Raw genomic sequence first — 72,089 nt, 5'->3', positions numbered from 1 at the left:
ACGATGCAACGGCTGAAAAAAACTCCTCTAGTTTGGGATATTTTTGATTTGCCTATTGATGGAAAAGTGAAATGCAAGAAGTGTTTGGACACTTAGACATTCTGGAAATACATGCACATTTATGAATCATACTTTAAAAAAGCATACTAGTGAACATTGCGGGCTCTTGGAGTTAGACAACAATACTTCAGTATCTCCCAGTACCACTAATCATTCCTTGAACATGACATCACTATCACTGCCATCTTCTTCATCTGTTAATGTTGAACCTGCTGCAAAACAATCCGGGCAACCTCGTTTGTCTGTGCCCCCGAACATTTCGTGAAATCTGTAGATGATGATGATGATGATGATGATGATGATGATGATGATGATGATGATGATGATGATGATGGTTAAGGATTACCAGTGATAGCAAATTGTTGAGAATAAAAGTCTCCACGAACACACTGGTGTATTAAAATCCTGATTATGAACTGCCTTCAAGAAAAAATATTGACTCAGTTGTTAGAGAAAAAGTATAATATTAAGTCAGCAGCTTATAAGCAGAAAAAATGTGGAAGGTTGAATATATTGTTTTAATGTCTGATACTTGGGCTTCAGAAAGTAACAAACGTTTTATTAGTGTGACAAGAAACAAAATTGCAGTCGATAGTGATTTCTATTTTGGGAATGCGAGATAGTCGTACAACTGGAAACTAGCAAATGTTATTCCACAAATATTGGAAGATTGCCATGTAATCTCAAAAACAGTGACTATAGGTACAAACCGTGCAGTTTCAATGAAAAAAGCTGTTAGTGAAATTTTAAACAAACAAAAATTTGCCATCGACACTCTGTCTTGCACTCGAAGGCTGTACAGAAATGGACAGGCCAGATGTAGAAGTCGGCACAGCTAATAACAATCATTTATTGCAACTAAATAAAATCTGTGTCATTGTTTCCTATTTTAAAAATAGCATAAAACCTTCATCGCCTCGGTCGCCGTGTAGAAGCAGACGAGTTTGGATGTAATCAAATTAAAGCAAGATCTACTCACTTGCTCGATCAGCACATTTTAGAGACTAAATTGCCTACAAAAGCTTAAGATCCCACTTTCTGCTACTTTAATTGGCTGAAGACATTGTGACTTCCGTAAGTCTTTTTGACAATGTAACTGCAGTTTTATTCGGGGAAAAATATCAGTCCTTATCATCCCGTGTACCACTTGTATTTGGCCAACAAAATGCCATAAATAGCATAATTCCAATGACAGAGACAGGCAGACACTTCTTAAGAAAACTTGTCAGCGTAATAGAAAGGTTACAAGTGTACTAGAACAGCAGCAAAAACTACTTTTCTTGATCAGTGCTTTCTTCTTTTTTTATATATAAGAAGCTTTCAGTTTTAAAAGTAGTAACTATGCATAAATGTAGGTAATAAATGAACTAAAGGACTATTTGTCATTGGAGAGGTCGGTTTCACCGACCTTCGACATCTATTGCTTTCGGCATTGCTTTTACTTCTACTATTGAAGACGAAATACGGAGTGTTGTAGACAGAAAAATATAAAGGACCACTGGACAGTCCAGTTCAACCAATTTTCTACAGCAACTGTGATTATAAAACTATATGCTGAATTACCATATATAGACAGGAAATGACGTCCCCTCCAGTTCTCAAATGGGGGGGAGGGGGGGGGGGGGAACTTTCCGACACTATTTAAAACGGCACATAAATATATTGTCATGTTCCTGGCACTATTTAAAACAGTACAGAAATATATTGTCATGTAGAAGAAGGTGTAATTAGAAAAATGATGAACACTAACTTCACTTAACGAAGGTTTATTCAGCACTTGCACACACAAGACAGTGGAGCGAACTGCCTCCGTCCAGAACACACACGTTATATATGCAGTTACAGAACATTCCACTACAATGATTCTCGATATTTGTGAATACTTCTAGAATGTCCTCGAACCGAATATAGAAAATAAAATTTTACAGTTCAGGTGAGTTTTGAACTCGCAACCCTCCATGCAACAGTCTAGTATTGTAATTGCTTCACCAACATCCTCCTAGTCTGGGAACGAGTCGTCGGCCCTGCATACTCCGACTCCCGACGACTGATGTTCGCCCTGGCAGTGATCTTCTTAGAACTTCCTTTGCCGCTACACTCTTTGTCACCTTTCCGCTTGTTGCTTGTTGCTGGAGCTTCGAATTTACCCTGGGTTGCAGGATCCTTCTAGGGCTTCATTCGAAGGACGTGGACCATATCTCTGATCTTTCGTCGTCTTGCGTCGGGGTCGAAATCTTCAACTGTCTTACAACCTTATAAGGTCCAAAGTAGTGCCTGAGGAGCTTCTCAGACAGACCGACCTTCCAAACAGGAGTGAAGATCCAGACGAGGTCACCAGGCTGGTAGACAACAGGGCGGTGGCTCGCGTCGTACCTTCGGCGATCGTTTTCTTGAGCCTGCAGCGTGCGGAGTCGAGCTAACTGCCGAGCTTCCTCAGCTCTGGTTAACACCTGCCCGATGTAGTCATCGTCCGTGTCACCAGGATGTACCGGAAACACAGTCATCAATGTGGTAGTCACTTCACACCTGTGCACCAGGAAAAAGAGCGTAAATCCTGTGGTGTCTTGTTTGGCGCCGTTGTAGGCAAACGTCACGAATAGTAGCACCTCATCCCAGTTGCTCTGCTCAACATTGATGTACATTGATAGCACGTCAGCCGAGGTCTTATTAAGGCATTCAGTAAGCCCGTAGTTTGCAGATCGTAGGCAGCCACCGTGTGATGAGTAATGTGCACTGGCGGTTTATCTGTCACAAGATTTGATTGAAAAACTTTCCCTCAATCCATAATTAACGACCTTCGGGCACCGTGATTTAATATAGTGTCTTCCATGATGAATTTGGCTACCTCGAATGCTTCGGCTGTTTTCACAGCTTTTGTAATGGCATAGCATGTCAGATAAACAGTGCAAACAATAATCCATCTATTGCCACTAGCAGATGTTGGAAATCGTCCAAGGTGGTCAATCCCAACATGCTCTAAAGGCATTTCGTCTGGTGGGATTGGTATGAGTCGGTCAGGTGGTTTCTGAGGAACTGCCTTTCTCCTCTGGCACTCTCGACAGTGGGACACGTAGTGACAGACACTCCTAAATAAACTTGGCCAAAAAAATCTCTTGTGGATCCTGTCGTATGTCTTAATAAATCCTAAATGTCCCGTGTCAGGTGTGTCATGGAATTTGTGTAGAACATCTAAGTGCATGTGTTTAGGAATCACTGGTAACCACCTCTTTCCAAAGGGATCAAAGTTTTTCTTGCAGAGTAATCCAATAAGTACCTTAAATTGTCCTTTCACATCCTCTGGCAGATTTAAGACAAGCATAATTTGAGATATCTTGGCGTCCTTCTTCTGTTCGGCAGAGAGATCCTGGAGTGCAGCGAGACAGGCACGGCCTACATCTCAACAGGAAAGGGAAGGGGAAACTGGCTGGGGTAATAGCAGGAAATTTAAGGGGGGGAGGCACTGCCATGAATGGTAAAATACCAGTGGTTACAGGTGTTGGAGCAGCACCTTTTTTAGAATAGGTAAGACAGAAAGATGTCAAGTTCTACGAGAGGTCAGGATTGAAACAAATCTTCAGTTTAGGAAAGAAATTAAACAGCACAATTCTAGCACATTGGATCACCAATCACAGCTGCCAATTATAAATTTTCACCAATCACCAGAAATTTTATCTCCACCAAGTTGTATCTCAGTCCTAGGTAATTGCATTGATGAAATAAAGTCACCCAACCCAGTTGACATAATCTGCCTCTCTGAACACCATGTGACCACTGGTATAGGAACTAGGCCTAAGCACAATGAGAAACTCAGACAGGAGAGTACCGCAAATGTTAGAATAAGTAAAGGTTCTCATAAAAGTATAATTAAAAATAATGTAAGTATATTTTATCAAAATATTGGGAGTTTAAAGAATAAAATAGATGAGCTTCTGGTTTGTTTAGAAGATTTAGAAGCTGAGGATGAAATAGATGTACTATGCCTGTATGAGCATCACATTGTTACTGATATGGATAAGGTAAATGTAAAACTTCCTGGCAGATTAAAACTGTGTGCCCGACCGAGACTCGAACTCGGGACCTTTGCCTTTCGCGGGCAAGTGCTCTACCATCTGAGCTACCGAAGCACGACTCACGCCCGGTACTCACAGCTTTACTTCTGCCAGTATCTCGTCTCCTACCTTCCAAACTTTACAGAAGCTCTCCTGCGAACCTTGCAGAACTAGCACTCCTGAAAGAAAGGATATAGCGGAGACATGGCTTAGCCACAGCCTGGGGGATGTTTCCAGAATGCAAGGTTCGCAGGAGAGCTTCTGTAAAGTTTGGAAGGTAGGAGACGAGATACTGGCAGAAGTAAAGCTGTGAGTACCGGGCGTGAGTCGTGCTTCGGTAGCTCAGATGGTAGAGCACTTGCTCGCGAAAGGCAAAGGTCCCGAGTTCGAGTCTCGGTCGGGCACACAGTTTTAATCTGCCAGGAAGTTTCATATCAGCGCACACTCCGCTGCAGAGTGAAAATCTCATTCTGGAAGGTAAATGTAAGTGGATATAAGCTCTCTGCACATTTAATGAGAGAAGATATGGAGAAAGGAGGAGTTGCCATATATGTCAAAAGTTATCATTGTGCAAAAAGTATAGAAACAGAAAAGTTTTGTGTAGAGAAACATATAGAAGCATGTGCCTGTGAGCTTAAATTAAATAAAGGCACATTTATAATTGTAACTGTGTATAGGTCCCCATCAGGAAATTTTCATCTATTTCTGAAAAATTTGGACTCCTTGTTGTGCTATCTGTCAGACAGGGGGAAGCAAATTATTATCTGTGGGGACTTCAATGTAGATTCTCTAAAAGAGGGTAATAGGAAAAATGACCTTGAAGTATTACTCGGTTCTTTCAATTTGACACCCGTTATTGATTTTCCTACTCGGGTGGTAAAGGATAGCAGCTCACTGATAGATAACTTATTTATAGACCAAGATAAGTTTAACCAGATAAATGCTCAGCCTGTTGAGAATGGTCTTTCTGATCATGGTGCACAGCTAGTTACAATATATGACATAGCTCCATGCAGCAATACTAAACAGTCCTCCAAAGTAGTACGTTCAGTCAACGATTTAACAATAGCAAATTTCAGGGAAAGCCTACAGCAGTTAGACTGGGATGAGGTGTACAGTGAACATGATGCCAATTTAAAATAAAATTTATTTCATGATATTTTTGTAAATGCATTTGAAAACTGCTTCCCCAAGAAAATAGTTAAATATACTCGTAAGAAACCTTGTAACAAACCATGGCTTACTAAGGGTATAAAAATATCTTGTAACCGGAAAAGGGAAATGTATCTGACAGCAAGAAAGAGTAGTGACCCAGAAACTATCAAACATTATAAAAACTACTGTGCTATATTAAGAAAAGTTATTAAAAATCCAGAAGTATGTGTATCATGTCTGAAATCAGCAACTCTGATAATAAAATTAAAACAATTTGGAATATTATTAAAAGAGAAACAGGTCAACCAAGAGCACAGGAAGACAGTATTACCATCAAATTGAATGAAAACTTTACGAAAAAAAAGTCAGAAGTTGAAAATATTTTTAATAATCATTTTCTAAATGTTGTGGATATAGTAGGATCCAGGTGTTCATTAGAAGATGCTAGGCTGTTAATGGAAGAGGCCATACCTATGCAATTTGATACAATTGAAATCTCACCCACTTCTCCCTCTGAAATTAGGAAAATAATAAACTTGCTTAAAAACAAAAACTCACATGGAATTGATGGCATTTCCAGCAAAATACTAAAAGCTTGTTCTCAACAGATAAGTAAGATTCTCAGCCACCTGTGTAATAGCTCTCTGGAACAGGGCATTTTCCCTGATAGACTGAAATATGCTATTGTTGTACGTTTGCATAAAAAGGGGGATAGATCTGATGTCAACAATTACCGTCCAATCTCCCTTCTAACAGCTTTATCCAAAATCTTTGAGAAAGTAATGTATTCAAGAGTAGCTTCACATATCTGTAAAAATGAAGTACTAACAAAATGTCAGTTTGGTTTCCAGAAAGGTTTTTCAACAGAAAATGCCATATATGCTGTCACCAATCAAATTTTGAATGATCTGAATAACCGAACACCACCCATTGGGATTTTTTGTGATCTCTCAAAGGCTTTTGATTGTGTAAATCATGAAATTCTGCTAGACAAGCTCAAGTATTGTCGCATGAGTGGGACAGTGCACAAATGGTTTAACTCGTACCTAACTGGAAGAGTCCAGAAAGTTGAAATAAGCAGTTCTCATAATATGCAAAGATCAGCACATTCCTCAAACCGGGGAACTATCAAGAATGGGGTTCCACAAGGGTCGGTCTTGGGTCCTTTGTTGTTCTTAATATATATTAATGACTTGCCATTCTATATTCATGAAGAGGCAAAGTTAGTTCTCTTTGCTGATGATACAAGTATAGTAATCACACCTGATATTCATGAAGAGGCAAAGTTAGTTCTCTTTGCTGATGATACAAGTATTGTAATCACACCTGACAAACAAGAATTAACTGATGAAATTGTCAATAATGTCTTTCAGAAAATTACTAAGTGGTTCCTTGTAAACGGACTCCAACTGAATTTTGATAAGACACAGTACATACAGTTCCGTACAGTAAATGGTATGACGCCATTAATACATATAGACCTTAATCAGAAGCAAATAGCTGAGGTAGAATATTCCAAATTTTTAGGTGTGTCCATTGATGAGAGATTAAATTGGAAGAAACATATTGATGATCTGCTGAAATGTTTGAGTTCAGCTACTTATGCAATAAGGGTAATTGCAAATTTTTGTGATAAACAACTTAGTAAATTAGCTTACTATGCCTATTTTCACTCGTTGCTTTCATATGGCATCATATTTTGGGGTAATTCATCACTGAGGGATAAAGTATTTATTGCACAAAAGCGTGTAACCAGAATAATAGCTGGAGTCCACCCAAGATCATCCTGCAGACGTTTATTTAAGGATCTAGGGATATTCACAGTAGCTTCTCAGTATATATACTCTCTTATGAAATTTGTTATTAACAACCAAACCCAATTCAAAAGTAATAGTGTGCATAACTACAATCCTAGGAGAAAGGATGATCTTCACTATTCAAGATTAAATCTAACTTTGGCACAGAAAGGGGTGAATTATACTGGCACTAAAGTCTTTGGTCACTTACTAAATAGTATCAAACGTCTGACAGATAACCAACAAGTATTTAAGAAGAAATTAAAAGAATTTCTGAATGACAACTCCTTCTACTCCATAGAGGAATTTTTAGATATAAATTAGGGAAAAAAAGGAAAAAAAAATATTTAAAAATAAAAAAACACAAAAAAATAAAAAAGTTGTTATGTTAACTTATGTTGTTAAATTAACTTAATTATGTCATGTACTAGAAAATTTGACTCGTTCCACATCATTACAAAATATTGTATTCATGATCCATGGAACTAGTATTAATCTAATCTAATCTAGTCACTATCTTTATCAAAGTCTTGATGGTCTTGCACAGGGTTTCTTGAGAGACAGTCAGCATCTTGGCGTTTTCTTTCACTTTTGTACACTGTGGTAATGTCATACTCTCGAGGACATAGTACACACCTGGTGAGTCGTCCTCTCGGATACTTAAGACCCGTCAACAAACAAAGTAAATGATGGTCTGTAACAACTGTGAATCGCCTTCCATAGAGATACTGTCGAAATTTGCACGTGGCCCAGATCACAGCAAGACACTCTCTTTCTGTAGTTGAGTAGTTTCTCTCAGTTTTTGTAAGTGTCCTGGAAGCATGGGCTATATCCTTCTCTTTTCCATCGGAAATTTGCACCAGAACAGCACCGATCCCATCCCCACTGGCATCTGTGTGTAGTTCTGTAGGTGCTCTCTCATCATACAGACCAAGTACAGGGTCAGTCGTCAGAGATTTTCGCAGCACGTTGAAAGAATGTTGAGCACCACCCCAGATAAATTTAGCATTAGCATTTAGCAACTCTTGGAGTGGCCTGTCTTTGATGCAAAAGTCTTTGATAAAACGACAGCATTGAGAACATAATCCAAGGAAGCTTCTCACATGTATAATACTTTTAGGAATAGGAAATTCCGTTGTAGATCTCACCTTTTCTGGGTCTGGCCACACACCTTCATTTGACACAAGGTGTCCAAGCATTTTGATTTCTTTTACCTTAAACTCATACGGGCGCTCAGGGGTGATGAATGCAGTTTTCTCACGATCAGCCTCATCTACTTAGATTTGCTAGTATCCCGAGAACATGTCCAAGGTCTCCAGTGCTAATCCGGTGCTTCACCATTGATTTGTCTAATTTGCTCTTCACCTGTAGACTGAAGCATGCAGAGAACTCTTGAAAAATGGCAAGTAGCTTCTTCTGTTGTTCCTTAGTGAGATCTGGCGATAGCAGAGCTAGGAGATCTTGTCTCGTACTGGTAGCACCAATTTCGCCCACAGACTCAGCACGGGAGGTTTCTATGACGCTCAGCTGTTCAGCAATTAATGGCTCAGCATTTGCTACGCACATGCGTCTCGGAAGGATCTGCGGTTTTCGGTAACAGTTAACTATCCACAATTCACCGAATCCATTCTTAAACGAGACGACAGAGGCTGGGACGACCAAGTGATTTTTCAGTGGTATGCTTCTCTTACATTCCACTACAAGATCCACGGGTCGATGCATGGCACGAGACATGACAGTTACCTTTCTAGCGCTGACTGCGGAACACACAGTCTCCACACACTAGGATGAGCATCTTCCTGTCCACAGTATCTCATCTCGTCTAGCATACTCTTTGAGCGACCACAATCTATAATTGCCTGAGAAGCTTTCAAAAAGTCCCATCTGAGAATGACGTCATGACTAAACTCTTGTAAGACGATGAATTCTAAGGGTTGTGTATGGCCACTTATACCCGTATGAACGACACATCTTCCTGCAAGTTTTATATATTTCCCATTAGCCACCTTCAGGAGAGATGTTTTGCTGTTGACAAATACAGTTTTCTGCAACTGGCGACGGTACTTCTCCGAAATGACTGAATATGATGCTCCAGAGTCCACAAGAGCTTGGGCTGGTCTGCCATCCACGAGGATATCGACGTAGTTTCCTATCATTTTTGTAGTGATGGACGGTGGAGGATTTTTCTCTTTGGCGGCCTCACCTCCGAGGAAGGTCGCACCATTTAGTTTTCCAGGTTGCAGTGACTAGGCGATCGACCACAGCCTCTAAATGATGACGGAGACCTTGATTGGTGTGTTGGGGAGCGTCCTGTCCAGCGGCTAGCTTGCGGCGATGGTGACCTACGTCGTCCTTCACCCACGTTTTCTTGTTCATCTTCGTCTTTCCGGAGTTGGCGTCGGCTAAGGTCGGTCTGCTGTCTTCTGGCGCGGGCGTCATCAAATATCCGCCGCCTTTCTCGACAGTAACACACCACGTGTCCCGGTCATCCGTAGTGGAAACATACTGGTTGGTTATCCTGGTTCCTCCAGACATCACTCTTCCTTGGTGCCCAAACAGGTTCCCCATGTGGAATTTTAGGAATGTAGCTTCGCAAGGGTCTCGACTTTTTCACCATTTTAAAGGGAAATGAAGGACAAGAGATTGGGTTCAATGTCTGTTCCATTTCCTCCCTTACGACCTCTTGAAGCGTCTTGGTTTTTTTGCTCACTGTGCAATCCAAGTGCCTTCTGAACTTCCTCTCTCACTGTCTGACGAACACTTGTGAAATCAGTTCCTTCCTGCATCACAGACATTGATATGAGGTTCGGAGGCCGTTCAAACTTCTTGTGTGTAATTCTTTTTCGATGCATTGTCTCGATATACTGGCACCATTTTATGAAGTCGTCTGCTGTGAAACCTCCTTCAGGAGTAAGGCTCGATACATGTCCTCGGCAACACCCTTTGTGAGATGTGCAACCTTATCTTCCTCCTTCATTCTAGAATCCACTATTTTACACAGCTCCAAGACGTCTCGAATGTAGGCTGAAGACGTTTCTCCTGAATGCTGTGCCCTGCACTTTATCTATCTTCAGCCTTGCACTATTGTCGTTGTGTGTTGCCAAAATACTTGCGCAGTTCTGCCTGGAATATTTCCCAGCTTGTGAACTTCACTTCGTTGTTCTCGTACCATTCCTTGGCAGTGCTGTCCAAGTAGAAAAATGTGTTAGCCAGACACACGGTGTCACCCCATTTGTTAAATTTGGCTATACGCTCATATACCTTGGGCCACTTGTTTGGATCTCGGCCATCGTCACCAGAGAACCCGGAAGGATGTCTCGTGTGGTGGCACACAGTTACTGTCATCGTAATGTCCTCTTCTTCTTCTGTCTCCGGTAGATTGCGATCTGTCGAATATGGCTCGAACTCGGGTTTCTCGACACGTAAACAGAGGCTCTGTCGTGGCCTGATGGGAGCCACTGTGTCGTCGATAATGCGCGCTGTCACAAGTTCCGATACCCAGCACCTCCACCAGAATAATGTCACGTAGAAGAAGGTGTAATTAGGTGAATGACGAATGCTAACTCCACTTAACTAAGGTTTATTCAGCACTTGCATGCAGAGCGATCTGCCTCCAGCCAGAACACGTACGGTGTATATACAGTTACAGAACGTTCCAGTACATTGATTCTCGGTATTGGTGGATACTTCTAGAATGTCCTCAAACCGAATATAGAAATTAAAATTTTGAACTGCCGACCCTCCAAGCAGCAGTCTAGTATCATAACCGCTACACCACTGTGACGGTGCTACTCAGCTTCTTCTGCAACAGTATCCAAGTACTGGCGACTGTGATGCCGTCCAAAAGACTGTTCTGAAAAGAAGGTATTTTGTGTAATGATCGAAGAAGTCAACTAGGGCCCAATAGAGTTCTTACTCTTAAAGTTAGCATTTTTTGTTAACTTAATTCTGGGTTAATGTACTTGTGAGTACCTACTCATCATTATGGAATGTAACATATAATGTATTGTTTATAGCCTGTTCCTAATATATACTAAGTATACATTAATTTGTCAATACATTAAGAATGTTCACTTTAGCCATATTTTGTGAACTGAATCGTAATCTGCGCAGATACGGAAGAGAGAACGACTTTAAATGTTATGTCAGTTTTTTTATCACAACTCGATTTACGCAAACTTCCAACTTTGGTTGTCCCTTTACTACAATGACGGACCCACATTTTGTCACAAGCCATAATGTGGTCCAGAAAAGCTTTACCCTCTTCAAAGTGATTCACAACCGAATGTGTCCTACGGTACTTCAAACAAATCCCCACCTGTGATCCAATCTCGGCAACAGTAAAGTGGCAATCAGTTTCCACGAGGCCTTGCACGATTAGAATATTGGCTTTATTGATGTCAGACGTCATTTATGACTTTGGTATTCCAGTGTACCGTGATTGTTTTGAAACTTCTGGGCCCAGTTAAACAGCTGAGTCTTACTCAGAGGAGCACTGACAAACTGTGCTCAGAGTCTCTTCAAAATGGCAATCGATTCCACTCGTACGTTGGCAGAGAAGAAGAATAACAGTATACAGTATTGCTCGTAGCAATACAGAAATGCTGGACCTGAGAATCTCAGCTGTGTGCTTAGTGTGAGGCGTGTCAGTAAGTCTACAAATAAGACATATTTCCTCACTGAAATTGTAGCTAGGTTGTGCCCATTTATATAACTAAAATTTATGGTTTAATCTTACTCTACAAACGTATCCCAACCACATACCTTACTGTGTACTCAGAAATTTACCTGTGGTGAAAAAGGAGTTGGCAAGTAGAAATGATTCCAGTTTGTTTTTAAAGCAATTCATTACGTTGTTGATTTGTATTCAGATCGTTCCAATTATTCAGACTACTTGACCGGAGATGAAACAGTTTATAAATCTTTGCAGCTTGTAGTAGAGTTACCAGTAACAACAACTGCTAGAAGTAGCTGCATACCCACTTTGCTGGGAAAAACATCTCCCAGGATGGTGATTCTTCTGAGACACCTGGAATTCTTAGGGAATTTCCCTTTGCCTAGAAAAGGGAATTTCAGCAGCGAAATCTCAGGAATTTCATAAAATCTCAGGGAATTTTGTGTTTTAAAAGTAGCAGTGGAATTAAGTTTTTTTGACTTTTATAAATCATAGATGCTGAGTCGCAATAGGCACAACAAAAAGATTCACACAATTATAGCTTTCGGCCATTAAGGCCTTTGTCAGCAGTAGATGCACATACACACACGCACACACACACGTCTGCAGTCTCAGAGAACTGAAACCAGACTGCGAGCAGCGGCACCAGTCCACGGTAGGAGTGGTGACTGGGTGGGGGTAAGGAGGAGGCTGGGGGGGGGGAGGGATAGTACGGGGGGAGTGGCGGACAGTGAAGTGTTGCAGTTTAGACGGAGGACAGGACAGAAGGTGTGGAGGGGGTAGGTGGTAAGTAGCAGAAAGGAGAGAAATAATAAGACATTAAAAGACTGGGTTTGGCGGTGAAATGACTGCTGCGTACTGCTGGAATGGGAACGGGGAGGGGGCCGGACGGGTGAGGACAGTGACTGACGAAGGTTGAGGCCGGGAACATAAGGTGTATGCAGAGAAAGTCCCCACCTGCACAATTCAGAGAAGCTGGTGTCGGTGGAAAGGATCTGAATAGCACAGGCTGTGAAGCAGTCACTGAAATGAAGGATATCTCGTTTGGCAGCGTTCTCAGCAACAGGGTGGTCCAGTTGGTTTTTGGCCGCAGTTTGGCAGTGGCCATTCGTGCGGACAGACAGCTTGTCGGTTGTCGTGCCTGCAGAGAATGCGGCACAGTGGTTGCAGCTTAGCTTGTAAATCACGTGACTGGTTTCACAGGTAGCCCTGCCTCTGATGGGATAGGTGACGTTAGTGATCGGACTGTAGTAGGTGGTGATGGGAGGGCGCACAAGACAGGTCTTGCATCCAGGTCTATTACAGGGGTACGAGTCACGATGAAAGGGATTGGGAGCAGGGGTCGTGTAAGGACGGACGAGTATATTGTGTAGGTTCGGTGGATGGCGGAATACCACGGTAGGAGGGATGGGAAGGATAGTGGGCAGGACATTTCTCATTTCGGGGCACGACGAGAGGTAATCGAAACCCTTACAGAGAATTTAATAAATTCAGTTTCTCCGGTCCAGGACGGTATTGAGTTACGAGTGGAATACTCCTCTGTGGCCGGACTGTGGGACTTTGGGAGGTGGTGGGAGACTGGAAATATAAGGCACTCCCAAAGTCCCACAGTCCGACGACAGAGGAGCAGTCCCCTCGTAACTCAGTACCGCCCCGGACTAGAGACACTGAATTAAATTCTCCGTCAGGGTTTCGACGATTGCAGTCTGGGGCTGAGCTGTAGTGTGGCAGCAGCAGAATACAAAATGACTCGGAAAAAAATTTCTTACTGATGTGATGAATGGTGGGGTGCTCCAAATGTAAATTAGTGCAGATTGATTGGAAATCAGTCCCGTAATGCTCAAACACTATATTAGTGCTGTGATGCTGCAGCACAACTCACAGGTAGCGTGAAGAGAACCGCACCGGAACTGACTGCAGAGAAGCCCTCGGACGTTGGCGCGCCAGGTACGTATAGTCTGCAGCCGTGAGCTCGGCTCCAGTTCACCACCGGCAATAGAGGATGGTGCTTCGACAATGCCAGCCACTTGTGCTGTCGAAACGACGGCAAAATCGTCAGACGAATGTCGACTGAAGAACTCGAGACGAGCCGAAGGCAGTTTGTCGACAAGTGGCCACGAAAGACTTTAACAATTTCATTTTCAATCCTTCAAATGCTCTGACTTTTCGGAAGAAGTGTCAGAATTTGGATCTTCTCACTGCTTGCAGTGCTGTTACTGATATTTCTTTCGGTAGCATTATTATTTCAGATTCGACATTTGTTTCATAATCTGCATTTTCTTCCACACTACGTTGTCATTTACTTTGTAGTGCCTCAGACACAGTGCATATGTTTTCTCTCCGAGTCTCTTCTTTTTCTGAGGAGCAATCCAGGTTTGTGATGTCCACTTATTTCAATGTACAGGGTGTCTATAATTAAACTTTCAAAACAATGTAGAAATAACACCACCGGTCAGAATGATGTCAAATTGCAACGGAATATTATCAGAGAAGGGGGAAAATGTATGGCAGAAGATAAAAAAATTGTGAAAATCGATCAATAGATGCCACTGTATGTGTCAGAATACATAAATGAAAACACCTGTCACGTGCACGACCCGTCGAAGCTGGTATAAAAACGCCGGGTAAACAGCTTTTCCTCCTTTCGTGTCTGCGACGATCGCCGTGACTGCCTCGATGCGGGATCGCGCTCTCCTTGTAATGCTGTATTACAAGAATGTGACTGTGCATATGTCGCCCTGCGGAAGTTCCGGACACTGAAGGGTTTGAAAAAAGGCATCGGTCCGACGAGTGCCGTGGGTCTGGAGAAAATGATTCAGAAATTCGAAAAGATGGGTTCTTTTGGTATGCAACCTGGTAGAGGGAAGAAACGAATTGATTTGATGTCAGTGGAAGCAGTGGTCACAGCAATGCAGGACGTGACAAGTGGTGGTGTCCAAATGTGTAGTGCACAGAGAATTGCCCGAACATTGGACACATCTGTGAGCACGGTGCATAAAATCCTACGAAATGTCCTTCTTTGCTACCCATTCAAAATTACCCTCATGCACGAGTTGCTTCCTGTTGACCTGCCACCGAGAGAGACATTTGATTTAGAATTTCTTGCTCACATGAAAGTGGACAATGATTGGCCATGGCACAGAATTGTTGAAAATGGGCAACAGAAAATGCACGTGCAAATCGACCAGCACCACTTCATCCTGAAAAGATCAGTGTGTGCTGCGGGTTTACAGTGTCATTTATCACAGGGGCAAATGTTTTCGAAGAGACAGGTGCTTCCGGTACTGTTACCTATACCGCCACTGGTAAGCGCTAAGAGTGTCTCTTGCACGACCGCGTCATTCCAGCTCTCCGACAGCTGCGTGATTCCAGCTCTCCGACAGCGTGGATGCGATCACTTTTATGCGAGATGGCACACCTCTGCACACTACAAATCCAGTTAAGCAGCTGCCGAAGCACCATTTTGGAAATGCTAAAATTACCAGCCGCCATTTCCCTACAGCCTGGCCTTCCCGATCGACTGATCTTAATCCGTGTGATTTCTGTCTGTGGGGCTATCTGAAAGGTGTTGTGTTCAGTGTTCCAATTGCAAACTTAGCTGGACTGGAGGCACGCATTGTGCAACACGGTCTGAACGTGACCCCCGAAAAACTTCGACCAGTGGTGGAACGTGCTGTTTTGCACCAGTCACACAGAAATTAATAATCCGATTTGATTTTGATTGATGCTTTCTACGCGGTTTTTGGCCTCATACAATTGACAACTGATGTGATTGATGCTTTTTATGCGATTTTTGGCTTCAGGGCAATTAAAAACTGATCTTCCCATTCGATGTGATATGAACTTGCAGTAGTGGATGGGCTTACGTAACTAGCAGTATTACACCTGTATCCTCGTGCACACTGAGTAGTACAGTTTGTTTAATGTCAAACATACACCTAAGGCATTGTTGTATGATTCATTTGTCATTTGTAGTCTACCGCTATTAAACTGTGATGCTTACAGTGCCATCTATTGCTTCATTTTGTAACTATTTATTTTTCTTCTGCCAGATGTTCGTTCTCCTCCTCCTTTGATAATATTCCGTTGCAATTTGCCATCCTTCCGAACAGTGGTGTTATTTCTGCAGCAGTTTGGAAGTTTAACTTTGATTATAAACACCCTGTAGTTGGGTCACCCATAGGCCCTTTTCCACGAGTTATTTTTTTTTCTGCTTTGTGGCAGCAATTGTATCAACTGTCCATATATGCACTTAACGTAGATTTTTGTTGTATCTGTCGTTTCCTTCTTCCCTGAATGAATTACGGGAATACATGACCTCAAACTTAATCTTCGATGTGGATTTGTATAATTTCGACACACAACTTTTGCAGCAACTATCTGTTTACATGTAGCAGCCACACTGCCTTCCAATATTTGATAGCTTGACATTGGTCTATCTATGCTGTTACCTTTCTATGCATTGCTATTACACCACCTTCTTAACAATAAGCATGTTTTTCACTGCTTTGTCTCATACTGTTGGAGTCTGAATACAGTTTATTTTGCACTAATGCAACACATTGGTACACATATCATTTTATATCTCCTAATCCCATTGTCCTTCCAACTTGATTTTTTACTGTGTCATATAATCTAACACGAAGAAGGAAATATATTTTTTTTTCGTAAGTTTTGATCGTAACATGTTTAGAGATATTACAGGTCAAAAGTTGAGGTCACTGACCTAAATTGTGTACATTCTCCATATGTGACATAATTTGGTATCACTGAATAGCTGGTTTTGAGACCTTTTCAAAATTACCCAGGTTCGCTTTTCTATCTTTTTTAGAATTTACAAACAGTCATTTTTGTCAGCAAAGTTTGTCAATTTTTCCACTCACTTTTAGAACTTCGAGTGGCCATTACTCTTGTCTTACTTGCACTAAAATTCTGTAATTTGGTATTTTTCATTCTCTTGACATGTGCAATAACCACACCAAATTTTACGAAAATCAAAGTGGGTCAGGTTGAAAATTGTACTTTTCCGTGTCGATTAGACATGGAATGACTCATTCTGGGATGGAAAATTATTGTTAGTTACATAATAAGTATAGCAGTGTTTGTTTTTAAGCTGTGTGACGAGTAATACTCTAATAATCCCATTGCAATAAAGTATGTTAAGCTGCTAATAGGAGATAGACAACAGCTATATAATAAAACAGGGAAGGCATCAGCATTCTTATTAACTTTAGATGACGTAAGTGCAAATAGCATTAAGCAGTATAGTGAAGGTTTCCTGTCAATACAGCATAGTGATTAAATTTGTACAGTGCCTTTGCTCGTGTTAATGTATTGTTCCACATCCCCAGATATTTTCCTTCTCGATGGGCTGTGCAGAACACAAATGAATCGTAGACAGAAAACCACTGAACGAGTTGTATATTCCTCTTTTTACAAATATCTCATTTTACTAATGATGTGTGACCAACATCTGAAAATATTTGCCGAGATGATATTTGTAAGAGTTTAGATACATGTCATGCAAAGGCAAAGAAAGATTAAAGTCACACCTCTGCAATCTAATGGAAAAATACTTTTGGTGAAAGACATCTTTGAACTACTACAAGTGTTACAGAGGTTAAGTCCATGTTACATGAGCTTCAAAGTGTTCTCTGTCGTGGACCTCAAAGTCTGTCTCCAGTAGCTGTGTTGTTTACCTTTTTCCAATCTAGCTCTGTCACCCTACTCTGCTTACATGTGTATGTCATTAATTATACTTGTAAATACTGTAATACATCGCTGTGTTTGCACTAAATAAACACAGGCAAAGTCAGTAGTGGAAGAAGTATGTGACCGTACCACAAGTCACTCAAAATACTTCGACAAAAGTAATCAAATGGAACTGCACGGTTCCAGCTACTTTTCCAAACATCTATGAGGCTGTTCAATCGAGAATGATCACGATTTTTTTACGGTCATAATTTCTCGCACTAAAATTTAACCTAATGATATTCTGTTAGTTTAATGTGAAACAAACACACTGTAGTAGTTTCACAGGGACAACTGGTTCCCGCCTGTGAGAGCCAGGCGAGGTCAGACACGTTCAGTATTTCCTACCGCTACAACGGAGGTAACGTGCGAGGAACAATATGCGGCTTTGAAATTCTGCTTTCGTCTCGACAAATCGTCAGCTGAGGCCTGTACTTTGTTACAGGAGACCTATAGAGAGTCTGTTCTTTCCTACGGCACAGCTCGAAGGTGGTTTAAAATGTTGGAAGAGGGGAGACAATCGATTTCAAAGGAAGGTGGACCAGTGCTCCAGATCACACGAGATCACTTTTTGAAATACTGAACATTTCACTGGGTGCCACACACATGTCGGTGACAGAAAAATTACGCACGACACGTGTCTGAGCGCGACGGCTTCCGAGACCGTCGATTCCCGAACGAAAGGACATTTGTGTGCAGGTCTGGACGCAGTTAAAGTTGATGTTAGAAGAAGATGGGGTTTCTTTCAAATGTAAATAACTGCAAACAGCAAAGCTCAGTGTGGAAATCTCCTTCATTACCAACCTCCAAAAGAGCAAAAGTGGTTGCTTCTGCTGAGAGTGTTACGATCACCTCATTCTTTGATATTCGTGGAATGGTTTATCAGCATGTTGTAGCCGCACACACATCAGCAACTGGATAATACTACAGGAATGTCCCGAAACCATTGCAAGTCCGTATCAGGCGCAAAAGACCACATTTCCGTGAAGCGGGCCAGATGCTGCACCGCGGTAATGCGTGACCGTATATTGCCAGTGTCATTGCTGAATATTTTGCAAAAATCGACGTGAAGTGCTTCCCTCACCCTCCCTATAGTCCGGATTTAGCCCCATGTGATTTTTTTTCTTTTCCCTAACACGAAGAAACGCCTTCGTGAGATGCATTATCAATCATCACGAGCAGTGGTGAAGGCTGCGGAGGTAATTTTGGAGGACCTATCGAAAAATATTTTCCGCCATATATTTGAAGACTGGCAGATACAATGGGACACGTGCGTCGCATCCACAGGAGACTACTTTGAGAAGGACCATCAAAATTATGAGGATAAGGAAAAGTATGTTGTCAAAAAAAATTATGATTATTCTTTATTGAAGAGGCCTCATATGATGTGTATATATGAAAACTGAAGTGCCGAATGAATTTGTACTGAGGCCAAGAGAGACCCAACCACAGCAATGGCCGGCGTTGGCTGCTTCTTCTTCTTCTTCTTCTTCTTCTTCTTCTTCTTCTTCTTGTCTCGACCGTATGAGATTTCTTCTAGAACTCTTGAAAACCTTTGCAGCTTTTCTGAGATTAGACAACTTTTTGTACATCTTTATTTGGCTGTCAATAAATATACATAAATAGAGAAAACAGATAGACATTAAAAGGAACAAAAAGTTTACAAAAGTCAAGTTACAAATTAATTATGAAGACACAGGAATGGAGCACTTTTAAGACGAGCAACTGCTTCAAGAGTGAGCCCTTCTGTCTTTCCGGTTACAACAGTTACGATGACCACAATTGACAGTTCAGATCCACAAGAATGTCACAGAGTGAAATGCCACAGTAGTAAGAAGTTTCCCACAAATCCCAGTTAACGAATGCTAGGACGATTATTTAAATTACATCACATCCTCCACAGCGAAATGACAGCTGTCGTGTCACCCATATGTCTCCTTCCACCTCCCCGCTCTTAGAAGAGATTTCCATCTGAAATTGAGGAAGTGCACGTCCACTGAAGATGATGGTTGAGAAATAGTTTTGTCTAGAGGAGTAGCACTACTCTGGACACAAAAGTTAGAGGAGAACTTGAGAGAGCCCTGAACAGTGCCCTCCCCTGAGGCATGGCAGATCTTCATAATGTCACATTTCTTTTATTCAATTTCCTGTGATATCTATATACATATGTACACACACTCACTCTCTCTCTCTCTCTCTCTCTCTCTCTCTCTCTCTCTCTCTCTGTCTGTCTGTCTGTGTGTGTGTGTGTGTGTGTGTGTGTGTGTGTGTGTGTGTGTGTGTGTGTGTGGCGCGCGCGTTTGTTTTGTTTCTTTTCTCTTATTTCTTCCCATCCTGTGACCCACGTCATTCCACAACCAAGTAGCTTTGGCTCAGACGATCCCACGGAACGTCGGTAAAAATGGCTCAGGTGGTCTGTGCTATCTGGGGAAAAAAGAGAAAAAAAAATAATCAAAAATTGGTAAAAAAATGTGACACAATTTTAATAACTGAGTGAAATATAAGTGCAGTAAAATTTTATGGATTATGCACAATGGTTAGAAACTCATTTGATATAGTTAGGGGTGCACAGAAATGTCCAGATTAAGGCACACAATCTCCAAGACATGAAGTATTCTAAATAACTTACACAGAACTGATTTGAGACTCATCATCAATGGGGCAATGAGATGGAGATATAGGAAACTGCAACTCCTCCACTTGCTCTGGCATTACCTCTTCTCAGTCTTGCTATTTGCTTTTGGACTTCCATTGCCCAGGAGGTATCAAAATTACTAAAGTTGAGACTTTTCAAATTCCTATTAACACCACAAATGATGAAGTCCTTTTTAGAGTCATACGAGAAGAGTTTTACTGTAAAAAGGAGAGTTCATATTTATCAATTGAGGCACGAGGGGCTGCTAGAAGCGACAGTCGGTGTTGTGTGCCGGAACTAGAAAGTGACCACAACAGATGTGCACAGGGCTCATTATAGTGGACGTCGGCTGTGACTCCTGACAGAAACGGAGCAGCAGGCAGAAAGACGTGAAGGTTGGAAAGAAACTTTTAGTCAGACGTTAACATGTGGTGACTTAAAAGTACAAACTCTTCAATTCCAAGATTTCATATTTTATACAAAAATATAATATAGGTACTTCACTTCAGCTCTAAGAGAGTAGGTCCTTGTTAGTTAATAATTAAAGAGGCACAGAAGTTACTGAAAGGTGTAAATAAATCTGTTTCGATAACACTATGCTAATGACTAATATTACAGTAGTATAAACTGTACAAATTAGGGGTATTTAAATAATTTCGACAACTGTGGAATAAGGCAAAGAGGTCATTTGTGTAGAGGGAGACTGGTACTGTTAAAAGTAGCTGGAACAGGGCTGGAGTACAGTCGACACCTTTACCCGTAATCTTCCAAAAACTCAATATTGCACAATTCCAAACAAATAAAACGACTTGCAGGTACCGGAAGCACACACTGGACGAGGCTCGGCACGAGAAGTTCGTGTGCGTCCGGACGGAGGTGCAAGTGGCACGTGCTTAAGTTAAAGAACAAGTTCGGGCCTGCCTGCTTCACACTCGGAAATCTCACTTCGTGTCGACGTGCAGAGGGGACTGGTAGCATACTTTGACCCAGTTCTGTTTTACAACACAATCTTCCTGTACAATTCAGCTACGCTCAAAAAAATTATTTACTCTACATAATGATAATATTGTGTAACATTGATAACAGAACGTCTTTCTAAAACATTTTCAGGAACCTGAGATTCTCACACTTACACGTGCGTTTGATATGAGAGAGAATTTAAACTGAACTCGCGATTCACGAGCACAACACTACTGACGTACCTCCGCTCGTGACACGTGTGATTCCGGAGAGCGTGCATCCGTACAGTTAACGGGCCTACGTACGGAGGCCACCCGGGTCGGTCCCCCGGTGAGCTCTAGGTGTCGCCAAAGAAACGGTATCACTCGAGCGATCGCAAACGGGTGCTCGGCCTGTTCTGTAACTTGTATTACTGTCGTCCGGCCACCGTGTTCAGTGCTACACGCTACCTATACTTTCCCGTGTCTTACGTGTTGCTCTGTAAAGTACTACATTCGATAAATTGTGTTTGTTCTCGCCGTAACAAAACTCGGTGGCGAGTGAGGACTCTGACCGCCACTCTCGATAGACTGGCATCGGCACGTTCGCTGCACGTTACTCTCCCGTCAGTGCAATCTTTGCCCTTTCTGGCATACGACGAATCTGCTGAAGATTCGGGCTCGTACGAGACACGGTTAAGGCAACATTTTCACGTTTTCCGTGTGGGCAGTGCAAACCGGTGTAGGGCTTTCTTTCTTTCCCGGTTTTCGCCACACATTTATAGGTCGTCGTGCCAATTTGGGCCTTTGCGAGAACTGGCCAGCTTATTTGATGAAATGTGCAAGATTCTGGCAACCTATTACTGTGGCAGAATGCACGTCATTGCGAAGCGTGCAGAACTTTACTGTTGTTAGAAATGCCCAAACCAATCTTACAAAGCCCAGTCTGCAGAATTAGACGGGTTGAACAATCATTGTAAATTTGTCACTAGCACCAGTCACAACTCCTACACCGATCACAGGGTGTGCGATGTTGTTACTCGTCTGGCCCCGGATAGGAAAGTCTGCAGAAAAGCATTTCAATGTGAGAACCCGACACTTACACACGTGCTCAGTGTAGCACAGTCCTCTGAAGTGTCACGGGCCGCAGGCGAATCAGATTTCTGGGTAGGGGGAGGTATCGGAAGCTGCCGAGTCGGCGCCCGTTAGGCACGCAGCGAGTGTTCGGGACGAGGGGGAAGCCACTGCAGCAGTACAGCCTCGGATCGGCGTCACACGGGGCAGCACCGGTTGCGGCCACAGTGGCGACGTGGCACACCGCGACGGCGGCCGCGCGCCTCCCTTCCGTCTCGCCCGTACTGCTCGGTCCGGCACCTGCGTGCCGTGTGCCCAAAGCCTCGGGGTGATCGAAACGAGTGTCAAAAGAAAGGCCACGTTGTATCAGTGTGTAACACCGCTTCGAACGTGGCGGGCACAGTAGCACTGACGGATATAAACTGTATCTCTACAATGATTCTCTCAGAGAACAAACCGTTTATTGATTTGTATATGTTTAATAAACCACTATAAATACAAGTGGACACAGGAGCTGCAGTGACTTTAGTTACACGCACAAATGTACGTGGAATTGGAGTTCCCCTCCCCTCACACAGGTTTCACTGATGTAACAAACAGCACAATCCGATCTTAAGTCAGTTCTCTGCTCCTATAGAGGATAAACAAATTTTTTGTCAGATCGAGTTCCGTACCGGCAACTGGAGTCCCTCTGCTCCGAGTTTTCATTTCCGTTCGGCCTATTTCTTCCAGTCGGTGGGCTACACCACTAACCACCATTAAGAAGCTAAAGGGTGAGGTTTGGCTCTGCACGATTACTGCGTGATCTGTAATAGATACGTACCCTTTGCCCCGCCCTGAGAAGCTGCTCGTAAAATTATCGCGTGGCCACTACTTTTCCGCGACCGATTTGTCGGAGGCGTACCTCCAGCTCCTTTTAGATCGGGCCACTGTGCTCCTTCTCGTCAGTAGACCTCTCGGCCTATACCAAACTCGGCACTCGACTTTTGGCGTTACTGGCGCACCTACAATTTTTCTACATTTTTTAGAGCAGCTGACAGCCTCTGTGGCCAGTTGCGTCAAACCTCGAGGGTACTGTCGTTTCGAATTCTTCCACCGAAGACCACCTCGGCAATCTCCGTCCGGCGTTTTCTGTTTTGCAGTCTGCAGGTCTCGAGTGCAATCTTGCCAAATCTCAATTTTTTTAGCCCGACCGATACCTATGTTTTGAGGTTCCTCCACGGGGGTCACGCTGTCGCGTCGACACGTTGCCGCAATTGCGGCTCTGCCGCGGCTGACCTCTGTTGAGGAACTGCTGGCGTTTCTAGGTAAAGTTGCACACGTCCTTCAGTTTTTGCTGGACGCATCCACTGTTGCTCATCCCCTGCACGTGCTTTTGTGTAAAAATGTGCCTTTTTTCTGATCCCCGACTTGTGACCTGGCGCTCACTTTCCTTAAATCTAATCTTCAGTCTGGCCACTTTTCAGCCCGGTCAGCATCTCTTGTTGGCTACAGATGCCTCTCGGCACGGTGCCGGTGCACAAATATGCTGAACGACTCGTCGCTTATTCTTCTGAGACTTCGACTCCGACTCGGCAGTGGTATTCTCGGATTGAAAAGGTGGCTTTAGTGATTGTGTTCGCCCTCGAGAAATTTCACGTCTTCTTGTACAGTTCCGAGTTCCGTTTAATCACAGATCACGAACTGTCGGTTGCTCTTTTTAACCGTTCGGCTTCCGTGCCAGACGAGGCGGCGCACGGTTTGCAGTGGCGAACACTCTACGTCTCCCATTATCGTTATCGGAACCGTTACCGGCCGACGGTGCGGCATGCCGATGGCGAAGGTTCGTGTCGCCTTCCGATCGGGCCGGACCCGGCATTCGACCGGGACGAGTTGCTTCGTTTCTATTTAGATACTGAGAACGAGAACACGGTTGACGGTTTTCTCGTCACTAGTGCCGAGAAAGCGTCGGCCGTCGCTGCGGATCCTGTACTTACTCGGGTCCTCTCTTCTGTGTTGCACAGTTGCCCCTGAAAATTCCCCCGGGCGGTGCCTCAGATCCCTCGCATAATAACTTCTCCTTCCGGCACCGCCTGTCTGTATTTGACAGGGCTCTTTCGTTGGCTAAAGAGGACGCTGCTCCCCGAGTTGTGATTCCCCTTCCTTACGCCGTAAAGTACTGCGACTTCTGCGTGTCGGTGACTGGGGGAGCTCTCGCACCGAAGTTGTGGCCTGCCGGCACGTATATTGGCTGTGGGGTACAGATGGGGACATTACGCAGCTTGCACTCACTGTGTTCGGCGAGACGTGGCGCTGTGGGTGCCTTCCTTCCCTTTGGCCAATGCCGTGGCATCTGTGGGAATGTCTACATGTCGATTTTGATTGGCCCTTACCAAATCAGTCTTGGCTTATTGTAGTGTTGTTCGTCCAGATCTGTGGCGGCCACTATTTTGAGCCGGTCTAAGATTTTTTCAGTCGAGGGACTTACATATACCGTGGTTACCGATAACGACACCCAGTTTGTTTCTGGAGAATTTGCATCTTTTTGTCAGGCTAGTGGTGTTCGCCATCTCACAGCTCGCTCGTTTATCCTCAATCTAACGGTGGAGACGAACGTGCGATTCGGACATTTAAAACTCAGTTGTGGAAATACGTATCTGGCAGGTCCCTCGAAGCTGCTCGAGAGTGTTTTTCGAGTTCGTACCGTTTTGCACCGGTGGGGGACGAGAGCCCGGTGGAGCTGCTATGTGGATGTCATCCAGAGATGCTCCTTCGTCCGTTGCATCCGACCACGCATCTGCTGTTTCTTCTACAGTTCTGGCCTGTTGCACCTGTCTGGGCTCACGGTTTCAGAACTGGCCGAACTAGATTGCTGCCAACACTAAACATTGCCGAGTGGGCCGCCTTTGCGGCACCTGCACTCCTGCCGTCACTTCGATCAGCTGCAGCTGTGAGCGGTCAGGCTCGTTCCGGAGAGTCCACTACCTCCTCCGCTCCCACCGATGCCTATTCCTGTGTCGTGAACGGTCCGGTTTACGTGGAAGTGGCGTCGCTGCCTGGCAAATCGCCGTCCGGGATTCCCGCTTCCACCTCCACTCCTCGAATGTGTCTCCGTCGCCGGGTCCCGTGCAGTCGTCGTCTCCGACGCCCCCGCCGACACCTGTGGTGCCGACCTCGACTGGGATGTCACTGAGGAGATGCCATCCCTGCCCTGTGGCCTCTCACGAGAGGGGGGACAGCGCGACAACCTGCTCCCTCTGCTCGCTTGCCCGCAACGGGCTGCAGCAGCTGCCGTCGTCGGAATGGTCAGGGCCATCACTGATGTTTTCTTTGACTTGTAATCTCAGTCCCTCTATTTTTTCCCCCACCGGTGCTTTTTTTCTGTACCAATCATTCTGTCTGTACCATGTATTTTTCTGTGCCATGTGTGGCTCCTGAAGAGGGACAGCAGCCTTTTCAGCATTTGCAGGTGCAACAGTCTGGATAATTGACTGATCACACCTTGTAACATCAACCAAAACGGCCTTGTGCTGGTATTGCGAACGGCTGAAAGCGAGGGGAAATACAACCGTAACTTTTCCCAAGTGCATGCTTTTCCACTGTATGGTTAAAAGATGATGGCATCCTCTTGGGTAAAATATATTCTGGAGGTAAAGTAGTCTCCCATTTAGATCTCCAGGCAGGGACTAGTCTGGGGGATGTCATTATCAGGAGAAGCAAAACTGACGTTCTGCGAATCAGAGCATGGAATGTCAGATCCCTTAATCGGGCAGGTAGGTTATAAAATTTAAAAAGCGAAATGGATAGGCTCAAATTAGATTAGTGAACTTTAGTGTAGTTCGGTGGTGATAGGAACAGGACTTGTGGTAAGGTGAATACAGGGTTATAAATAGAAAATCAAATAATGATAATACAGGAGTAGTTTTAATAATGAACAAAAACAAAAAAAAAGTAACGAGGATAAGCTACTATGAACAGCATAGTAAACGCATTATTGTAGCCCGCACCTACCACAATAAGACAAGTTTATATGCCAACTATCTCCGCAGATGAGGAGGAGATTCAGTAACTGTATGATGAGATAAAAGAAATTATTCAGATAGCTACAGGAGACGAAAATTTAATATTCATGGGGGACTAGAATCTGATAGTAGGAAGAGACGGAAAAGTCATAGGTGAATATGGACTGGGGGAAAGGAATGAAAGAGAAAATGTCTGGCATAATTTTGCACAAAGCATAATTTAATCATCGCTACCACTTGGTTTAAGAATCATGAAAGAAGATTGTATATGTGGAAGAGGTCTGGACACATTGGAAGTTTTCAGATTGTTTATATAATGGTAAGACACAGATTTCGGAACCAGGTTTTAAATTGTAAGACAGTTCCAGGAGCAGATGTGGACTCTGACCACAATTAATTTGTTAGAATGGCAGATTAAAACTGAAGAAAGGTAGGATCTTAAGGTGATAGGACCTTGATAAACTGAAAGAAACAGAGGTTTTAGAGAGTTTCAGAGAGAGCATTAGGGAGCGATTGACAAGAACAGGGGAAAGAAATACGGTAGAAGAAGAATGGGTAGCTTTGAGAGATGAAATAGTGAACGCAGCAGAGAATCAACTAGGTAAAAAGATGACAGCCAGTAGAAATCCTCAGGTAACACGAGAGATATTGAATTTAATTGATGGAAGGAAAATAATAAAAAAGCAATACATTAAGCAAGCAAAAGGGAATACAGAAGTCTAAAAATGAGATCAACAGAAAGTACAAAGTGGCGAGCGAAGCAGGAATGGCCAGATGAGAAATGTAAGGTTGTCGAAGCATATATCACTAGGGCTAAGATAGATTCCACCTACAGGAAAATTAATGAGACCTTTGGAGAAAACAGAACCACCTGCATGAATATCCAGAGCTCAGATGGAAAACCAGTCCTACGCAAAGAAGGGAAAGCAGAAAGGTGGAATGAGTATCTAAAGGGTCTATACAAGGGAGGTGTACTTGAGGACAATATTATTCAAATGGAAGAGGACGTAGAGGAACATGAACAGGGAGATATGATACTGCATGAAGAATTTGACAAAGCAATGAAAAAACTTAAGTTGAAACAAGGCCCTGGGAGTAGACAACATTCCGTTAGAGCTACTGATAGCCTTGGGAGAACCAGCCATGAGAAAACTCTTCCATCAGGTGAACAAGATGTATGAGGCAGGCAAAATACCCTCAGACTTCAAGAAGAATATAATAATTGCAATCCCAAAGAAAGCAAGTGCTGACAGATGTGAAAATTACCAAACTACCAGTTTCATAAGTCGCAGCTGCAAAATACTAACATGAATCCTTTACAGAAGAATGGAAAAACTGGTGGAAGCCAACCTCGAAGAAGGGGAAATGTAGGAGCATGCAAGGCAATACTGACCCTACAAATTCTCATAGCAGATAAGTTAAAAAAGGCAAAACTACGTTTATAGCATTTATAGACTGAGAGAAAGCTTTTGACAATGTTGACTGGAATACTCTGTCAAATTCTAAAGTTGGTCGGGGTAAAATACAGGGAGCAAAAGGCTATTTACGATTTGTACAGAAACCAAATGCAGTTATAAGAGTCAGAGGGCACGGAAGGGAAGCAGTGGTTGAGAAGGGAGTAGACAAGGTTGTAGCCTATCCCTGATGTTACTCAGTCTGTACATTGAGCAAGCAGTAAAGGAAGCAGAAGAAAAATTTGGAGGAGGAATTAAAGTCCAATGAGAAGAAATAAAAACTGTGAGGTTTGCTGATGACATTGTAATTCTGTCAGACACAGCAAAGGATTGGAAGAGCAGTTGAACGAAATGGACAATGCCTTGCAAAGGGGATATAAGATGAACATCAACAAAAGCAAACGAGGATAATGGAATGTAGTCGAATTAAATCGGGTGATGTTGAGGGAGTTAGATTAAGAAATGAAATAGTAGGGAGGATAGAAAATGTAGACCGGCAATGGCAAGAAAAGCATTTCTAAAGAAGAGAAGTTTGTTAACATCGAGTATAGATTTAAGTTTCAGGAAGTCCTTTATGAAAGTATTTGTGTGGAGCGTAGCCATATACAGAAGTGAAATGTGGGCGATAAACAGTTTAGACAAAAAGAGAATAGAAGCTATTGAAAAGTGGTGCTATAGAAGAATGCTCAAGATTAGATTGGTAGATCATGCACCTAATGAGATGGTACTGAATAGAATTGGGGAGAAGAGAAATTTGTGGCACAACGTGACTAGTAGAAGTCAGCTGGTAGGAGACATTCTGAGGCATCGAGAGATTACCAATTTGGTACTGGAGGGAAGCTTGGGGGAAAAGACATCCGTGTGATACTCAGTTTCTATAAGAATGAGGTGGCAGTGATTAGACCGAGGATGTGCTCTCTCTCCTCTTATATTCTATGTACATCCAGGAAGCTATAGACCAAGTTCGAGAAACTACTGAGGTGGGGATCAAAATTAATGGGCAGAAGATAGGCATGCTACGTTATGCAGATGATATTGCTATAGTCGTGGAGACAAAAGATGATCTAGAGGAAGTCCTCAGAACAATGGAAAAAATTCTAGGCAATCAGTACGGGAGTAGAATATGAACCTCTGAGAATGAGAATTGGAAGAGAGGAGCTGGAAGTGATACAGGAATTTACTTACCTGGCAAGCAAAATCACAAGGGACGGTAGAAGCCGGAAAGAAATTGTGAGCAGAATGCAAAAGGCCAAAATTGCATTTAATTGGAGGAGGAACTTACTCACCAGCAACATCAGTCTGAAAATAAGGAAACCTATCGTGAAAGGTTTCATTTGGAGTGGGGCTCTTTACAGGTGTGGAACTCGGACAATTGGAAGAGAAGAGAGAAGACAGCTAGAGGCACTGGAGATGTGGTGCTATAGAAGGATGATGATCAGCTGGAGAGACAAGTCACAAATGAAGAGGTGCTTAGAAGAGTACAGGAAACCAGATCTCTGTGGAGGCACATCAAAACAAGACGAGACAAACTTGTAGGGCACATCCTACGACACGACGTCATCATCGGACCAATAGCAGAAGTAGCTACTGAGGGAAGGAAATGGCGGGGGCGACCGAGGATATCGTACGTGCGACAGATCGTGAATGGCGTCGGATGTAACACGTACGTGGAAATGAAGAGAAAGGCTGACAGAAGAGAGGAATGGTGCTCTGCTGCAAACCGACCTCAGGGTTGAGCACTTAAAGAAGAAAGAAGAGGGAAAAGGTAGATTGCTACTTACCGTAAAGAAGACACATTAAATTGTAGATGGGCACAATTAAAAGACACTTGCATAGCTTTTGGCTACAGCCTTTATCACCAAAAGAGAAATACCCACCATTTATTCACACAAGCGAGCACACGCGACTGCCAACTCTGGGAGCTAGGCCCGAGTCAGAGACTCCCAGCTCCCAGTGGACAACACGTGGCAGGCACCTGCGGGTAACAGTGTGCTGATATTTGCCGAGCCTCGAGGAAGTCTGCAGCTTCCAAAGTTATGACCCTCTTTCACTCAGTCTACTCGAGGTACTCTTTGTTTGTTTTTTTTAACCGACAAACTTTGTGTGGACAAAGCAGCTCTGTGAAATCCTTATAATCCAATAATTTTATGTATGTCATTTGTTAGCTACAGAACAGAGGTGACAGCTACGTAAGTATTGGTTTGAACGAAAAATGGTATACAACTTTTTGATTCCTTTCGGTATTCGTACGCAGTTTTATTTTCCGTACACTCCAAAAAAAACTCATTCCTCTTCCCTGTCTAGAAATTTTAGACCGTATGTCCTGTTCTGGCCCCCTGTATTGCCCATCTCTTTCTAAGTTTTTTAACACTCCTTCATCCCACTGTCTTGTTTTTGCTTTTCTACAATTTCCCATTCTGCTTAAACCATCAATCTGCCATACTTTATCTTGTCATTTATGTTTAAAACTCTAAACTTTTCTTTGAGTACACAGTTTCTTTATTACTGCTACACATTCACCAGCAAAATAATTGTCTTTAATTTCCCACCATCATACATTTTTACTCTTTTGCATGTAGCTATTGTCTGACCTGTGCTGGAGAAATCATCAAACGAAACTATCTGTCCCTTACAGAAGCCTGCAACCACAGTGGTTCTCCCTCCCCCCCCCCCCCCCCCCCCGCCTGACAGTGTCATTATCAACTCTTGTCTGCAGTCAATCAATGGAGAAATTCTGAAGAAGTCACTGTTCTCGAGTTAGAGCCACAGAAAGGATATATAGTGAATGAATACGTTATTTCAGTGGATTTAATTCGTATTGTTAATCAGTAGACTTTCTAATGCCACAAGGACAGAAAAATACACAATTTTTTTCTGTCTACAAGCACTGTACATAATTCTCATAGCAGGTCTTTGCAATGTCCAGTCAGTCTGCATTTTTGAAAATAAAACTGTTAATACTTGTTAGAAAATCGAGCGTGTTTTAAAATAAGTTTCACTGACTGCCTCAGAGACAAAATCTGTGTATAATCCATATTACCTCAATATTTTCAGAGGAGGGGTGTAGCAGAAATATATTTAAAAAAAGTTCCTGTACACTGTAGCCCCTTTCTCTTGTCCAAGTGTTTCACAATTGTGCCACAATGTCTCTGGGCAATATGACCTGACATACTGAAGGATGAGTTATACAATATCATCAGGTAATTAATACTGGCAACATTATTATTCTTCATCACGATAAACAGTGTAAAAGACTAGCTTCGGAAAGTACAACTACCGAGTAACTTGTGGGCCAAATTAATTTGTTGTACGCGACGCCACTATTTATTTTATGTGCCTTCCGAGTATAATGAAGCGGCGTGTGTAGATGCCAAATGTCTTATTCGTACAGGTGCCCTTACCTACATTCTTTTCTCTGGTGTTCAAACTGTTATCAACTCACTCGTGAGCTGAAAAACATCTGAACATGCTGTCGGAACCTCAGCAACAATTGCATTAGAATAGATCCTCGACACTGGGCATCGGTCAATACATTTGGTGTCGAAATGATGTCAGATACAAGTTGCTGCCACATGCTATAAATTCTCTTAATATGCGCCTCACGGCAAGAGCTCCCTTAACTGGGATCTTTGCCTCTATACCCAATGAAATAGACCCTCTCTTATTACATCCACGACTATTTTTGATTTTTTTTTTTTTCTTTTCTCAATCCCTTAAATGGATGCCTCACTTTGAGACTAAGAGATCAGTTACAAACATCACCACCCTGGTAGTGATATTTTAAGAGTAAGTTGTCTTTGGAACACTGCTCCACAGGACACAGCTGAACAGTAGTTAGCAGAAGATTTACAGTGACACAAAATGCGGAAGTGGCTGCAATAGACCATTTCAGAAGTTCGAGAATGGGACTTTTAACATTCAGATTATTGCTGAAGGTTTCAAATGAAATGTTATGTCTTCCTTATTAGCTCTAGGACAGGCATTAAATTTACCACTGGTGCTGAATAATTTAATACACAAAACCAGTATGTACAGGTACCTTACTTTAGAGAGGCAAGCAGTTCTTTCGAAAAACATTTCTTATTGTGCTGTATCCCAAATGAGGAGCATTTTTTCAAAACTCGAAAAACACCAAAAAGTAAAGTTTTTTGAAAATGCATTTTTTAAATATCATATGAAATACTAATTACATAAATAAGAAAATTTAACATTTACAGAGCTTTTGTAGGAACGGTTCTGACTGTGTGTCTGACATTTCTAAACTTTTCATTCTTTACTTCAGAATAGAGCAACAAAGTTTCCAGGTATTTTAGAAGTCAATAAGTACAAAGATGGAAGTTAAAAGTTTTGTTAATACACACATTAAATTCATTTTTTCCATTTCTTTTTTATCTTTAACATTAATTACAAAGAAAGCTGCTTTTTTGTTCATTTACATTGAAATACATTAATGTACTGCAATACGAGACTTCAGTATCGCACTTTTCCGTAAATGTTCTATAAGCAGATGTCGAGATTTCCACAAATGCTATTGAAATACGACACAAAATACTGGCTACAACAACACTGAACTGGAAATGTACTGATCACTTTCAACAATGTCCTTATAAAATGCTTCTGCTCCTTACAGTATGTTAAAATGCCTCATAAGTTTTAAGACATATTTCTTCTTTTCCTTGCTGACCACATTCTTCTGTTTCACAGTGGCTGATTTCCTCACTTTCTAGTTGCAGTTTCTGGATTTCCGTACTTCAGCCTCTCCAGGACTTCCATTGTAAGTGTCCGACACTGACAGACTTTTCGTCAGCTGTCACTCTCCGAGCAGTTGTTTTCGAAAGCACTTTAGATCGTGGGGCTTTTAGTACACAGGGCTTGAGGTCCTTTGCTTTCCACTCTTATTCAAAATATTGACAATGCGTTGTCGTTCCGACACTTTCTAGTATTAAGTCGGTGAAAGAATATTTACGTTCCTCCAATAATATTTATCTATCCACTCATGTGGGCTCTGTCAGGATTATCACTGTGGCCACAAATATAGAAGTAATGTACCAGCTTATAAAATTTTCTGCTTTCTTCTGTGAAGACCATTAGTGTCCAAATAATGACTGTGTGGTACAGGAATCAGAAAACAAGAAAATTTGTTTTGGTTCATTTTCTGGCAGTGTCACCTCAAGGTTTCTGAGAAAATCCAAAAGAGGAGCTACTCGATTGCATCCTTTCCGTCCTGTCTGAAGCCGACTATAAAAAGCAATCATTTCCTTTGTCTGTGCTTGGGAGTGAATCATAATGCACAAATTTTATATCCGAACCTGTCTCAAATAGAATACTTCACCTAGGGAGAGCTTTGGTATTAGCGGGTTCTCTTGTATATCAAAACATACTTTAACCACATTTGGATTTTCCTCCTCGATTACTGCACAGAACTTTTTTGCATGAACTTTGTGCAACCTGCTGTTTGTTATTAATTGAGTTTTTTTTCCAGATCTTGCTCCTTTCGAGAGCACCTATGCACATCTCAGATGTTTTTCATAATGTTGTGCCACGTGCAGGTACTGCTGTCTTCAGACTACCGGTGTCGATCTATAATGACCTCTTCAGATATGCAGTAAAATATGGGAAAAATACACACACACTAGCAGATTGTCTACAGATTAAAATAATAAAGCAGACCGTGATGAAAAGTATTATTGATATATATGTGCATTTGTGCACTTTAAATATGAAGAGGCGTACCTGTTTAATAAAAACATGTCCTAATATACTGGAACCATAGTGGCATTGTCAAATGCTAAACACAAAATCAGCACCGGCACCATCAAATATATATAATGTATATAATTTGTGACCGTAGACGTGAAGTAAAGGAAATTTATTCTATATTCAGGTTACTGTCCAATTTGAGACTGTGTCAAAGCTTGTGAAAGAATGCCATTTAGTTCGCCAGCAAGTAAAAGAGCAGTTCAAAGAATTAGATCGTAAAATTAACAAAACAGGTCAACTTGCTGTTACAGAGTTCAACCAGGTTAAATAGCAAATCTCAGAGTCGAACAAGCGTGTAACTGCTTTAGAAAAACGCAAAAATTTTAGAGAAATGGTTAACGCATCTGAAACGGTATCAAATTTGGAAGAACAATTACACGAATTCGTAAATTCTACCGTACAGGAGAAAGTAGAACTGCTCGATACTAACAGTCTTTCTAAGGAAGATGCTGATCTCGGTCAAAGTATGTTAAACTTTATACCATTAAACGAGCAAACACCAATACAGTAATGAGATATGATTAAAAGATTTAAAGCCCCATAAGGGTTCGCACCCTTTGGGAATTCAGTGTATTCGTGACCACCGGCCATCCGAGGTAAATTGTTTTCATATTTCTATCTCGAACCACGGACCTTGCCGTCGGTGGGGAGGCTCGCGTGCCTCAGCGATACAGATAGCCGTACCGTAGGTGCGACCACAACGGAGGGGTATCTGTTGAGAGGCCAGACAAACGTGTGGTTCCTGAAGAGGGGCAACAGCCTTTACAGTAGTTGCAGGGGCAACAGTCTGGATGATTGACTGATTTGGCCTTGCAACATTAACCAAAATGGCCTTACTGTGCCAGTACAGTGAACGGCTGAAAGCGAGGGGAAACTACAGCCGTAATTTTTCCCGAGGTCATGCAGCTTTATCTTCTTTGACATTTCTAGTATCTTTTATTAACATTACACCTTCTTTCAGGAACAGTATTTTCAAGACGTGGGTAGACCACGACGTATATAACTGATAATGGGCCCCAATTCATTAGCCATAATTTTAAGGAATTCTTGGCTTGGGAAGTAGCAAGACACACAACTACATCCAAGTATAGTCCACAAACTAATTCTTGTGAATATGTTATAAAGGAATTACCACGATTGTGTAAAGTGTGCTGTTCTACAAGGCACACCACCTGGGCACAACTAGTACCAGAACTTCAAGTAATCCTTGTGAATTACTGCATATGTCAACAGGATGAATAAAACCTTTATAGGAGAATTCTTGTTAAAATTGTTTACATAGCATAATTCACCAGTGACTGACTTGCAAAAGTTGCAAGAGAAGATACAAGAGAATTTGATTACACAGGCACAAAAAAAAAGACAAAAGTTTTAATGAACAGGCCATTGTACCAGACTATAAAAAAAAAATGAATTGCCGTCAGTACACAATTTTCATCATAGCTCGAATGGAAAGAAGGAAATGAGCAAATTTTTTTCAGGATAAAGTAAACCTTTTAAAATTCAGAATATACCACGTCCAAAAGCAGTATATCTAATAGACCCTGATACAGGGCAAAATAAAGGATTATACAATATAGATACGATTACAAGATTTAAGGCCACAGAAGAGTTCACACCGTTTGTGAATTTGGTGTATTCGTCACCACCGGCCACCCGAGTTAACTTGTTTTCATATTTCTATCTTATTTTTCTCTGCGACAATTTCTATCTTCTTTGACTATTCTATTATTAACATTATGCCTTCTTTCAGAAATAGAATTAATATAGATAGGACTTCAACACCTGAATGCATGGTAAATCAATAATACTTGCATCGGTATGTTTATGAAGATAGCCATCAGCTTAGTTAATAAACTTAGCTATAAATTAACACTTCACAGAAATGACTCCTGTTAGTCGTGCCTCACGTTGTAGGCGGAAAGAGTCCAGGTAGGAGAAGAACGGCAAGACAAACTGATGGCGTGCTCACGTGCACAGCCAAATAACGAGAACGACCTTAACAGTTGGCAAGAGAATGAGATGGTTTGATAACTAGTAATCTTTTGTATTGTCTAAATCTAGTAATTATAAGAAAGTGAAGGATAAGCTATACGTATCAGTAAGTAGAAGGAAGATACACAAGTGTGAGAAGTACGTGTATGTAGCGATGTTATACGTGTTATAAACGAGAAAAGAAAAGCCGGAAGAGAGCAGTTATGGGGGAAACAGATCATTTAGAACAAAAAATGTAGTAAAAGGGGATAGTAATTGTGTTTACTAATAAAGTTAAGATGGGGCATACCCAAATAGCAGATGATGTGTAGAACAGGTAAAGGACAAGCAGATCCATAGGAGGAGTGGCCTATATCTTGGTCATGTGAATCCAATGGAGGAATGACCTGTGCCATTTAATGTAGGTAGGAGGGATGTAAGGTTGGCAGACCCAAAGAAGGGATTGTCTGTTCCTCCGTCAGGTGAATCCGTTTAGGGAATAGAGATTTGACAGTGACTGCCCTTACAAGGAGTGTAAGTGCAGTGAATACAGAAGTATGACATCGTATAATAACTGGTGGTCACGATACAAAAGTTTCCTCCAAATTAGTTCTGTAATTGAATAACTTACCTGATAGTAGAGAACAAATGGTTGAAGCAGGAATGTTCCACGCTTGTTGACTACACCCGTACTGAGATTGTACTCAAAGAGACCGAATAATAGGCATGTACCTAACAAGCAACTCCTCGGGTAATAATAATACACACACACTCTCTCTCTGATATCTTACTATATAGAAACACTGGTCATTTCAGGACAATTTCCTGCATCACACAGGATGTGAAGTAAATAAGATACAGATACACAAATTAGACTAACACTGTTTAGCACAACTTACCTGAAATGAAACAACAAAACTGAAAAGACTTGTTATTAAAAATGAAGTTTTATTCCTTTTTAAAGAAGGAAGTAATATCGAGCATTTTTAAGTAATCAGGTTGTTTACAGTTGCATGTTAATGAGATTTTGTTTTCATTTGTGCAGACATTAAATGGGAAGCGTGGTTTATGAGAAAATTGCAAGAAGTGGTGACAAATAAATGCTTTCACCTGCTGTGGGCGGGCATCGAGGCTCGGTGATGGCACGACTGTCCGAGAGCACCCACACTGTCCGAGACGAGACAGTTTTGTGACAAATGGAATACATTGTAACCCGGAATGTCACGTGAGCCTTTGATGTAAAGTTGTGATCAACTCAAATTCACAAGTCACACTAATGATCTATACACCCATACCAGGGCATATATAAATGTTTGTAAAATAAAGTAGTAAACGTGCGTTTTCATTATATGAGTAGAAGTTATCTTCTTTTGCTCCAATAACAGCTGCAGAATGTGAAGAAGCCATGCCTTTTCTCGGGCAAAACACGGGATTTCAGAGGCACCGATTAGTAGGACCTCTACGTAAAGAGAACCTGCTACAGCAACCACATTAAAAGCAGAAGGTGCATACGTCCGACGTTACGTCGGGTGCCCTCGACAAATTTATTTGGTCGGCTCATCTAGCAAAACTACAAACCGTTGCATAACCCTAGCAATGTAGAATGCCGACAGAATTTAGTAATCCAGTGGCAAAGCAGGTGAAGAAGATATCCACAAGAAATAACGTGCATATATGAAATCAGCTGATGTTCTGGATAAAAGCTAAGGTATCTGAAAATCTTGGAATATATAGAATAATTTCTGGAAATCATGATAGAAGTCAAGTCCAAATGTGAGTGGAGCTTTAAATAATTTTACAATTATCAAAGTCTCTCTGTTCACAATCCTAAATTAAGGAATAAATGACAGTGTTACTACCAGGAACTGACTTTGTCCTATCCTCATTAGTACAAGTATCATATCTGTTTATCAGAAATGGCTGTCATTAGGAATTGTACAAAGACCACCACCTACCCCCCCCCCCCTCCCCCTCCCACTCTCTCTCTCTCTCTCTCTCTCTCTCTCTCTCTCTCTCTCTCTCTCTCTCTCTCTGACAACGTGGGATATACTCGAAAAGATTTTATGCCAACTGACTCTGGCCCCAGAAGCCTACTCAGTTACATAAATATGAAGTTGCAATGTAACAGAGTTACAAAATATTTTTCCTTAGGATAAGTCCCTGAAATGGTTGTGGATGAGGCATGTGGTAATGTGTTCCGATGATAGGTGAACCGAATGAAAAATAGACATCTCGGGAAGAAAAGAGCTGAAGAGGGACAATGAAGTGATAACATTCAACCTGGGTGGTACTTCTCCAAGGCCATCACAACCAGTGATGAAAGGCCGGAGATACAGCTGAAAACATTTGGAAGATGCCTCTCTCTATCAACTTACGATCTTTCCATTACCAGAAGCAAAAATATTTGAAAGTAAATGGATAATATTCTCACTGATAATGCCAAAGTAATACTAAAACCGCATATTTAATATGGTATGCCTTCAAATGTAACAGGTTTCACAAATTAGTTTTCGTTCATGTGTTCTTTTTGGCAGGTACTTCAGATTGGTTACATTCCCAAAAACCTATGTGAATTGTGTTGCAGGAAGAGGTCTTGACTGTACTAAATATGTAATTATCTAAAACCAAAAATTGTTAGAAATTATTCATCAATTCAATTATGAGAGAAAAGTTCCAGATGTACTGCATCCGCAACATAAGTGACAACATCTATACATCATATTTTTATATAACTGTATTTTATTTGTCTCAAAACATGTTTTACAAGTCTTTTGATACTTATAGCACAGAAGACATGCCAGTTTTTGCTTATGATATACCTAGTTACATAATTTTCTAACACTGATTTTAGCAGCACAGGTTTATGCTGAACACAATAATATTAATAAGCTGTTTTTCTCACAATGTAGCAGTCTTTGTGTCTAGATTTTCCAGACATTATTTTATCATAATACTATGATATTAAATAGTTATTCTGTCCAAATGTGCATATCATCATTAATAAATTCCTCAATTGATTAGCAGCATTTTCCACCAGGAGATCATATACTTTTTGCTGCAGTGAACCTATCTCCGTGCTCAGTACATCTATACCCTCAAGTTTATTGGTAATTTTAAGCACTGTGCTGGAAGCATGAAAATTTCTGTGTGTGTGATGTTGTGCATGAAGTGGTTTTATTCAGTTAGCCCCAGGATTACTATGTAAAAACATGATAATCTCAATTATGTACAATGAAGGGATAGTAAATATTTTTAAGTTCTTGATTGGTGGACAGCATGATGTTCTTGGAGGGGCTGCACGCATTTTTCTAACAATTCTTTTTTGAAGTAGCTGGATTCGTGATAAGTGGCTTGAGCTCCTCCAAAAGATTATACATCTAATTATAGATTCAGAGTAACTGTGGTATACCAATCTTCCTGCTGTTTATGTCTGTTACACCAGATAGCATGTTAAGGCAAAAGCAAGGCTGTTTAATTTATTGACTAAATGATCTATACATGCTTGCCAGCGCAGATTTTTGTCCTGTACTGTAAGTGCACTGTTTTCCCAAAGGCTGACTTTGGGAAGCTAATTTCAATAATTGTGTATGAACTTCATTCGATCTAAATTGCGCCCTAGCGACGGAACACTTTAAGTACCCGTGTATCCTACTACTGCAGTTTATTCTTAGGTCATGCCACGACTTCTTGCTGACATGAGCTTAATCAATTACGGTCAATATTAGTTTCCTTATCGTTGTCTTATCTCCTTCTTTCGCATGTAAATCCAGCATTCGACAGCAGTCAGACAACAAAATAAACAGTTCGAATGCTGCCTATGGAGAAGACGCAATAATGGCACAAGACTGGTAAATTTGGCTTCGCGATCTTTCTTTTTAACTTTCCACACGGTTTGATTAGAGAAATTTCAATAGCAATAAATAGAACAGCACCGCTCTAATTTTTTGTTTGTTTGTTTGTCTGTCTGTCTGTCCGTCCAAATACTAGTACGCACTAAACAAGCGTGCATACGAGTATTCTATCTTAACTGATTTTCGCTCACTTCTGAATTGACTTGAACAGCCCCTCCCACCTTTTCCGTCTACCATTTTTAAAAACCACCAGACGCAAGCTGTCTTCGTTGCATCGTAATCAATACTTCCCTTTTATCGACCCCACCTCCGCCTGCGCGTATGACAGGATGGGTACACTTGAGGGGTGGGGTGAGATGCAGCTCCCCCTTCGCGACGTGCCCCGCTCTCTGGCGTCTTCCGCAAAGCCTCCATCGTTTTTCAAGCGCCACGCACCCTAGCCAGCGCAGCAGGACGCTAGCGAGCCAGTCTTCCCCTCCTCCCGAATCCTTCAACTCAGTTACGTCGTTGTCGACCTTAATAACAATTTGTTCAAGGCGTGGTAGGGACATTACTGTACGACTGACTTACATATAGTGCCATGTATCCACATGTAACACAATAACTCATTACGTTTTACTGTTGTCGAAAACATTTTTTTAAGTACATATCATAATATTGACTAGCGGATAGCAACGCACTGGACGTGTGTCGTAAGTGCGCCGTATATCGACCTGACAAACCTAAGTATCGGTTCTTATCTCATTTCCAGATCAATTAAGTATGCAACGTCGCTGCTGCTTAACAAATGGTGTTTATTTGCGTAATTAACTTCGACACGTACCTGCTTTGCACCTCTGAAGAATAAACGAGAGATCAATAAATTCGTGTTCTACCCGACAGATGGCAGGAGGATTGCCCCACATCGAGATACGGGCAACGTGATTGGCTGCTTTGAAAGTAGTCCCTTGCACGAATTCCTGTTCCCGCCTCGCGCGCTGTGTTATTGTGTAGACCCCTCTAGGCCACCATTGGCTCATCGCGAGCGAATACGTTGTGGCGACTCGGTACGGCCGTCATTCCTGCTTTGAAGGTAAAGGCTGACGGAGCGAGTGCCGCAGAGCATTTTGTGTGTTGTGAATCGTTAGTATTAAAATAAAGTGCGACATGGAGAAGAGAATACAACTTGAGAAGATGGGGAGAACTCCCGATAAAGTAAGTACTTAACATATGCGTTGCTAACAATTATGACGATATATTTTAGCATCAACAATTGCTGTTATTAAAATTAACGAGTTCTAAATTTATTTTTAACATGCTTCCTGTTTTGTTGTGAAGTAGAAAAACGGAAACAGCGTGCATTAGTCTAATCGAAATTATAATCGGGCCCCATAGCCAAGTAAGTGCTGGATTATTAGCGTGTCGAAGTGCCAGCAAAGCATTACTTGTGTTCGTTGCTTTATGGATGAGGATACGAAGCGTATATTTGCTCTAAATTTTACGAAGACGCAGGTTGTGATTAAATTTTCGTGTGAGCTATTTAAATGAGTACTGAGGCCTCCCACGCGTGATGAAAATTGTCACAGATGTTATGTGCACATTTGTTCGGAAAACTCTTAATTTTAGTGTAAGTTGAGCATGAAAGTTTATTAAAGTTTAGGATAAGAAAGCCGGGTTTAATTTCTTGATTACCGCATTAAAGCATGGTGCTGGGCGCCCAAACAATCTAGGGTACAGAACGTTATTGAATTATTTTTGCCGCGTTTCTGATACTCGGAAATAAAGTAAAGTGCTTTGTATTCTCAGTTTTATCTTTATTTACTTTTTGTTACTGCTGTTTGTTTTGATTATATCCTGTAAAGTTTATGATGCTTTTAGACGCCATATTGGAAAATAATTATTGGAATATTTTGGTATAATTGCAGATGTTTTAGTATAAAAGTAGTATTTTGAAAGTGCTATTAGCCCAGGGAGTCGTTTTACATACAACATGTTTGTGCTTGATCCGTTGTTATGTTTCTGTTAGTTTGGAGTTATGTACACAAAATATGGAGGCGGCGTCATACGCGGCCACATACGCAGGGTACTTTTAAGAGGGCACGGGTTATCAGTTTTGTAAAGGGGGACGTTCCTAAACGTAGTAATATAAATCAGAAAGGTATAGCGTTTGTGCCATGACGGAATGCCTAATTTAATTGCCTGAGGCATGGATACAATTTTTTGGTAATTAATGCAATATTCGTAGCAGGTTGTTAAGCGGCCATGATGGTGACCCTGATACAATGTGCGTAGTATATGGGAACACTGCTCGTAGACGATGTGTAGAAGTAGTGTAACGCCTTTTAATTCCATTGCAAATAGAAATTCGGTTTTACATCTCCCTTAGGAACTATACATACCAAGGAGGGGGCTTCGAACACCTGGAGGCCGAACATGAAAATGCTGCCTCTTTCACAAACGACCAAACATCACTCCGCTTCTGTTCTATATGGCAGCTTTCGAGCACAGTCTCGTGACCCGGCAGCTACGATCAATAAAATAGTACCTACACCTTTATGATTAAGAATGTGGAAACAAAAGAATTTCAGCTTCGGTGAAAGGCCATAAAAGTATTACAGTAAATAAGTGCTTTTTGTGGCGCAGTTTATAGAGAAGTCACCTCTGATCCATTTCATGCCTTGTCCTGCGCGCAACAAAAAATGCAGGATTATCATTTTTATGATTATGTGTATACTACCAGTTATATAAAATACGTAAAGTTGAAAGTAAATTATTGTCGTAATAAATAAAAATGCTATGGTGAGAAGGAACAGTGCATTGCAAAATCCAAGAACGAAAAAATTCGCTGTTGTATTTGTTGATCACATCTCTGTATCCGAATTTAGTGAAGCCACAAATCTAACAGCTTAAAAAAAATAGCATATATGGTCGGATCGGAAAAAATGGAACCCTCTTTTCCAGGCTGCCCACAAAGTATCGTGGCCCGATATATATTTATTCGAAAAGTTCATACTAAATCCATATGCAAAAACAAACTAGTATTGAGAAGAAAATTAAAATACAGTACAAAGCAATAGAAACATCACTGGAAGAAACCTTAAGCTAGAAAAGGAAGTGGAAAACTAATGTATACAGAACTCTTAATAAACTTAATTCATTACCTGGGGACTATTATTTGAGGTGCTCTTGCTGTTGAGCACTCGAAACATTCATTTAGTCTTGCCCTGATTCCACTGTTCTCTCTTCATGTGGCAGGTTTAAATTGGGAGTTGTTGACATGGTATGTTCAGAATGGCTCTTTAGTTTTGCTGCTTGTGAGAGACTAGGATAAGGGTGTGCTTCCTACTGTCGCTTTTGTGTTGTAACCTTCACCCAGTATTTGTACTTTCTGAAGACTAGCATTTGTTACTGCCTTTTTTATCTTTCTTTGGGGAAGTAGGATAATGTTGAAAGAGCTAGCTGTTAATTGTTGCATAGTGACTTGGAAATGCTGTTGGTGCTTGCAAGGTTCAAGCAAAAATGTAACTCAAATGTCTTTGCTCAAATTCTGATAAGAGACTTGGCTAGTGTGTGTTCTGCAGCAATGCATATAAAAATTCATGTGTTTTTTGGTCGTTTTAACAACATATTCTTGACTTTTTATAGTTCTTCATTATTAAATCCAAGGGAGAGGGTGCTGGAGATATGAGTTGGGGTGACCGTAATTATAAACAAGGTATCCTAGTTTTCAATGTGACCAGGTTGTGTGGGGGTTTTTTTCTTCGGGTTTTCAGTTTTCTTTCAAATTCCAGAATAATGTGTTAACTTGTACTTAATGGGTGAGAAATAACCACTGTAATAAAATAAAGGTCAAAGCTCATGCAGAAAGATTTATGGGTTTGTATTTCCCATGCACTATTAGAGAGGGAAGTTGTTGAGAAAGCCTGAAATGGTGTAAGGTGGTTTCAACAACACACTGCCAAGCAGTGACATGTAAATTAAATAGTAATAATGTAGATTTAGAATTGTTATTGTCATGTTAGTTGTACAGGAATTGCTGTTTTTTTTCCAGGGATGTGAATATATTTTTAATCAGTTTCCTGTTTTGTGACATGCCTGGGGTGCTGCTGTTTCACTCAGTGCTTCCTTTGATAACTACTCACGTTGTTTCTCAAAAAAGTGAGCTTGTTTAGAAACCATATTCCAAAACATATGGTGTGGAAAGATGTTACTTTGCGTGCTGTAAGAAGGCAGTTGCAGATTGAATCTTCACACCACCTGTTTACCTGACAGTGCCATGCCTAACCTGATGTATATAAAACTGGAGCCCTCGTGTAATTTTCTTGAAAAGAATATCTTCACTTCTAATGTTCCCCCCCCCCCTCAGCCCCATTGTAAGCATCCTCAGTCGAAGGCAATTCATAGGCACACTTACAAGCACTGAGTAAAATTGGAAAGGCAGTTAATGTTTTAAGGAACTAAGTAAAAACACACTTACAAATATGTAAGTCATTAGTGGAATCCCCAGAAGTCGCATCATACCTAGTTAAACCATATTAAAGGAAATGCATGGTATGAAGTTTTTTTAAGTTTGGCATCCTTGGGAGTATTCTGCAGTACACACAGTGATAACTGTTGGAGCCATGGGCACTTGTGAAAGTTTGCTGGGAGTTGTGAGACACTAGAGCACAGAAAATTGAGAATTGTGATAAGCAGGGTGTCAAACTGCTGGTTCTTACAGTGTAGGTCGAATACTGGACACATGTTCATGAATTTCATTTTATCGCACTTTCTTGATTACTGTATTCTCCCATTAATTGTATATTGGCAGCAATGAAACTTGCCTTGTTGGTACTAGATGCACCATTGCTTATGTTTGTTTTTGTATACAATTTGTGATGGAACATGAGTGGGGGATGGTATCCATGTGTGGAACACACGTCAGCATTGTCAAGAGAAAGCAGTTGAATCTTCCTTTGTGGTTGTAAGAGGGTGGGAGAGTTACCCCACCGTTCTGTAAAGAATAGTGCACACTAAACCCTACTTTAGACTGGTGTGGCGATTGAGTTGCATGTAGGTACCTACCTTTGCATCAGACTTTGAAATACCTACCTTTGCATCAGACTTTGAAATGTGTGAATATGCATACTTGATGTTAGAACCATACTTTCAGAGCATTGTTTAACATTAATCCTTTGCACTAAAAGAAGTCATTTTAGCTTAGACTTAAACATTTTATTTCTAAACTCCTGGTGTTGCTAACAGGGTAATGTCAATGAAATAGGCTTGCCAGCATGCCTAAAGAGTTCTGCCGGTTCAGAAACTGTATTCTTTATACTTTCATGTTTGTCATTCTTGTGAGAGATTGCTTCTTTCTTGAACCTGCCACATTTACTTAGTTTGTCTTGGGTTGGCATCCTGCTGCTAGGTCATAAATGAACAGTTAATAATAAAGTAGTAATGAAGTAGGACCCTGATTAGAATTATTTCAGTGTTTGCGCAGAGTTTGTGATTAGGGGCCAGGACATAAAAATGTACCTGCCTTGTATGTGTGTGTTTAATTGGTTAGCATCTTGGGGAAAAGGTTCAAAGAATAACTCGTACACAACACACGTGTGCCATTCATACTACCATTTGGCGTGTATTCTCTTAACAAGAAAGGGGTGAATGGCATTAAAACTTAGGGGGAGGGGGGGGCAACGCTTCCATACTTACGTATTGAGCCCAGTAAAGCTGGAGTGGGATATGGGTAAATAATCATATTCAGAGAGGGAGGGAAATTTGGGTAAATAATCACATTCAGATATGGAGGGAAATTACAGGTGGAATGATGAGGAGTGACATGTGTCCTCTAATTCTCTCATTGTCGTGTTAATTTTGGCGCTGGTAAAATTTCATCACAAAATTCCTTGAAAAAATGTACTGTTGAAGAATGTGCTGTAATTTTTATTTTGTGTATAGCTTTCACTCCTCCCAATTTGATTTGACTATGTGAGGTAGCCATTGAACAGAATTCCAAATCTTGGACAGATGCTTTCAGGGCAATATTATGCGTGACCAGAGTTCTAGCCTAAACATGAAAGTCGGGTGGAGCAGTAATGAGAAGTAGTGCAGTTTTGGATGGACACACAGACAGGCTTCTGATTTCTGGCTTTCAGAACTCCTGAAGCAATTTACTTGTTTTAAGAGGGAGAGTGTGGGACGTGATGAGGTTGGAAGGCATTTGGGAGAAATGAAGATTACGCCAGTTGATCTAAGTGCAATTTAGGGAAGGATTGAAAGTAACAACTACTTTTAATTCTCACTATCTGCCTGTCCTGTTCTTAAAACTGGAAGTGCAAAAGCTAAAGATTCAATGTCTGTTTTTGTCTGTGTGTCTGTCAGCTTTACTCCTCTCGTTGTTGCTTGGTTTTTGAAATGACCTCTCCTATATTACCTCGATCTTTTCTGTTTTAGATTCAAACACACTGGTTTTCAGTAGAGTATTTCCTGTTACTAACAGAAGAGCATTTTCTCTCATGAATTGACATAATTAAAATTTACCAATTTACAGTGATGACTTCAAACTATTCCAAAATTAGTCTGATTATAATTTAGGAAAGTGAACGTATGGTTTGAAAGATTATGCTTTTTTAATGAAATTAATGCTATTATTGTAATGCTTCAGAATAGTGTGCCATATTAAATGCATCAATTTGCAGGCTTTTTGTGTTCAATCTTCACTCTTGCTCTTCCAGTAACCATTTTGAACCAACAATGTATCTTAAAGCTATAAAAGTTGGTTTTCTTTTGTCATGCAAGTCACTTTCCTTTGATTACAAAGGAGCACCTTTGAGACCACAATACACTGAGGCTCCACAGAGAATTTTTGCTGTCTGGGATTGAAAGCAGTTGATGTAGGCTGTTAATGTTGCGTTTCAGAAATATAACTCATTTGATGTTTGGTGCTGTTCACAGATAAAGGAGCTTAATCTTGACAACTGCAGAAGTACAAGTATTGTTGGCCTCACAGATGACTTCAAAAACTTGGAATCATTGAGTCTGATTAATGTGGGCCTCACAAGCTTAAAGGGATTCCCATCATTACCCAACTTGAAAAAGGTAAGCCTGGGATCTGAAGGGAGGCAGTGCTAGGGTCCAGCGTTGGCCCTCCTCTCATCTGTTGTGCTTCTGAGGTGTTCTCTGAATCCTAAGTTAACAGTAACCAATGTGGCAGACACACAGTGTATCAACAAGGTTGAATCTCTTAGCTTTCAGGTAAAAAGGAGAGAGAAACGTAGCAATAATGAATATTTGTTGTATAGCTTCTCTCTTCCTGCCCACTGTTGAGAATAACTATCACATTAGTATCTGTGACTTTTACGGTTTTCTCTAATTTCACATCTTGTCCTTGCAATAAAGTAACTATTATTAAGGCTATTGTAAGTAGTATTAATATTGATTCCCCCTTTCGTGTTGCGAGAGCATCTGGAGTTATTGCGAAGTGAAATGTCAGAAGCAGTTTTTCTCTTTTATTTGGCATCATTTGGTCTTTGATGTGTACAACAAAAAATTATATATTTGCCCTTATACTGTCGTTATTAGTTTCAAATAAAAAAAACATCTTGTGGCTGTTCACATTTATAATTTCATTTAAATTATGCTGAATAGTAGATAGCAAAAGTTTCTCGAGTGGTGATGGCATCAAGAACGTGTGATTTATCTGTCACCATATTTTGTTTTTGCCTGAAATATTAAACGTGAGCAATTGCTTGATGATGAAACTGCCTGCCCATAAACTAATGGCATTATTTCACTTTGGTAAGTGGCATTACTAACAGTGACCTTTTTATTGAAAACATAAAATTTTTCTTGTATAATCTCTGCCTTTTACTTATTACTTTCCTTTTTGAAAGTACAAAAGGCTATTTCCTGTGATCTGATCCCACTTATATATATTAACCTTTCATTGCTGAAACCGTCCCTAGAATATCTCAGACAGTAGTAATAGGATAAATTATATTTTTCCCCAAATATGCAATTTACTCATCATTTTTGCAGGGCATAAAATATAATTATTTGTTGTGAAATACGTATATGAAATTATTTAAATGGCATACTAATTGTATTGAAAAAATTTCCAGCTTGAACTCAGTGACAACAGAATTTCTGGTGGACTCAATGTGTTGAAAGACAGTCCAAAGCTCACTCACTTGAATCTCAGTGGCAACAAAATACGTGACATTGAAACACTTGAACCATTGGTGAGTATTAGTCAATGTTATGAAAGTGTCCTTCACAAAATGTGTGAATCAGTAATTGCATTATCGTTTTCTTTGCGCCGACCAGGTTCCTTGTGGGTATCTCTTGTCCATTTTAACTTCATCCTGCGTGTGATCGCATATGAACTTAAATGTGGTTTTTATTGATGTTCGCACATCATTGCCATCAATTCGGGGACAGTTCTTCGAAAATGACGTACGTTCTGTCAGAATGGTGGTGCAGTTAGAAGTTACCGGCAATGGGTATAGGATCGTGTGCTATTCGAGTAGTTGTAGAAAAAGTTTCCAAGTCTCGAGGAAATAGTTGAGTGATAATGGGATTGGCACACATACTTAAATTTGTTGGCATCACATTCTCTATTGTGTTGTTTTATTTTCAGTTTGGGTTTTAGTTGGTACTGCCATTAGGTATTATAGCATTGAGCTGACTACAGAAGTAATTTTTCAAGTAACAATTATGTTGTGAGAGTTTATTGTACGACATTGGTTTTTGTGATTAATCTGCTTGTCCAAATTATGACAAACATGCTATTGTTAATTTTAGGAAAAATATTGAAAACTGCTTAAATTTCTATCCACAGAAGCAGTTCAAACACCTGAAGAACTTGGATTTGTTCAACAATGAGGTCACATCAGTTGAAAATTACAGAGAAAAGGTTTTCAAATTACTTCCAAGCTTAAAGTACCTCGATGGGTGAGTTTACAAAAAAAAAATTATTTTATTGATTAAGGCTTTTTGTTGTGCTATAGGTTACACGATTCCTAGTTGTTAGGAAATGAAGAGACCTCTTCTCCGGAAATAGTTTTAATTGTTTAATGAAGGATCCTGTAGATTATATTCATTGTATGCACGCATGTAAATATGTCGACAGATTTGGTGACTCGAGAAGTTAATATTTTTGTGCAGTGCGTGCCAGTCAGTCACGAAAACTTCCCCAAAACAGTAATTCAAACATAATTAGTTTTAAATTCGACAAATACTACACAATCATTACAAATTGGGAGAAGACTTTATAAATAAAACCAGTCCACTCAGTATTGCTAGCAAGTATCCAAAACTGATTATAGGTTGTTTATTAGCTGATAAAAAGTTAACTGCAGCTGTGCTTACTGAGTAGTATCATTTCAAATAAGTATATGTTGTTTTCAAAAGATTATGCTTTTAAGTTTTTTATGGTAGGCATCCCACATTGTCTTGAAAGGTCACTGGTTGAGTCGTTGTCCCCCCCCCCCCCCCCCCTCGAAACGTTAAACTGAGATCAGTAAAACAAGGTAATTCTAGAGGTCCTAAGCCCATAATTTTTATTTTGGAATTCACATATGAAATCTTGTAAATTGCAGTTAATTTTGTAAGATCTCTTTGTGAATTTAGTTTTAATTTCATATTTTCAATTTACAGGTTTGATCAGGATGAGAAAGAAGCGGAGGACAGTGATGTCGAGGATGATGAAGTGAATGGAAATGATAGTGGTGAGTGTGAGACGAAACGGGGGAGACTCCTTCTTAAAGTATCGGTCTTTAGCCGTTTCCTAATGCTCACTATTTGCTATTATTCGTATGTTTACAGATGATGAAGAGGGTATTGAAGGCATTGATGAAGATGAGTTGGAGGAGGAAGAAGAGATTGGACTTAATGCTGTGTATAAACAACATTTGGATGTAAGTTTGTGCATGTATTGAAACAGTTGTTTCTAGTAAGTGCTGGCCTTACACAGAGAGGATAGGTACTTTGTCAGGTGTAGACAAAAAACTTCCTTGTGGGTTAAAACAGTGTACCAGACTAGAACCTTCACCTTTCACAGGCAAGTGCTCTGCCGACTGAGCGATCTGAATGCGCGTCGTGGCCTGTGCTCACAGAAGTAGAGTGGGGGGGAGGAGGGGCTTGTGAGTCGAGCATAGATCGCTCGGCTGGTGGAGTACGTGCCTGTGAGGGGTACACGGTTTTAATGTGCCAGAACTAAACATCAGAACCCTCAACTTTTTGTAAGGTTTTGCATTGAATTTGTTCTCGGGCATGGCGCACTTTTCCAAATTTTTTCTCCATTGTTCTGGCAAATGTTTACAACAGGGGTGATTCACTTCCTACAAACTCAAATCAGCTTTAATTGTTGCTGGCATTTGCAATATTCTTCACTGTTGCCCTGTCTTTCTTTCCGAACAGCCTATAGATGTACATATTATCTTAAATAACGTAAAAGTATCAAAATGACCATTCAGTGCTTGTGTAATGTAGATTAATATTTCTTGTGTTTAAATTAAATTTGTTTCATTGAAGATACAGCTCTAAAGGGTTCTATGAAAACTTTTGTGAAATTTTGGTATCCGGCAGTGCAAGATGTCTTCAATAGTCCGCTGAACAAATATTTGGCATTAATGTGTGATTATAGGAGGAGAGTGAGGGAGATGATTATGATGGTGTCGAAGACGAAGAAGATGAAGATGACGATGATGAATTGGGGGAGGAAGAAGAAGAAGCTGAAGGTGAAGGGCAGGATGAAGAAGACGGAGAAGAAGGTAAGGTGGTCATGTACTTCCAGAAGCTATTGTTGTTCCACTTCAGTGTTTTTAAAGGATACACTGTGCATTCCTTCATCGGACAGCAGCTGGAAGTTTATCACGTACTTGCTGCCAAGTCTGTTGTTTACTTGTTGAAAAATTTGTGAAATTTTGACAACTAGAAATTGAACATAATGACAAAGTGATTGAACAGAGTTCTTAAAAATGTTGATTTTTTTTTTTTTTTTGCTACATTTATCTAAGGTGCAACAAGGTATTAAATCAACACAAATTGCATTTCCTAAATGTTCATTTGGTATTTGTTTGTGTCTTTATTATAGTTCAGTTCCGGTCCTCATTGTCGCTTCAACATTAATTCATACACTTAACTTCTGCTTCAGCACTGCTGAACCCAGCTTCATATACACAGCATTTGAGGATGCATTATAGAATTTGTGTGCACCAACTCTATATTTCCAGTAGTGTAAAATGTGCGATTCTTAAACAGTTTCGTTGAAAGTTGGTATTAACCCATTTGCTACAGTGGACGTGTATACGCGCAGCACTCAGGTTTTCCGACAGTGTTATGGATATCTGTATGTGTCTTGAGTCGCCAACTTCTTACTCCTGTGCACGGATTACTTCCATGTCTCGGTGAATAAGAGTTTAAGGGTATTATTATACATCACACGTGCCTCGTTGTGTGCTATCAAAACAATGTCTTGAATCATTTATGAGAAATGTTACGAACACACAATTCGCTATGCGCAAAGATGTGAATGGGTGCATGCGAGCATTCTTTGGGTTTAAAACCCAATAACTCAAAGAACAAAATGAGATATAGTTCTGCTCCAATTTAAATAAAATTTAAATATCATATCTTCACTTCATTAACTGCAGTGTACGAGGCTAAATCAATTGTACACGAAGCTTACTCAGCGTATTTTAACCTCTGCAAAATCTTTAAAATTTCATTCGATGTTGTACTTAATTTGATGCAGCACAGTAAGAATGATGGATAACGAAAAGAAATTAAGTTCTTAATTGACTGAAGGTAGCAGACTGTAACATTTGTAAAAAAAAATTCTCCTAATAGTTTAAAAAAAATTAGATTCATATTTCAGATCAGTCAGAATACACCAGCATTTGGCAAGCTGTGCAGCTGTGAAAAAGGAATGCAGAGACAACGTCTGTTCTATCGCATGGAACAGTGTTGAAAGGAAATGAAACATTCACACAGATATTTCATATTCACTCCAGAATGTACTAATTGCCCCATATTTTCAAATAGGGTGGCTCACTTTTTTTATTCATAATAAAACTGCTTACCAGACAAGAACAATGTAGGAGACCTTGTTTCTGTTCCCTGCAGACTGTCTATACAAAAATTTCGTATTTTATTTGCAGGCACCTTGTACGTTTTCGTTAGCATTATTTTCTTGCGCCTTACCAAACTCCAGGTACATAGGTTATGCAGCAACAAGTGATTAAGAGAAACTATTTTAAACATTAAATGAGTGGTGCTGGAAAGACTTACCTCATGATAAAATTCATTCACTTGGTTAGGTTGAGGTCTGAATGAACTTTGTTTAATCACACCTAAGTTAATTGGATAAGACTGAGGCCTGCTGCTAAAAGGATGAATTACTACATCTAACCATGAATTCATTGCCAACAGTATTAACCCTTAAATGCATGATTTTTTATTTCAAGCTGTAAAAATTACCATGTTTAGTTTATAGTGCCTACATTTCGAAAAAAATATTGAAAAATTTTTTAAATTAAATTAACAAAGCACTATTGTTGAAAATCGCTTTGTAGCTGATCAGCTACATTTTGAGTTAACACTTTACGAGCCACAATAAATGTGCTTATTTTGATCCCTCAATTTTGACCAAATCTCTCATAATTTAATTGTTGATTATGATTAAATACTTTATATAGGAAGGGAAAAATCCTAAAATAATAAATAGGACATTAATGTTGTAAAAATTGAGCATTTATTGTATATTTTATACACTTTTATATATGAACAATAAGGTATCTAGTTCCAACAGGTTTGTACCCAAGCATGTGATAATCACTTTACATGAAAAGTTTGAAAACAGTTCTTTTGTTTGTGCAAACACAATGCAACTGCACATTTATTACACTGAACCCAGGAAAATCCCTTGCATCCTGGCATTTTGCACCTCTCTCACTTGCAAGTACGAAGGCAGGTGACCTACTTGATCCAGCCTTACATCTTGTGGAGGTACATGTGCTGTGGGCCCCTTTGTCTTCTTAGCTTGTATTTGGTTTTCGAGTTCATTACTTGGCCTTCCACGTTTTGCTGAAGTTTGACCTGAGCGACACAGTGAGCAATTTCCATTCGAAATTCGGAGAGTTTCATAGTTCTCCTAATCCCTTTGGTTTCTGCTACTCTCCTATACAACAGCCAGGAATTGACTACTCCCATGTCCAGGAGATGGTAAAACAATCTTATATACCATTTTCGACTTTTCACAAGAATTTTATGTCGACCCATTATGCTGTCAAGAAGGTCAACACCTCCCATATGTTTATTGTAGAGCTTAATTATTTGTGGACAAGGTATTGTTATTCTTGACTTTGTTTTTTTGTCATACCTCCCTGCTTCATGAATAGGCTGCTGTCCAGCAAGTGTAGAAAGCAACATCACACTCTTGTTATCTTTCCACACTACATTTGATATGTCGACACCATCCACTGTTGCGACGCGCTCTACTGATGCACCTTGTGCCATTTTCTTCAGCTCAGCTTCTGAAGGGAGCTTGCAGTCTGTTTCTTCTGACTGTCCCAAGTGAGTAAATTCCTTGTTTATGTAACCATACAAGCAGTGGCAGACTTGTGTAATAATTGTCACAGTACAGTTTGTGGTTCATATTTCTTGGTAGTATCCTACTGAGTCGAACTACAACATTTGCACTTGCTCCCAAGTCTTCCTCCCCAGTCACTCTTTTTTTCTGGTTCATTTTCATCTCCAGTGAAAATCTCAAAATCGTAGGCATAACCAGATATGCCACTAATAACAAATAATTTGTATCCATATTTATGAGGCTTGTTTGGCATGTATTGTTTCAAATAACTTCTAGCCTTTGTTGAACATATGTTCAACAGAAACACACTCCCAACAGGTATTGTTTGAAACCGAGATCTCATCAATTCTATTATGGGTCTTATCTTGAAGAGTCTATCATGACCTTTTTCACCCCTGGGTATCATTGCACTGTTGTCATAGAAGTGAAGAAACTTAAATATTTGCTCATACTGATTCACTGTCATTGTTGTCTTGATCAGATGAGTACCAGTAACTTCTCCCCAGTAATCCCTCGTATTAGGTACATGAACTATTGACATTACGAGACAGATGCCTATAAATTTTTTTGTCATCACAGGATAAATCTATTGGTCTATCAGGATTACACTGCACACTGTATCTATGAGACTCTTCGACAATTAGATCAAACAATTTAGATGGAAATACATGTTTGAAGAATTGGTATGGAGTATTTAAGTTTATTACTTCTTCTAGTAACGAAGTATTGCCATGAAATTTTGACTGCAGTTCGGGAATAATCAACTGTTTATCTTTCCAAACCACACTCCTGCTGTTTTTGGTAACATTTTTGCTGCTGCATGGCAGTTTCAGAGCATTATCAGACAACTGTGACGGCGATTCCCTCATTATAACATCAGATTGTCTTGTTCCAGAAACATCTTCAGTCCTAATTACTGGTACTTGACTTTCTTCGTCACTACTGTCACTATCACAATCAACAGATTCTGGAGCAACATATGTCTCATCTTGAATGGAATCGTCAGAGAAACACTCAAGATCGTCATCACTGCTTAGTGGAATCTCTAACCATTCCATAAGCATTTCTTCTTGACTCTTTCGAGACATTTTTACGTCAGCGCCTGAAATGTGGTAAATGAAAAATGTAGCTGATAAGCTACATACACAAAACAGGCCACATTTCAAATCTATCGCAAAGACACTCGAATTAACTGTTTACACCATATCTACTTACGTTTTGAAAATGAAAAAGTAATTTTCAAACCCAGAAATCAGTGCAAAAACACCAAAAACACACCTCAACTTTCCGCCAAAACACACACTTGGCAGTATGTCCACACAGCTCACTGTCGAACTGCTTCAGCTCGTCCTGCCATCTATGATCGCTATGAAGAACTACTAGAAACTGCAGCGGAGTGTATACACTTAGCTACATAACGAATTTGATCGAAAATGTTTCTCCATATGGAATAAATCGAAGAAATGAGGTCTGTAGCTTATCAGCTACAGTATGCATTAAAGGGTTAAGAAAAGGATAGATTGTTACTCAACGTATAGCAGAAATGTTCAGTTGTTACTCAACGTATAGCAGAAATGTTCAGTTGCGGGCAGGCACAACAAAAAGACCGCCAAACATGCGCGCGCGCGCGCGCGCGCGCGCGCTCTCTCTCTCTCTCTCTCTCTCTCTCTCACACACACACACACACACACACACACACACACACACACACCACTATCTCTGGCTCTGTGTGTGCGTGTGTGTGTGTGTGTGTGTGTGTGTGTGTGTGTGTGTGTTTCCATAAGAAGGCCTTCTGACTGAAAGATTGTTCAGCAGTCATTTTGCTGTGTCTGTATTCAACTCTACGTCTCTGCTGTATGGTGGGTAGCAAGCTATCCTCTTCATAATATTGTCATCATTATTCCATGCTGGGTTTTCCATGATTCATTTAAGACTGAAACAATACAAAATTGTTCTCTTGCACTGATCCTAATTGTGCAATGTTTATGCAAAATGTTGATCTTACTTGAAGCACGCCTCTGTATTTAGTGGTATCACTGTTCCGTAGGGCAACTGGGGAGGGGTATAAGCTTAAATTACTGACATTATTGCATCATCTCCCCCACCCCCACCCCCTTCCTTCCAGTTCTCTATAGAGATTTGTTACTTCTAGGCTACCTGCAGCAAAGTATTTTTCTTTAAACTCTGTGAAGCAGCTCAAAGGTTGTAATTATGTTATTGTAAAAATATTGTCTTAATGTTAAAATTCAATGCATTTTTATTTCTTGAGGTTGTAATTTTATCTTTTCTTTCTTCCTTAACTGAGTGGTACAGAAGGTTGCCAAAGAGCTGACATCAGGGACTTCGTCATGTAGAATTTTGTGATATACCACCTGTTACAGAAACGTACCAGTACCTGAGAATTTCCCGGTTTATGTTACAGAGGAAGCAACACCGAGAGGTAAGAAGAGAAAGCACGACGACGACGCAGCAGCAGATGGCGAAGCCACAAACTAGGTGTGGGACACTAAAATAGTGTGGTCAGGAGCTTGTGGACTCCAGGGGCTGAACTACCACTGCTGGGGAGGGGGTAATCTGTGCTGGGCGAGGTCTCGTGCTGCAGAGTGTCGTGCCGTGCCGTGTCGTCTCGTCCGGTGTGCGTGAGTATACGGATGTGTGGTGTTGTGTTAATACTGTGCTTGTTTGATGGACTGAATGCGTGCGACGGAACAGAGGGAACAAGAACGGTGAAGTGAGGAAAGCAGAGAATCTGACAAGATGGAAGTTGTATGCGCTGACAAGCGTGAACTAGACAGCTCGTTTTTTGTACAGATTGCTAAACAAAATTAAAAATGATCCCTTTAAAATATATAGATTACTACTATTCTTATTACTACTTCTGGCACTTGTAACGTGTGTACGTTTGTACATATGTACATTCGTCTTCTCACAGGAAAACACACACACACACACACACACACACACACACACACACACACACACACACACACACACAATGGCAGAACTGAGGATGAGGAGTATGCCATTAATCTGTAACATAGAAGATTTTTAACTGTCATGTAATTTTTCTGTTACACTGATGTATATTGAATCATAACTGCCGCTTTTTTTATTTCATTACGTGTAATAGACAGTAATAAGAACAGCTTTCTGTTTATCTTCTGTACATTCACAAGACACCAGACTGGAAGCACCATTTCTGCTGTTTGTATTTAATAGTTAACCTTGCAACTCACTACAAATGGCGGCAACAGTGTTTCTCGTAAAAAGATACTAAAGAATAAAAGTACAAATTGTCATGATTATTTTGTAACTATAATAAAGGATATAATTGCCATATTTGTGGTGAGGTGAAAGGCCTAGTTTATTAGTGACCTCTGTATAAAGTAATTAAGAGTCAGAACATTCTAAATTTTGTGCTGAGATGAGAATTTAAGGAACAAAGATTGTACGATAATCGGACACAGTTAACATGAGTTTTCCACCACAATTTATTTGAATTAAGCAATATGTAAGTTTTGTTGTTAAAATGAATTTTTATCAGATGTATATGTATTATTTAATTCACCGTGTTACCCTATTTTCCTTATACATTTTCTGTCGACAGGGTGTTTACGACTTAGAATAATTCAGAAAAATGGAATTTTATCTTCATAGGACACAGTATGATCTTGGCTGTAATGTTTTAACTTTTTCCTGCTCAGGCTAAGAAATGCTGTACCAAAAGATGTAAAATTTGTGGAGAATATTACCAAAGGAACTAAAAAGATTAGTGCATTGTCATACATTTGTTTTTTAAATCTATGTATAAAATACAAGTGGTAATTTCGTATCCCGTCAGGTTGTAATTATTGTATCTGATCAGGCGAATTCCTTGGTAGCATTTACGGAAATATATGTGGAAAAACTTTACTTCTACAGTAATGTCCTCTCACATCAGCAGGTCTCGTGAACTCGTTACAGTGTAATGAATGATACAGCAGTCTTTATTTTGCGAGCTTGTCTTATACTGGAGAGAAATTAATAGCAAAAATCCTGCTTCTGGATTCATCAGTTTTCTTCAAATATTTTTTTTTTTTTTTTTTGCCCGAGAGGAGGTACTACTGCGAGGTGGCACCTCGGACCGTGTATGTACTGATCTTATTACTAGTTGAAAACGTACATAGAGAAGTTTAGAGGCTCCAATAGACTAGTTGTAGTAGGGGCACAGTTTGTTGGCGATAACCTCAGATACTTGGCACCATTTTGGAACACTTATTGTTACTGTTCAGTTTTGGGTTACTGCCACCTTCAGTGAGCCCAAGGCTGACACTAATTGTCTGGTCATATTTTGTGTTAATTAAAAAGATGATTAATTCAGCAATAAGAGTACTTGTACTTACATTGAAATGGATAAAACTCTTCCTTCTGTCCCTGACGGGCCAGTCCGGACCGACTGCTGGATGACCCTGGTGGTGTTAAGTGCGGCATGAGGGGTCTGGAGTACTTGAGTAGCTCCTCAGGTGGCATCTTCCCATAGACGGAAAATGCCTAAGAATGCTCAGATAGCTGCTGGGTGCGCTAACCCTTTTTCTCCCATTGTCTTAAGTTTAGATCTCGAAACACGATCACACATGTTTACTAAATGTTTTGGATGTTGTTTTTCTTCTAATTGTCATGTTACAACAGCCTGTATTAAATTAATGTTCCTTGCAATACAAGTACCACATTTGAGATTACCATCTCTATAAATGAGTATTCACAAATCCTTACCATATAGCAGAGATGCTGAGTCGTAAATAGGCGCACTCTCACAATTATAGCATTTGCTCGTTTTACACGCACGCGCGCGCACACACACACACACACACACACACACACACACACACACACACACACACACACACACACACACACACACACAGTGGTTTTCCACTTAACAAGTGGAAAAAATCTTGGTATTCATGGCAGTTTTCTCAAAAGTTTTTTTTAAAAGACATTATTTATATCAAGTTTGATGTGAGCAACAGTTACTGGATTACGGAATGAGTCAGTGCTTAGTGTACTGAAAGCTGCAGCAGAAGACAAATAATAGGTTGGACTGCTTTGTAAGTTAATGTAGTATGTGGACCAGTTTTTCATATGTTGTGCCCACTGTGTACAATGAAGTTAGATACACAAATTACCTCTAGGTGACGTCATTACGATACTACATGGCCATTTTTAAACCTTGTTCATGTTGAAATAATGATGGCTGAGTAATTTGTTTATAGGAGGCGTTTAAAGAAACTGCTTTGAAAGAACGTAAAAATTCACATTGAGGTTTCCACTGAACGATTCCTCAATTCCCGTTAGGGACCTCACTGGGCAACTGTGGACTTGCCTTTAGTAACTAATTGGTCAGTGCTCTAAAAAAAACTGATGATGTTCGGCACAAGTTGTAGTCCGTGAATCCTGTGGAGAGTGGCCTCCGGGAATGTGAAAATAAATCTAAGAAATAAGTTTAACTAAATTTCAATACAGGATAATGAATGGCTTATTATAAATGACTTGTGGTGCTAATTCTTATTATAAAATAACATTTAAATGTTTCGGTGAAGAAATTCTTAAACTTCGGCGGATGCGCTTTTACATATACAGTGCGCCAGTCACAAATAAAATTGTTTTGCACTGTTCCATTGTTTCACAATTACAACCCCATAACTAATTTTTCATTATTGCTTCACCTAGCATAGTGAAAAACTGTCCAGTCATGTGCCCAAGGAAGCAGCAGCAATATAAAACGGACAGCGAGCTAGGTGAGAAAATATTACGTTTCTTGCAAGAAAATTACCCAAATTACAAGCTGGTAGCACAATACCAATCCCACAGTGATGCAGTTATCTAAGAGGTAATGAGTAATTGTATAAGCAGTTGGCTGGGATCTGAGATAGCTGTTGTAATGCTTACAAGGGAACCTCCCCATCGCACCCCCTCAGATTTAGTTATAAGTTGGCACAGTGGCTAGGCCGTGAAAAACTGAACACAGATGAATCGAGAAAACAGGAAGAAGTTGTGTGGAACTATGAAAAAATAAGCAAAATATACAAACTGAGTAGTCCATGCGCAAGATATACAACATTGATGAGAGTGTAAGCTCAGGAGCGCCGTGGTCCCGTGGTTAGCGTGAGCAGCTCTGGAACAAGAGGTCCTTGGTTCAAGTCTTCCCTCGAGTGAAAATTTTACTTTCTTTATTTTCGCAAAGTTATGATCTGTCCGTTTGTTCATTAACGTCTCCGTTCACTGTAATAAGTTTAGTGTCTGTGTTTTGCGACCGCACCGCAAAACTGTGCGATTAGTATATGAAAGGACGTGCCTCTCCAATGGGAACCGAAAACATTTGATGGCAAGGTCATAGGTCAACCGATTCCTCCAGAGGAAAACACGTCTGATATATTCTATGCGACACTGGTGATGGCATGTGCATCTCATGACAGGAATGTTGTCGACCCACCTAACTTGTACACTTGGCGAACGGGAAAAAGGATTCTTCTACCTTGCCGGATTTAGGTTTTCTTGTGGATGTGATACATTCCCAAAAAGTGATGAAAACCTATGTGTTTGTCACTTAAACTGCAACAGTTTCACAGTCGCACAGTTTTCCCTGTGCTCTGTCAAAACATATGTTTTTAACGTTTTCAAATTTTTCCGTGTGTAGACAGTCAAACCCTGCGTATGTCCAAGCAAATCTGAACATGTCCTGGAATTTTGGAGAGAGAAGTTTATTATGTGTGAGTGCCTGAAATTTGATAGTTGTCTGAGAATTGAAAAAAAAAATATTTTTCACTCGGGGGAAGACTTGAACCAAGGACCTCTCATTCCGCAGCTGCTCACGCTAACCACAAGACCACAGCGCTCCTGGGCTCACGCTATCCTCGATGTTGCACATGGACTACTCAGTTTGTATATTTTGCTTATTTTTTTCATAATTCCACACAACTACTTCCTGTTTTCTCGACTTATCTGTGTTCAGTTTCTCAAGGCCTATCCACTGTGCCAACTTGTAATTAAATCTGAGGGGGGTGCGATGGGGAGGTTCCCTTGTTAGAGTAGATCATTACTGTGAGCTAACACTTGTCCATGGCAACTAGCTATATAATGATAGTTTATTTCATTATTGTTTAACTAAACAGTGCTTTAGCATGTATTATGTAAGTTAATTTTATCATTGTTTAATTAACCTGATTTTACTCTTGCATGTTTACCTTCGTAACATAAAAACAGCTATTGTGTACAAAGCACACCTGTTCGCAGGGACTTGCTAAAATCAGTCTTTTTAAGTCCACCATAGTGCATGGCACTATACCAGTTACTAGGGCGTCTTCTCTTTCCATTCAAGTATGGAGCATGGGGAAAATATTGTTTGTATGCCTCTGTGGGTGCAGTAATTACTCTGATTTTGTGCTCACAATCCCTATGTGAGTGATTCGTAGGTGATTGTAGTATATTCCTAGTCATCACTTAAAGCCGGTTCTTGAAACTACGTTAGTAGACTTCTCAGGAAAGTTCACGTCTGTATTAAAGAATCTACCTGTTCAGTTTCCCCAGCATCAAGGTAACACTACCCTATGGGTTAAACAAGCTTGTGACAGTTTGTGCTGCTATTCTCTGTATACATTCAATATCATGTTAGTCCTATCTAGAATGGGTCCCACGTACATGGGCAATATTCTAGAACCAATCACACGAGTGATTTTAGACTTATTGCACTTCCTAAGCAGTCTACCAATGAACTGAAATGTGCCATCTGCTATAACCGCGACTGAGCCTTTATGATCATTCCATTTTGTATCCCAGACAGTTTTACACAGGTATTTGAGTCAGCAGATTCAGATGACTCATTGATATTATAGTCATAGGATACCATGTTTTTTTTTTTCATTTTGTGAAGTGCACAGTTTTACATTTCTTAGCATTAAAAGCAAGTTGCCAATCTCTGCACAAGTTTGAAACCTTATCAAGATCTGCCTGAACATTTATGCTGTTAGTATTAATATTGTATGCAGCGGCATTAATATGAATATTGATCAGCAAGGGTCGCAACTCACTTCCCTGCGGCATACCTAAAGTTACTTCAACATCTGACAATGACTCTCCATCCCAGGTAACAAGCTGTGTCCTCCCTATCAGAAGGTCCTCACTCCAGTCACAAATCTCACTTGATACCGCGTATGATTGTACTTTTGACAGAAAGTGTACGTGTAGTATTGAGTCAAATGCTTTCAGGAAGTGAAGAAAAGCTGCACCTACCTCCCTGTCTTGATCCAAAGGTTTCAGTATGTCATGTGAGAAAAGTACGAGTTGGGTTTCACACGATTGATGATGTTTTCGGAATCCGTGTTCGTGTGTATTGAGGTCATTCTGTTCAAGATACCTCATTTGTTTGAGCTCAGAATATATTCATCGATTCTACAACAAATTGATGTCAAGGATATTGGACGGTACTTTATGGATCACTACTTGTAAATGGGTGTGACCTTTCTTTTCTAAAAACTGGGCACGGTTTTTAGTTTGAGGGATCTACGATAGACTGTAGTTAGAAGAGGGGTAACTGGGCCACACATTCAGTACAGAATCTGACAGGATTCAGTCAGGCACTGGAACTTCATTCCATTCTAATGATTGCAATTGTTTCTCAGTAATACTTTTTTTCATTCGTCTTTTTGTGGTGCAAGGATTAAACTGAGGCAATTCTCCTGGGTTTTCCCTTGTAAATGAACATTTGAAAATGGATTTAAGCATTTCAGCTTTGGCTTTATCTTCAATTCCAGTTCCTGTCTCATTCACTAGGTTAACTAACTTCGGTGCCACTAACAGCCTTTACATATGACCAGAATTTCTTTGGATTTTGTGGAATGTTAACTGACAATAGTCTGCTACAGTAGTCACTGAAGGCATCACACATTGCTCTCCTGATAGCAATGTATTTCATTCAGCATCTCTCCATCTACATCCCTGTTCTTTGTTTTACATCTGTTACGCAGTAGTCTGTTTCTTTCAAAGTTTTAAAAACTTTGAACATAGCTGCTAAGGTTCAGTGACCGTGTCAGAATTATATTAGAACAAATAAGTCTTCGGTCAGCCCCTTACAGTGACTGTATGCCACGGAGGTTGCCTCCCGTTACGAGCTGCTCTACTGGATACATACCTATCCAGTGTGTGGTCAGCTATCCTTTTAAACTTGGAGCCATAGTTCCTCTACATGCTCTTGACCTATGCTGAAAGTTTAAAGTTCCTCATTGAGATATAACACTGCCGATTTTTTTAATCTAGTTTATTGAACCTATATATCATTCTGCTTGTTTTAGTTGTACTTGGGTAATCATTGTTGCCACAGCCATTTCATGTTAACTATACCAGTTTCGATGTGGACGTCCTCGAAGACTTCGGGTCTATTTGTTGCCGTGAGATCCAGTATATTTCCATCATTAGTGTGGTTCCTAACCATCAGTTGTAAGTAGTTTTCAGAGAGGACATATAGTGGTGTTACACAGGATGTCTTTTCATGTCCAACACTAACAAAACTGTAATTTTCTGCAGTTAGACCCTGTCAGGTTGTCAAATACATGTGCCCGACTTGTTTCTGTGGTAATGTTCGCCCCCTTAAGTCTTAGTCTACACGCACAGTCCTAGTCTTACATTTGTGCATTTCACTGTTTCTCAGAAAAGGAGAAATACTGGTAGTGACCACGGGTATTAATTAATAAATGTGTAGTGGTAGTGGTGGTGGTGGTGGTGGTGGTGGTGGTGGTGGTGGTGGTGGTTAAAACAGTACAGGGTGCATATAATCAAATTTGAACCAGTGTAAATAATAATCCTGACAAGGTTACTCCATAACACATTAGGAGAAGAGTCACCAGATTTGAACCAGTGTAATTTCTGTCTGCGAAGTTACCTAAGGACAGAGTTTTCTCTTTAAAAAGGGTGATAAAAGCATTGTTACAAACTATCGCCCAATATCCCTATTAACTACCTTCTCGAAAATTCTAGAAAAACTCATGCACAGGAGGATTGTAGACCATCTCAACTTCCTCAGTATCTTAAGCAAAAATCAGTTTGGGTTTCGTGCCGGTCTTTGTACTGAACAGGCAATATTCTCTTTCAGCAACCAAGTTTTGGAAGCCATTAACAAAAAATGTCTCCAGTTGGAATTTTTTGTGATCTTACGAAAGCCTTTGACTGTGTAAACCACCAAATTCTTTGGAAAAAGGCAGAATACTATGGTTTAGGTGGTACTGTAATGCTAAATGGCTCTTCTGGAGAACCTGCCTCGTCTGAATGGGGCACGATAACGTGTGGTGTGCCTCAAGGCTCCGTTTTGGGCCCACTGCTTTTCCTCATCTTTATTAATGATCTTCCTCTTTGTTCTGAGACAAACAGCAAATTTACCCTGTTTGCCGATGATACCACAATTCTAATTGACGATTTGATTGATCATGATCTTGAAAAAACTACAAATACTGTTTTTAATGACATCTTAAATTGGTTCTCCTCAAATGGTCTCTCGCTCAATGCAGATAAAACTCATTATATGAGGTTCTATACATCACAAAGTAATCCCGATGAAATTAACGTAAAATGTAGAGATCAACCAATACAGAAAGTTGAAGACACAAAATTCCTGGGTGCTTACATAGACAGTAAATGTAATTGGTCAGTTCACATTCTTCATCTATGTAAAAAACTTAGCTCGGCAACATTTGCATTACGGGTAATTTCTTCAGTGGCTGAAGTTGACACTATTAAGGTTGCCTACTTTGGCTACTTCCACTCATTGATGTCATATGCTATCATATTCTGGGGGAACCAACCACTTGCAAAAAAAGTTTTCACCATCCAAAAAAAAGCAATCAGAATAATGTGTGGGGTCCATCAAAGACACTCTTGCAGGCACTTGTTTCGGAAGATAGGTATCCTAACAACTGCCTCACAGTATATTTTTTCCTTGCTGACCTTTGTGTGCAAAAATTATTCCATCTACCAAGACAACAGTAAATTCCATGGTTATAACACCAGAAACAAAAACAATCTACATTTAGAAATGAAACGTCTCACTCTGGTACAAAAAGGAGTTTACTACTCCAGCATTAAGCTGTTCAATGCTCTACCACTACATATCAAATGTGTTCATACAGAACTGCCAAAATTTAAACAAGTTCTCAAAGATTACCTGATAGAGAAATCTTATTATACTGTGGATGAATACCTGAAAGAAAATGTATACCATCACTAAACTTATTGTGTATAGAAGTAGTTCAATTGATTTTATTGTGCATTTGGGCATTGGAGCACTTTTTGTAACAACAGAATGGCTGTACATGTATTTACTCTTGTAGGCCTAATATCTGATTTAACTTTGTGCTCTTATCTTTAACCTTTATTTGAAACTCCTTTTTCTGTCAAATGGTAGTTATGTTATCTAGCTGACATTGCATCTGTTACTGTATTTATAGTATGTCTTACTTAAACTATGTACAATTTGCCATTGAATTGCCCTTGTATTTATTGTGAGTTTAAATTGAAACCTGTACAATTTGACACGTTCCATATCCTTGTGATTGACTCACTAACTGGATCTACGGAACAAGAAATAAATAAATAAATATCACTAGGTGACTAACACACGTCAGAAGCTGAGAGAAGCAACTGAGATGTTTTGGGCAGCAGAAGAGTAATATCTAAAGCAGTTCCAGACTGTCATGGATGCAGATGTTTGTCACTGAGCAATGTTTGCAAACATGGTACGCAATTGAAAAGTGTTACTTTTTCTTGTGGAAACTAAAACGTTTCTTTCAATGGTTTGTTCAGTTTTTCTGTTCCACATGTTCTTACAAATGTTTCCACGAAGTTTGATTGTCTACCACCACACTTGAGCAGTGAGAGTTTAATGATCAACCACCCTGTAATATACTTGTAAGTTGTGTTTCTGCAGAAAATGATTAATTTTTTAGTGAATAGTTATATGCTTAGTTCATTAATTTTCAAATTGCCTGTAACAGTAGCTAACTGCACTGATAATATAGCTGCACTAATATGCTTCATTAATTCTAGGTGGTGAGTTTTCCAATTAAGGATGTGCTCAATCTGTAGTCCTAAAACTTACCTTTATAGCTTGGGGAGTTACGTAAGTATTGTCAAAATTCAGTGGTAATGCACCTGCCGTGAACCGTCAGTTGTTTCTGGATACATTGTTAGGTGCCTTTTCAGAAAGGTGACTTATGATTTTTGTTTCTATTCTTGTTTTGCCTGGAAAGGCAACAAAATCTGCTACAAGTAGATCATATATGTACTTCAGAAATGACAGAGGACACAATAGTTTTGGTGCACTCAAATTCTGTCTGGTTTTTGCTGCATGATCAACACCGAACTGACACACACTGCTCTCTGTTGTTCAGATAAGATTAAGAATTGAGTGCCTGCTGTGTTAGCTGTTCCATAGTGTGGAACTTCTGCTCAAGATATCGTGTTTCACACAGTCAAAAGCTTTAGCCTAGTCACAAAATTCTGCCAATGGTAATATCTTATTAATTGATACTAGTATATCGTGGTCAGGTAAATGTACAGGGTTGCCACAAGTTTGGGAGTCAGGGAATTTGAAACATGTCAGGGATATTTGAATAAATAAATGAACGCTGTAAAGTCACACTTTCATCTCAGTAGGTGAAATGGTTTGTTTACTGAGATGTCGTGCATTGCCACTGGCTGGACACAGCTAAGTATGTGGGCTGCTTCCCTACTCCCACATTCTTACTGCTTCTCCCTTCTCTACCACTCCCCTCAGCTTGCAATCTGTGCTGCCACCACTTCTTGCTGCTAGCCTAGCCTGCCAACGAGAGGCGGGGAGGTGTTAGTAGTAATTCATTCGGATTGGATTCCCAGAGACTGTCGATGCAGTGCCCGATACGGTGGTCACGTGTGCACGAGTTGTCAGAGTGAATGTGTGTGTGTGCTGTCATGTTCTGACAGAGGCTATTGCCAAAAATTTAGTTGAGAGTGTAATTGTCTTTTCTGTGTGCTGGTGTATGGGTCAGCAGTAATCTTCACAGCGAGTTCTTACCTATCCTCATTACTACCGATTTGCACAAGTTACCTGTTGCATGGATCGATCACAGCAGTCTCATTTCATTAACACTGTGTCTGCAAATAGCTGGCAACACCAGTGGACTTTCACGGCAGGCCAAAACCGCAGGCCATTCCTGTGGGTATCTAATGGATCGGGCATACCAATCTGGAGCTCACTGTTTCCCACTAATGTGCAGGCCCTGTCACTGATCTGCCTGTAAGCCAGGTTTGTTTGTGTGTGGCGGATTTTCACGGTTTATCCACAAACCCAGGAATGCAGTGCTGCTTGGCAGGTGATGGATTTCAGGAATTGCAACTGACTCACCACACGTTCATTGTATAGTGTGTCGTTTTATAGACCTTTATTCTATTACATACTGGCACTTTGAAAGTAGTTTATGTATTAGAAAGTATTGACAATAAGAAGAAGAAAATTGTGGCAGTTTGTACGCTATGTACTCGTGTATTTCTTGGAAGAAAAACCACACACTATCTGTAAAATAATAGACGTAACAAAGTGGGTAGTAACTGACAATAACAAACATAGTAGAAACAACATTTTATTGGCACTCAGCTATAGTGTTGGTTTACGCGACACTTCCCAGCCTTCTACACTTCTTTCGAGAGGCCTACTTTTTTCTGTGATTATTTCCGAAATCGGTGAAGATATTTTACATTCACCTTGCAACTCCATCGAAATGCGTATTTTTGTCACCAGACGTATTTTGTTTTATTGAAATAAAATATCGGTGTTCTTAATGAGACATAATATACCATTTTTCTTGCTTTCTCCGTCTAAAAACAATTTATTGCAAAGGATTTTTGTTTACACGTTTAGAAATAAAGAAGTCCTTACATATTTTGTCAACTTAAGCCTTTACTTATCCTTGAAATCTCAAAATTTGTCAGGGAAATATGCTAAAACTTGTCTGGAAATCAGGAAATTTCACTTGAGGAAATTTCTGGCAACCATGATATTCCCTGCTCAGGTGACATCCTTTTAGAAGTCCATACTACTACTGACTAATACGTGTATATAAAGTACTGAAGTCTAACGTGTGATTGATTGGTTACGGTGTGATACATCCCGTGTACAATCTTTCACCCTTGTGTACGTGTATGTGAATGTTTTGTGTCCTGTCCGTCAAAGTAATCAACTTCCAGAGCAGTGACCGTCTTACTATGCCGTGTCAAGAGACAGTGAAGTGTGACGTCTCTCAACGTTCTGCAGTTGGGGAGAGTGTTCAAATCTGCCCGAGCTACCAAATGACATAAACAAGTTTTCAGTAACTCTTCTGTATTGTAACAGCAATATTTTTACAATTGCAAGTGATGCAGATCGCTCATAATTTGTAGCTTTATTATATATATCTGATGCCCGGATATTTGATAGCTGAGTCAGAATGACTGTTAACAAGTCTGATTTCCAACTGGTTGGTCATTTACATTCTTGCCAATGCCTCCTTTTCTCCAAGCATTAAGCGAAAAAGTAAGTGAGCCTCCCCAACAGGGGCTAGACGTGCGATCACCACCGAGCCTCGACGCCTGGACCTGGTGGCTTCTGCAGCCCATCTGCACATATGTTAAACTGAAGTGCCCAGTGGGATGTTCCACACTTAAACATTACCCAAACTATCTTCTCACTTTCCACGACCTATGTCCATTGGCCTAAGAGGGTAAAGGTGTAACGTGTTACGTGAATCCTATGATGCGCCAAAACAGGCTTCCAGTTAGACAAGAAGTATTGTGTAACCCAACTTCCTTATCTACTTACATAATAAAAATTTTAATAATTCGCTTCTCTTCATATCTGTCGTTACTTCCAGTGTTAGAACGGAAAAAGTAATTTTTTTCGTATTTTCGGATTTTTCTCTCAATAAAATTTGCAATTTTCCAAATAATATATATCACCTATAAACTCGTAGGAAGAATTTTTTGTTTAAATATAATCTACACCGGTTGAATATGTTAAAAATGTTTACGTGCATTACTTCATGGCAGACAAAATGAAGAACTGCAGCAGTCTTATGGTATGGCCATTAGAAATCATACTGAGGATTTGTTGAAAATGAAGCAGGTAGTATGGGCTACCTTCTTCCACAGTCAGTTAACGGGTGGAAAACCAGTGCACCACCTTTGCCCTCCTGGACCTGATTCATGCTGCAATTACCACAATGTCCATTACTCATACAGCCATAAACACTCCATCCCAGCAGCAGTCATGGATATCAAAAAGCCTATATACAGAGACCTGGCAAATCCTGAATTACTGAAGAAGTGTCTGCATGGTCAGACAAAATCCCAATGAGTCCTTTAGTAATCTTACATGGACTTGCTTACCAAAAAATGTTTTTGTTGGAATGAAGACACTAAAGGGGGGGATCAGCGATACTGTTACTATATTTAATGGTGGCAACATTGGTAGGGTGAAAGTACTACAGTATACGGGAATTAATCCTGGAGCGTACTGTTACTACTTTTAATGGTGGCAACATTGGTAGGGTGAAAGTACTACAGTATACGGGAATTAATCCTGGAGCAAACTGCATCAGAGAACTTGAACACATGGACAAGATTTGCATTTATGAAACACGGTTGGCCACTAAGGAGTCCAGAAAGAAGAAAAAACTTTGAGAAACATCAAGAGGATTATATACAGTACAGTGCAGGGTGCTTCCGAGTGACTAAAAATAAAAAATTGAGTTAGTCTTTCGAAACTTTAGAAGCCATTCCTGAAAAATTTATATTTTCTGTTGCATTTTTCCCTAAATCTCAGAAACCACTTTGAGTATTGTAATTTTCACAGAGTAATAACATACATATACTGAGTCTACTGAACTAAAAAAAGAACATAATGTTATGTATAATTAAAATTATTTAGGATAATATACAAGAAAGTACACAAAATTTTAACCATGTAATTAAAAAATTGTATTTCTGAAAGCAGTGGCTGAAATGCAAGTATTGTAGTTCAGTAGACTCAGAACATACAGTTTAATGGCCTGTAAAAGTTTCATGTCAGTGGCTCCTGAAATACAGGGAAGCAAAGTCACTAAATTTAACATTGTCGGGATAGGGCGTTCCAACTCCATTAAGGTCCCTTAAGTCACAATCCAATCTTATCTTTGAACGTAAATCTTAATCAAGTGATCTAGTTTATTTAGACAAGGAATACAGTTAACCCATTAAGGGGCGAAGTAGCGCTAATGCAAAAGTTCATTTGTAATTTTTTTATATATAAAATGAGTTGCACAAATTTCGAATTTATTACAACATTCAGAGGACATCTGAAAAAAAACCAGTTTAGGCATTTTAATTAGGTAACTGACCATAATGTTGACCACTATGAATTTTCAAACATCCAGATAAATTTGTGTGTTTTATTGCAGAAGTTTTCATTTTCTTTCCTAATTAAAACACGATGATTCTTACACGAATTTTATACGGGGACTTGTTTCAAACTTCTGTTATCATACTACATTACTATTTAGACATATCAGTTAGAATTCGAACCATATTTTTGCTATTTACAATAAAGTTGTGTTATACAACTTTGGGGCAGCCGAGTATATTTGTGAAACACGGCTGCCTCATTCTACCGTAATAATATATTGGTATTCCATTGTTGACCAGTCATTTGGAATATTTTCATATAATTTGTTGATGAGGAAATGGTCTATTATTTTTCGTCAGAGGAAAACCTGTCAGATTTAGCTTCAAATTGTGGTACTTTTGCAGTTCAAACGGCTACTTGTGCAACTTCTTTCCTTATGGTGGGAAGATGGCAGGATGTGAAACATCTGAATTTTCTTTGGGTGAACAAATAGTTATGAATTTTCTTTCAGTTGTTGAAGACCTGTCTCGTCATTTTATATATTTTGGTGATTTCTTTTCCTCTTGTTCTTTATTTTGCATTTTAAACCAAAAGGGATTTTTTTGCCACTGGCACTCTTTAGGAGGACCACACTGCAAAGTGCCCTTTGGAATCCACCTCAAGCATGAAGAAAAAAGGCAAGGGTGTGTTTAACTTTCTCTTTGACGATAAAGCTGATGTCGTGATGGTAAATCGGGATGACAGTTCCACTGTGACAGTACTTACGAACAATGGCACCATCCAGCCTTAAGCGGATGCAAAAAGGCACAGTTGGAAAGAAAGGTAAAGTATTTCTATGCTCCAACTCAGGGTAATAGCTCAGTGCAATCAACATATAGGTGGTGTCAATTTACTTGATAATGCTATTGCCAATTATAGAATTCGAATAAGAGGCAAAAAATGGTGGTGGCATCTCTTCACCAACTTGATAGACAGTGTAATTGTGAATTCATGGATTATATACACTCTTGCAAATGAAGAAAATATGTCACAACTTGGATTTCGGTCATACTTACGTGTGACCCTAATGAAATCGGAAGATAGTGTAACTGAGATTGAAGGAAGCAGAGAAACTGCAACTCCTCAGGACACAGGAAAATGCGCTTAGAAATATCCCTCCCAATCGTCTTCCAAAAGAAATACGTTGTTATGATGTGGACCACATAATAATAGAGGAGGAAAAAAAAGCAAGAAAATTATGTAGGATATGTAAAAGTATAACAGTTTATAAATGTAATGTGCATCTCCTTTCAAACATTTCATAAGAGAACAAAATAAGACTCCCTACAGTTTCAAAGTTGCGTAAACACAACATTTTGCTGTACTTTATTTATGATCTGTATATTTATGTCTATATTAGTGTACAATTAGATCAAATAAACATTATTTTCAAAATGATTGTTATTTCAATACTTGGTCCGTAATGAGTTTAATGTAATGTTATTTGCTCAAAATTTTTGTATATATTCTATCCGTTATTGCCACTTAAAACAAATTTAAAAGTGGCTCGCAAATAAAATTTCTGCTCATAATGTCTAAGAGTGATAAAAGCTGTAGACACATCTAGTGCTTCATTCAAAATAGTCTGGAACACAAGTATACAATAAACCCGTGCTTGTTAGAACAGCAGGCTATACCGAGATGTCCAGTCTCCTTATTTTACCCAGGCACAAGGGTTAGGGTTAGACTGTAGGTGATACTTTGAAATAGCTACGTGCTTTACACATTCCCATGCAAAAAATTCTTTGAATTTATATCTTGTAAATTGTGATCCATTATCTGTGAGGCTTACCTACATCTTTAAAATAATCTCTTAACCCTCTGGTGGGAGCACCTTCTGATTTCACGTGAGTTGGTGCGCCGCGGCGTTTACACCACAATTTCGTCTTCACGTTGTTATCGTTTTTAGGCAAACTGAAATAAAACAGAATGTCATTGCATTAATTATATATTTTGGAAAATCAGTCAACTCTATTAAAATAGGTTACATACACATCTTCAGTCGGAACAAAATTCCATCTGCTGGTCATCAGCATCGCAAGAGAAATACACAACGTTCTTACAAGAACGCTTCTTGCAGACATTGTTTCCGCAATTGTTGCGTGATGTCTTCCTCCTGACAATTTTCTGTCATCCAGATATGTGGCATATTCCAGATCTAGGATAGTTGGTATCACTACATTTTTTTGCAATCCATCTGTTGGTATGAGCTACGATGTCTTCATCATGTTTTTACGAATAAAAAGATAAAATGCACCTAAAGGTGTAAGTGCATTTCTGGCTGTCCCTTTTGGGCCCCGTTAAGTTCTAATAATGTTCTTATCACTTGTTTTCCCTGCAGTTAGGGGTTGACTAATCCAAAGAGTTTCACCATCGTTTCTAATATAAAATGTATAGTTACCTTCCATAACATAGGTGCCACTGTTTCCTGACTGTTTGGATTCACCACTGTAAGCTTCAATAATTTCCTCTTCCATATCAAAATTGTCTTCAGATTCATCACATGTCAACTCATCTTCTGAAATTTCTGCTAAAATTCGTAGGGTCTCTTCAGGATCACTTAAGTATCACTTTTTCCCAGGAAATAAATATAGCATACCCATAAAACGACAAATTAACACTAAACAAGAATAAATGATGAAAACTTGCGTAACAAATCGTAAGCATATATTGTTGAACAAATACTTACACAACCAGGCATGTGGCGGCAATCGCACTTCAGAGGCAGAACTGAAGTTAAGAATGCTGTTGCAACAGAACAATGGCCAGGTCTGGTTTCAAACAAGGTTACACACACTCCATCTATGATGAAGATTGCATACTGGATTCCATGGAAACCGACAACTAGCACCAGCCAGTGGACACACAGAAAACTAACATTTGCGATGCGTGTGCCACGGAGCGCCCACTG

The 72,089-nt window shown here is 40.2% G+C and overlaps 1 protein-coding gene and 1 long non-coding RNA gene across 2 annotated transcripts; one reads left to right on the top strand and one right to left on the bottom strand.

Annotated features, from left to right (window-relative positions):
- Positions 1-19,048: 19,048 nt before the first annotated feature.
- LOC124719128 lies at positions 19,049-41,638 on the bottom strand. The gene is made up of 2 exons (XR_007005993.1): positions 41,552-41,638; positions 19,049-19,910 (listed from the first exon to the last, which is right to left on the bottom strand). It is a non-coding gene; the product is annotated as an uncharacterized LOC124719128 (long non-coding RNA).
- LOC124719127 (acidic leucine-rich nuclear phosphoprotein 32 family member A) lies at positions 40,050-56,274 on the top strand. The gene is made up of 8 exons (XM_047244824.1): positions 40,050-40,367; positions 46,089-46,232; positions 47,255-47,374; positions 47,974-48,086; positions 48,792-48,862; positions 48,960-49,051; positions 49,780-49,906; positions 55,148-56,274. The coding sequence occupies exons 1-8, from the start codon at positions 40,320-40,322 to the stop codon at positions 55,219-55,221; spliced, it is 789 nt and encodes a 262-aa protein (XP_047100780.1). The 5' UTR covers positions 40,050-40,319; the 3' UTR covers positions 55,222-56,274.
- The last annotated feature ends 15,815 nt before the right edge of the window (positions 56,275-72,089 follow it).

The sequence above is a fragment of the Schistocerca piceifrons genome, chromosome 10, assembly GCF_021461385.2.
Source record: "Schistocerca piceifrons isolate TAMUIC-IGC-003096 chromosome 10, iqSchPice1.1, whole genome shotgun sequence".
Lineage (NCBI taxonomy): Eukaryota > Metazoa > Arthropoda > Insecta > Orthoptera > Acrididae > Schistocerca > Schistocerca piceifrons.
The sequence above is the reverse complement of the archived record's forward strand: the minus strand, read 5'-3'. Positions and strand labels throughout refer to the sequence as shown.

What these genes read in the sequence shown, in the direction of transcription:
- LOC124719127 (XM_047244824.1), top strand. Translation starts at nt 40,320, where the DNA reads ATGGAGAAGAGAATACAACTTGAGAAGATGGGGAGAACTCCCGATAAA. An exon ending in AGCTTAAAGTACCTCGATGG is followed by an intron (nt 48,087 to 48,791) that starts GTGAGTTTACAA and finishes TTCAATTTACAG; the next exon opens with GTTTGATCAGGATGAGAAAG. An exon ending in TGAAGAAGACGGAGAAGAAG is followed by an intron (nt 49,907 to 55,147) that starts GTAAGGTGGTCA and finishes TTTATGTTACAG; the next exon opens with AGGAAGCAACACCGAGAGGT.